This window comes from Lagopus muta, chromosome 4 (genome assembly GCF_023343835.1).
Source record: "Lagopus muta isolate bLagMut1 chromosome 4, bLagMut1 primary, whole genome shotgun sequence".
Classification (NCBI taxonomy): Eukaryota; Metazoa; Chordata; class Aves; order Galliformes; family Phasianidae; genus Lagopus; species Lagopus muta.
This window is the reverse complement of record NC_064436.1, coordinates 43,776,269-43,848,357: the sequence shown is the minus strand read 5'-3', so window position 1 is coordinate 43,848,357 and position 72,089 is coordinate 43,776,269. Positions and strand designations below refer to the sequence as shown.

Sequence of the window (72,089 nt, the reverse complement as noted above, 5' to 3'; positions counted from 1 at the left end):
CAGAAAGAGATTCCACAGAAAGGAAAATCACAGAATAGTCTGGTTATGAATTGCGCATGAAAAGTCCAAATAACAAAAGTGAAATAATAAATTTTACTTATTCACAGGTATATAGAATCTTTAAGAGCAGGCAGTCATAGAGATATAATTAACATATTGGATTATATTATATTCTTTCAAATCTCAGTTCTTCACAAAAAAAGACACTATCTCTCCTTATGACTATGTAGATTTGGTTGTATATACTGATCTCCAGTCATTTATTTTCTACAGTGAGTATATTACAACAACTGAAAATACAATTCCTGTTAAAAAAAAAAAAAAAAAAGTTGTAAAACTTGCAATAATCACATTGTAGATTGCTCAAATCTTGACCAGAACACAGTACATACATATGTCCAGTCTAATCAAATACCCCTCCTTGATAAATCTGTAGGGACAGAAACAACTGTACTCCACAAGATAAAGATATTTTTTTTTCCTTTTCACAGTGGTGGCAGCTCAGATGAGAAGACAAAAACTATCTGCCAATCTGGAGTCAAAAACAGCTAAACAAAATTTCACAATTCACTCCATAACAGCACTTCCTTCATTTACTACTACTCAGATTGTTTGTTTTCTTATTCATCTGTCATTCAAAGCTTTCCATGGTAGTTGTGCCTAGTTATTTACATGTTTCTTAATTACATTATGTTTTGTATTAGGGCCATCGCCTCTACTTGTCCTTAGTAATCTATGTAAAATATAGGTAATAAAAAATAATTTTTAATTTAGATTTATGCACGAACTTTTCAGTAATACTGTGCTAAGATGAAGGAACAGGCTGCACCCCAAGCTGTGGATGTCCTGTCCCTAGAGGTGTTCAAGCCCAGATTGTATGGAGCACTGGGCACCTGGTTTACTACTTACCTAGAGGTTGGCAACTCTGCCCATAGCAGGGGGCTTGGAATTTGATTCCAGAGGTCCCTTCCAAACAAAGCCATTCTCTGATTCTATGTTCAAAATGTAACCATTTCAGAAAAAGCATCTTCTCTAAGTTATATAATTACAGTGCCCGTTAATCATAAATGAATGAATGAATGAATAAATAAATGAATGAATAAATAAATAAAACAAGGCTGATTATCTGATGTGCTATCACTCTGCAGCTATGCCATTCCAAACTTCTATCATCAGTTTTGGGAAGCACTGTATCATATAAAAATTTATTGATTGCTTATTAAAATTGCTACATTAAAAGGTTAGCAAGTGCTTAGTTTACGGAATTTAATTTTATTAAAAGAGGCTTTTATATATTGCCATCAATTTTTTTGCATCATTGTGAAAAATAAACTACTATTTCACTGTGATTACATTACCACCATTTAAAACTTTCAGTTTTTTAACTGCCTTATCAACCTGGCATTATTCAGTCATCATTTCTCATGATCTCCATGTACCCATGCCTGCAAGCTGCAAGCCATAGATTCCTACAGTAAACAGGCTGTGACTATCACCTTATTTTTTCTTTTAATTGCTCCTTCTCCTAGACATCATTGCTGTAAATTCCCAAATATTGACTAAAAGTTCCCCATTGTATTAATACTGCTTTTCAGTGGCAGGTACTGTATTCTCATTATGGTCACAATAAAATCTACATTTAATCTTCCCACTTTGGTTAAACCATCCTTAGCACTAATTATCTCTGTGGTAACAGCCTTATAAATCCAATACAGTTGTCTCATTTTTAACTCCCAGAATACTTTAAGACTAACCTACACTTCTACCCTTGCTCCTTCACCTATTTTAACTATCTTTCTATAATCTCAAAGTATCCAAAAAGTCTCAACATGCCATCACTCTTGCTTTCTTAAAATACTTTCCAACATTAAGTTCTACTGGAAATCTTATTAAAAGATAGCAATAATAATGTTGTATGTATACAAACAGGCACAATTTTTAAGCTGTGTAAATGTACAGCTAAATAATTAGTTCAGTAACAATAATCTGAGTTCCTTTCCATGCACTCAGTCCTCATTTCCCTGTTCTATAAAAGAAAGAATTGAAAGAATTATATATAAATTATTGTGTTGCGGTCTTGTTTGAAAGAAAAAAAAAAAAAAAACTGTTTGCAAAATAATTAATCATAGATTAGAAAAAACACGAATGTTTTAGTAAATGGATTACTATATGGAACAGATATTTAGGTAAATAATACTTCCTGTATATTCTCAATTTCTAGAAATGTTCAGACTAATTTTTATGCTTTTCTGAAAGCAAACATTTTAATCTGCAGTTAACGTTCTGCAGATTAGAGAAGGAATTACACTACCTAATAAATTAATCTTATCTTTAATTTTAAAAACTTAGTGGATATTTCCTCTCCAGATGTAATCAGCATGATAGTCTACATACAGCAGCTACATTTACGAAGTGTTCAAGAAAAAAAAGTACAAGCTATTAAAATTATTAAAAGTAACAGACAGGCAGACTTTGATGCAGTTCACCAGCTTAAGATACAAAGAACTTTTCCGAACTTGATAAAAAAAAGACTAATTTTTTTCTGTCTTTGGATAGGAACATGCAATGCCTACTAATAAAATAGCTATTTTTAATTACATTTATTCAGTATGTTTTTCTTCATAAAGAGTTTTTACATAGAAGTACAGAACAAAGTCCTTAAGAATTCCTAGCAGTACATTATTCACACAAAGTTCAGCAGCAAAATCAGCTGGTCATGTCTAGGAGAGAGAGATTTCAAAATGGTTAGCTACAGGTAACCTCAGACTTAATTGTGCAAATTTTATTCAGCTTGAAGCTTCAGTCTCTCCTTTCCACTGGTAAAATAAATGGAAACATAAATCAAACTTGTACTAAATATCTTTCTCATTATTTTTGACTCCAATATCTATAGAAAAGACAAACTGTAAGGTTCTGAAGGCTATTCAGAACTAGTTTGTTAGCTCTGAGCTGTTATTTTAGTTTTGAAATTAAATTCTATTGAAAGAGTACAACGTGAATAATGTGGATAAGTATTTCTCCTAATACAAAAAACCTTTTTCCATCTTGCATGATTTTTCTAATTTACTGAAACAAATAACAGGCTTTTGCAGAACTTATTTTGCAGCAATTTTTTAAGTGTCATAAACTACTAAAGCAAAGAAAAAAATGCTGTAACATCTTTCAAGAACAACAACAATTATATTTTGTGTCAGCTTTGCAAAATGTCTTTCACCAGTCCCAATGTCTTAGCATATAATTATGTCATTCAGTTTTCATGTTTGTTTTCATATTTCTTTACAGCGCTTGCAAAATAAAAATTTAGGGAATTTCACAGCTGATGAAATCTGGGCTCTAGGACAGTGAATGAAAGAACTCCCATCAATTTCATCAGGGCCCAGATTGTTAATAATGCCTTTCATAAAATATCACCCTATTAAAATTAAATATAAAGAAGGTATATTTAATTAATTTCCTTCTTCTAAAATCTTCAGAGAGTCATTGCACCCCACGTCCATTTCTCCAAGGCTTGGAAAGACAAGTCCCACAACTACTCAGGTTAATGGCAGAATCCATATTACCTCCCCTGTTATTGGAGAGAAATAATAACATTTTATTTAATAATGCACATAAAACTGTTATTTCAGCCATGGTTGTGCAAATAGCTCATTTTAAATGCAAAAAATATATTCAAGAAGTTATCAAAGGATATCTCTCTCCTTTTTTAATTTTTGCAAACAATGAACTTGAGGGTATAAACAACTCAGTCTCTGAAAAGTCTGAACAGTTTTAGACTTATTTAATTGTTCTTAATAATTCTCCCTCAGATTCATACTTTAAGGACAAGAGATAGTATCTTCTGAAATTTTGACTTTTCCTTCACAGATAAATCACAGAGAAACTGTATCTTCTGTTTAATTTGTCACTTTCTTATATATCACATTATTATACACGTAAGAAATTTTTCATGTTCTTTCCTAAAATCAAGATCAGTCCAAGTATTAAGGGGAAACATTTGTGCAGAGTATCATCAGGAAAGCATAGTGAGTATACCAATAATAAAATTTAGCTGGAGGCCTAGAAGAAACTCACGAGGCTAAATCCTACCCTGTGCCAAGGTGTGCTGGGGAATGATGATGTTATGCAGAGACTTTCCATTTTAGCGCATCTATACAAAGTAGGAGCAAGGCATATTTCCTATCTGCCCTGAAGCACACAAGCACACAAGAAACTAGAAAGAGAAAAGTTTAGCTTCTTGTGTCAGCAAAGGAAATAATGCTGCTGCTGCCTGGGAAACATCACTATCCCATGTTCCCTACACTGCAAAGCAAATATTTTCTACTTCTTTTACCAAAGAAGAAATTGCTTTGGCCTTATACAGCTTTGCTGCTAAGTCATATATACTTTTCTACTCTGAGCCTGTCTATCTGTAAATAAAAAAAAAAACGGAAGATTCCTAGTCACAGGTTGAAAAGCTGCTCCTCACTGTCCCTCTCTGCTCTTCAGCACATTCGTGTACGTACAAAGTACATTATCTCACATACACTGAGATTTCTTTCCCTTGTGCTCAGTTCCTCATATATGCATTACACTATATATATATATATATATATATATACACACACACACATATACCCTGGACTTAATTAGCATACGCATACAGAGGAGGAATCCTTTTTTATTTACCAGTCATATTACTTTTTTCATGGCAAGTTTATGTTGACTGTATCAAAACAGAGCTGGATAAATCACTGGAGCAATTATTAATACTCTTAACTGAAACCATGCATTTATCTCAGACTTTCTGCTGATGGATATCAAAACACTTTCCAAATGCTCTAACTATATACTGTCAGTCTATATGAAACTGTTAATACTAGTATCCCATGCTTAAACAGAAATGAGCACAGGGATACTAGGTGACAGTAAGCTGAGCAGGAGGACAAACTGCATTTTACATGCATTAAACACTTCATACTCAGCCAGTAAAAAGAGGTGAGTCTGCTGATATATTTTTAGCATTGGTATGACCTCAACTTGAAAACCATGCACAACTCTGAGCTCCACAATATGAAAGGGACTTGAAAACATTCAGAGCAGGGCAGCTCTGTTAGAGGGGGTGGAATGCACATGCAGTGAAGAGAGGCCATGGACATATGGATTGTTCAATCTGGAGAAAAGGAGGCTGAGAAATGACCTCGTTGTTCTCCACAACTTCCTAAGGAAGGGAAATGGAGACAGTGGTGCTATCCCTGATCACCAAGGACAGGATGCAAGGGAATGGTACAAAGCTGCACAAGGGAAGTCTCAGACTGGATGTGATGAAAAATTTCTGTACTGTGAGTGCAGTCAAACACTGGAAGAGGCTTCCTAGGAAGGTGCACTATGCCCCATGCCTGTCAGTGTTGAAGAGGTGCTAAGACAATGCCCTCATTGATGTACTCTAACTTTTTGTTATCCATGAAGAGATCATGCACTTTGATTTGATCCTTGAAGGTCATTTCCATCTCTTCTGTTCTAGCCTACTCAAAATACAGAAATTCAAGAGAAATAGGTTGTGATTAATTGGTCAAATGAATTTTTCAATGATTAGAAGAATAGTTTGGAATACATGGAAAATATTATAGTATAGTAGTATCATAGTCCCAAAGTAAACAATTCTACCTCCAATCCTGAACTTTACCTTTAGATGTGGAGCAGCAAAACATACATTCTTCTAAAAAGAAACTGTTCAGTATCTGATTTTCAGGTCATGAACTTTTTATCAGATATATTGTTATCGCCAATGATTCATTAATTCTATAGAGCTGCATGCAGTTTCACATTCATTATTTTACCTGTTCTGAACCAGAAGTTGCTAGGGTCAAAAGCTTTTTTTTCCCCCCAGTGTTTCTAAAAACAAACAGCCTATGAGATAAGGTTGTACACAACAGCATTTGATGTATTACATCTCACTTGTATCTGACAATCCTTACTCCCTGGTGATGCAATTCTTTTCTAATAATTTAGTCTCAGTCTATTAAAAGACAATTACAGATAATGCATCCAGGCAAGTGGTGAAGGATGTCCAGAACAATGCTTGTAGAAAGGTTATCAAAACACAGTTTGCAAAAAAAGAAGTGTGCTATTGACTTTTTAATCATTTCAGACAGAGAATGTTATATAGATTTTCTAAAGGATTGAACGTAAGTAGATGAGGATGGAAATGGATTTCCCCCTTGCTACTTCATATGTCACAATAGTAGATTTTCATTTATTCCTTTACTGTGAAGAACATGGGGATCCATTCAGAAGTCATCTTACAATCATCTTATAGACTTGAGTAACTTTAAAACCTATCCCTATGTTGAATGTTAACAGATAGTATACTAAAAAAATACTGATGAGCACTTACTTCCATATTATGCATAAGAATACATCAGAAGTAGTCTTTGAAGCTTTTTTTTTCTGTGCTGCCACCATCATCAGAGATTTCATGTATAAGTTGGCCACTAAGCTGGACCTTTAATAGAATTCTGCTACAGAAACTTTTCTTGTGAAGTGGGTTAGGTTGCTTTTGAGAATCTGGAAAATAGGGAAACTCAAAATCTTTTATTTGTATAAGAATTGGCTTAATATGTGGTTTGCCTAATTAAGACACAGTTTCTCAGAGAATTTTACCAAGAATTAACTGGAAACCATTTACAAGGACATCTGCTCTAATAATTGCCTTCCTATCTACAGTCCCCATGACAACAATGCAAGTTGCAGGGAATTACAAGTTCACAAGGCACATCAAGTGAGCACACACAATAAGGGAACTTAGCAAAATAAAGCATTCAAGCAGCAATGTGCATTAAAAAAATAAATTTCAGCATGCATTTATAGAGAATGAAGGGGAATGAAGCCAGGAACAGGGAAACGCTGAGGTTATCCATAACATCTCCAAAAATGATCTAACACTTTCTAATGTTCACTTGTGGATTTGCTCATTGTAGAATTTTGCTATTTGTTTTTGGCTTACAATAGTTGAACAAATCAACACTTTTCATTTCTCTTCTGTACTGTAATTTCAATAACACATATGCCACAATCAAGATGGTTCAAGTTGACAATTCAGGAGTGGATTACTGTAAATTTCTTTGTACACATTAGCACATTGATAAGAAATCCTGGTTGTCACTGCAAATGGGAGCCTGAAGTGCGTATCAAAGTAAGCTCTAGTGAGAGTTTTTTTTTTACTAAATCTCAGATGTAGCAGTGGCACTGCTGCTCCTTTTCCTATAACCTCATTGGGATCACCTCATGAGGTGTCAAATGACATTTCTTTGAGAAGTTGTTTAATGTAATCTGTGTGTAATTGCCTTGCATACTTGATGCTCAGCTGGTTCTCCTTTCAGAACACCTTACAGAAAAAGTTACAGCCCAAGTGACAAATACCTATAGTAGCCACAGTAATGCAGCTTCAAGAAGCAAGGAATCCCTATTCAAGTTCTATTGCCTGTTACTACCTAGTAGTAGCAAAGAAGTGATTTTAAATCAGTTGGTTGCAGGCTTTGAAATCAAAATACTATTAGGACAGCACCGTCATGCTTGATGCACATGTAAATCTGAACATGAACACATGTCTAAGAAGGAATAGGTTGGGGTGTTATATAATCATACAACAAATTATATCCAAAGGAGCTTGCATAATCACATAGTGGACTTTTGATGTATTTTTCTATACACATCACAGACTTTCAAAGCTTCAGTAGGGCAGAATCTCTTATAAGCAGCCTTAGGTTTCAGGGAATTTGCCTGCTAGTTGGATTTCTTTCATGACAGCAGAGAAAAGCAAACCAGAACAATGTATATATGAATAGTGGCACCATCTCCACTACAGCCTCCCAAGAAATTAACAACACAGAGAGCACACAAAGCTCCAGATTTTCACATTTCAAGAAGTTTAAATAGAGAGCTCCTTGATCATACTTAGCTTTTGTGCTTAGCCCCAGATATTACTCCTCCCTTCACTTTGAAGCGTTGATCATGAAGTTGGAATATGTTATAAATTCTTCAAAAAAAAAAAAAAACATTCCTGGATGTACTGTTGACCTATAAAAATACAGTAAATGGCTGAAAGATTTTCATTCAAAATGTTTTTTTATCACACATTTATAATGCAAAAAAAAACCATAGTGATATAAAACACAGTCTTCCTCACACAAATAACTAATAAAGTTAGCTCAACATCTGAATGTGGAAATGGCATCAAATATGATACATACACACGTTAAACTCACCACTGTTGCAGTACACTAGTGTGTTTCTAGCACAGTGCCACAAACTCAGATGTTTACAGTGTCCTGACAAGGTTGTTTGACCACTGTCCCAGTGCATCCTGCTAGGTTACAATTTGTTGGCCACAGATGACCTACATCCATTAGTGTGGAGAAGAATTGCATTATATATCCGATGTAAAAATTAAGTATATTTTTAATTTATCTGATTCTGCAGTATACAGTTAGAGTGTATATGCCCATGGCTCCCTCTTCTGGATAAGCTACACAGGAAATAAGAACTACCTACATATAACTCAATAAAGGCAATCAAATAATAATAATAAAGAAGCATGTAGAAAGAGATATATAAGAAAAATGAAATTTTAAAGTAATATATCGTATTCATATTTTATTTTTCAATTTCTTTCAAAAAAGTTATTTTTATAGACTATTTTACCTTAAAAGAATGATTTTAGCAAAAAAATATTGTAAACAAAAACATATATATGTTGTCAGAAACATGCAGTTGTCAATGGCTTTTTCTCTTGATTGTTCTTTATCAATGAGTTGCAATATTATCAAATAACCTATATCCAGTTGAATGAAAAAAAGGACAGACTGGAGTTACAATATAAAATACATGAGTGGATTATAAAAAAAAATATTGGCATGAAGTAGCACAGGTGAACAGAGAGGTGTTTGCTCCTGCTACTGGTAGAACACATAAAAATGAAAAAAATTTTGAGAAGTCAGATGAAGAGAATTAATTTTTGCAAATCCAACAGAAAAATTTTGTTTGGACCAAGTTTTTTTAATTCATAGGTTAAATAATTTGATCAACATATTTCAAGAGACATTTTTATTGAAAAATTATTTTGGAGTAAAAGATCAACTGTTGGTACTTAGCATGTGTGCGAATACAAGAGAAACTGTATAGAGCAGCAGCTGTGGAGCAAGATAAACAGCATGAGAACCAAGGGCACCTCTAGAAGAAGGAATGTCTCACGGCTCTGATTGGATAAGCGCCTGTTGAAAAGCGTTTTGTAGAATGCTCTGTTGACATATAAAGGTGGATGGAAAGTCGTGGGGCAGATGGGAAAGCTAGAAATAGAAAACTTGTGAAGGTATATAAGTGATGTGGGAACTTGTAATAAACGATTTGGATCATTCGCATCTGAGCCTGTGCATCAGATGCTAAAAGCATGTATAAGGACCGATATAAGCAAGGCATCTCAAAATGTCGTTTGAAGGCTACAGCTTCATATTCTTAACTTTAACTGTGGGGGGCTGAAGAGGTAAGCAGAATTTAAATGATTTAAGTAAAATGATATTGACTGGGTATTCCATTATAAATAAAAAATATATATAGTGGATTTAGAACAAAGGGGATAAAAATTCACAACCCAAATACAGCTTAGGAAAAGATAATAGTATAAATTAGCTTCAACTGCAAAACTGCTCTCTCATTAGGAACATAATTTCTTAAGAGTGCTAATATCTGAAGGATTCGAGCAGATGAGTCAGAATTTCCCCTCACATAATCCACAAGATATAGGATATTTCCTTTGTGTTTTTGATAGGATAAACCAGTGTAATTTATCAGGCAAGGAAACCCTGCTCATCAGTATTATCTGCAGAAAGTTTTCACAGAAGAAGAAAAAAAAAGCACTCTGGAGTACAGATTTAAAGGCCTATATGTAGAGCCTCAGATTTCTTTTTAATTTAGATCCTCAGATTTTCAGATTTTATAAGTTACTTAAATTTTCTTTCATAGATCTGAGTACTCCTCATTAGACTATAAAGCTACACATTCAAGACAGAAATGCTGCTAGACAGAAAAGATTAATTCTTTGAATTTCCTTATTTCATTTCTTATTTTAATAACTACAACAATATAAAGGCACTCCTTTTTTTCCTCATAGAAACATTGGAAACAAGTTCATCCAAAGTTTTTCAGAGAAGTGCTTTCAAGTAATTTGCAGTGAAACTAAGCCAAGTTCATTACCTTTTTAAGGTCTGCTATGCAGACAAAAACTAATAAAAACACAGAACATAAAAAGCATAATTTAACAGTGAAATAGAACTCTAGAAAAGTTGAACACAAAATGAGAACCGCTACATAAGCAACATCAAAATATTGCATGATGATGGATAAAGATGACATTTACAAGGTTCTGTAACGCAAAACGGTAACGTTTACAGGAAATTAATCTAATATGGTAGACATATCATTTCTCACAGAGTCTGGCTCATAATTCAACTGCCTTCACCTGACAAGGTCAAAATTTACCACAGCGTATACTAGACAACTGTAAGTTGAAAAGGGTTTCTCACATCTTAAATCAGTTCTGCATAATTTCGGATATAAAAATCTGACTCTGTGACAACCACAGGGTCTATCACAGCTATATAAAAACTCCCCAAAGCTTTTGATTAAAATACAACAAAGAGAAGAAAAACAACTATCTGATTAAAAACTCAATTCATAACTAATTTGAATTATCAGCAAACAAGTACACAGTTTCCAAACAGTGGTAACACAAAGCAAAACCAGTTCTTTCTTTCAGCATATCAGTTTTGTTGCAGACCCAAGTTTCAATTTTATTAAAGGTATGATCAGTTTCATACATATAGAACAGTTCTGAAGTGCATGGATTTTAAAAATCACCACATGCTGCATATACTAAAACATAGCTACAAATTTAGTTCCTATCTCTTCCTATGGATTCTTCCAAAAGTGTGATAGCAAACAAAGAAAGAAAGAGAGGAAGGGAGAAAGGGGGGAGAAAGGGGGGAGAAAGAAATCAGGTTCAAGATTAAATTTAGTATTGCATTCAGGTAGAAAATATTTGATTTGAGTAGGGGTACAATCATAAGGCCACTGGAGAGGCTTTCTCAAATTAGCATTATTCTTTAGGACTTTGGAGACCATCCAATGCTATAACTTTCAGTATTGGTCTACTCAGTAAAAAATTCACATATATTTAATGGGATCAAGTATTAAAGGGATAAATAATTGTACAAATTATTGTTGATATTATTATAAATGACAATTTACAATGATTTCTTAGTAAAATATATCTATTCCAGATCAACTGATTTCAGCTTTAGGTAGTTGCTTCTTTTCAATTTGATAGGTTACTGACTGCTCTACAGACTACTTGCAAATTTACTTCTACCAACAGAGGCTCAGGTTCACAAAATTAACTATGAAGTTGATTCAAGACCTCATTCTGCATTCAGGTTTCTTTGGTAGTCAGGCATTATGGCAGACAGCTAGCAGAATGCCTGTGTAGTGATGATCATAGAATCCTTTAGAATTGGAAAAGATCATTAAAAGGTCATCTACAGTGAAGGTCATCAATGAACAGGGACATTTAGTGCTAAGCCAGGTTACCCAGAGCCTGATCCGTCTTAGCCTTGAAAGCATCCAGAGACAAGGCATCGACCACATCTTTGGGCAACCTGTTTCAGTACCTCACACTCTCCCTATAAAATATTTTTCCCTCACTTTCAAACTAAATCTTTAGCCTTGAAACGTATCCCTCTATTCTATCACAACAAACCCTGTTAAAGAGTCTGTCCCCTTCCTTCCTGTAGCTCCCCTTTAGATATTAAAATGCCACTATCAGGCCACCTCAGAGTCTTCTCTAAGCTGACCAGCCCTAGGTCTCTCAGCCTGTCTTCATAGGAGAGGTATTCCATCTTTTGGATCATTTTTGCAGCCCTCCTCTGGATGCACTCCAGCAGGTCCCTCTTATTCTGTGGACTCCATATCTGAACACAGTACTCCAGGTGAGGCCTCACCAAAGCAGAGTAGAGAGGCAGGATCACTTCCCTCAACCTGCTAGCCACACTTCTTTTGATGCAGCCCAGGATACAGTTGGCCTTCTAGGCTGCAAGGGCACATTGCTCACTCCTTTCCAGCTTCCCACCTACTTCCCCCCAGCTTGTATTGACAGCAGATGCTGCATCTACCCAGATTCAAGACCCTGCATTTGTATTTGTGAGGTTCACCTGGGTCCATTGCTCGAGCCTGTCTAGGTCCCTCTGGATGGCATTACATCTCTCTGGTCTGTCAACCACACCCCCACAGCTTGGTGCTGTTGTAAACTTGCTGAGGGTGTTACTCAACTGCCAATGTTATTGATGAAGATGTTAAAGAATATTTGTCCCAGCACCAATGCCTGGTGGACACCACTCATCACAAATTCCATCCAGACATCAAGCCATTGACCACCGCTCTCTGGACTCAATCCTGCAGCCAGCTCTTCATCCATCCAACTCTCCACTCATCAAATCTCTACAATTTGTAGAGAAGGATGTTGTGAGACCTCATGTCAAAGGCCTTACTAAAGTCCAGATATCACATCAGTATCTCTTCCCTTGTTCACTGATGCAGTGATGCTGCCATAAAATACCACTACATTGGTAAAGCAGGATTTGCCCTTGGTAAAGCAATGCTAGTTCAGCAATATCAGCCTCAGGAGCCTACCATAGCTTCCAAGAGGATCTTCTCCCCAATCTTTTCTGGCACAGGGGTCAAACTGAGAGATTGATAGTTCGCTGTGTTGTCCTTTTTACCTTTCTTAAAAACAGGTGAGAAGTTGCCTTCCTTCCAGTCACCCAGGACTTCACCTAATTGCCATGACTCTTCAAATATTATCAAGAGTGGCTTGGTAACAACTGAGCTAATTCTCTCAGGACTCTGGGATGTTCAAATTCCTCAAGTGGTCGTGAAGCTGATCTCCACTTACAGTGGGAGGGACATTGCTTCCCCATCCCCCTCCTACCTAACCAAACATTTGAGATGTGTGATGAGCAGTTATTAGAGAAGTTACCAAGGCAAAAAAGTTGTTAAGTATCTCTGCCTTCTTGTCTGTTGATATCAGCTTGCCTGTGTTACTCACAACGGGGGCATATGCTCCCCCCTAGACTTTCCTTTCCTGGTTGAGGTCCCTGTAGAAGCCTTCTTTGTTCTTTCTGGAATCGCTTGCCAAGTTTAGTTCAAGCTGGGCCTTGGCTTTATTGACTACATCCCTATGCAGCCTAGCAGCTTCCTTATTCTCTTCCCACAGTACCTATCTGTTTCCACTGCCCATGCATTTTCTTCTTACTCTTCAGTTTGACCATTATGCCCTGGTTCAGCCATGCCAGTTCAGCTCTTTCCTTCCTTTCCTGACTTGCTATACCTGGAGATGGCAAGTACTTGTGTCCTCAGGAAAACTTCCTTAAAGACCTGCCAGCTCTGCACTCTTGTCCATGAGGATAGCTTCCTAGCGTGTTTTGTTGACTAACACTCTGACGAGCTGGAAGTTAGCTTTCCTAAAATTTAACATCCTAATTTTACTCTTTGCCTGTTTTGTATCCCTCCAGACCATGAACTCAACTGCAGTCACCGCAGACCAGGCAGCCCTCAGTTCTGATGTCTTTTTTTATTGTTATAAGAAATACATGCTTATCTGTAAATAAATGCATTTTAAAATGTAAAAGTTTTTCATTTGTAATATTTCAAGATAAAACCATCATGGTTTATATACTAAAATTATCTGTCAGTGCTTATTGTCTATTATTTCCTCAAATATGACTAACACAAGAATATTTTTTACTACCTCAATTAATTTTAGTTTTCCTAATACTGTCTGAAAATGTAGGCTGCATATTCTTTATGTAACCTGCAAGGAAAAGGTAAACCTTGGCAAATGCCATTCTTCCAACTGCTTCTTAAGATTGGTCACAGCAGAGCAGGTTAGATTACCTCACTGTAGTTTTTGCTCTTGAATCTTAAGACTTAAATATGACAATGAAATACAATAATGGGAAATGCTGGCTAAATGTTGAAAAAATGCTTCCAACTTGGATCAGAAGTATAGCTGCAGTCAGAGTGTGCGCCTTCAATTGCCTTGGTGTTCTGAAATTGATTTGCATTGTTATAAAATAGAATTTAATAAGATAACTCATGAAAGAGTTAAATCAGTGATTTAACTGTGCGACCTGCTGTAGGGAACCTGCTTTGGCAGGGGGGTTGGACTCTATGATCTCTGGAGGTCCCTTCCAACCCCTACAATTCTGTGATTCTGTGATAGCTTGCTCACTACTACCTGTTCAGTAAATGAAGTCCAACGCAAAGTGGCTCTACAGGATTCTCTCTTGGGGCTGGCAATACTGACAGAATTGGATGAGCATGATGTTAGTTCCAAAGGCAGCTCAAATGGCTCAGGAAGCAGACTTCCTAAAGCAGGAAGAGATAAGTGGTTGCAGAACAACTGACTAAGTAGTAGCAAAAGATATCGGAGCTGTCATGGATGCACAGGTACATCTGACTACTTTCTTTTCCCTCTTTTCAATCTATTGGAAAGCCTGTCCAACAGTAGAATTGATTTCTAAGCGAGAAACTACCATTAAAATCACCTATCATGACCTCTTTCAGCAATGCTAAAGATGCACATTCGTATATACTGAAGCCAACAGTATAGATCTAGCTAAAAGGTTTCCAGTTCTTATTTAGAAAAGATGTAGAGTTATTCATTTCTCCTGATAGCTTGTTAAAATGCTTTACCACTTTTCTCATTATTTATTTGTGCCTATTTCTAAATTGTCTGTGAATTCCAAGCAATGCTCTTCTTATGCCTGTCTCTGTTGAATCATTTTTAATGCTATTATTCTTCAACCTAGAAATCTTCAAAAAACAAATACTTGATTTTAGTTTAACAGTTTTCCAAATTACTTTGCTTTTTTAGGCATGTCTTAATGGAGGCTGTACTCGGTTCCCCTATTCCCCTATTTTCCTTTACAAAATTATCTTCATTTTGTCTCTGTTCACTTTGTTCCATGCAAGATAAATTAAGCAACCTCTTCTGTTTTAATACAAACGTAAGACTTTCCCCAGAAGACAGGGTGAAAAACAGCCTCTGGCAGGCTAATGGAAGACAGCAAAATAGCAAAATTTTCAAGAAGACACCTTCAACTGCTGTACTGGAGAACTGCAGAACACGAGACCTTACGTGGCTGACAGACCAGTAATGCAAAAACTTCATTGGGCTGCTAGTCTCCTCAGTCTGCAAAAAGCTGTAATTCACTGCCATGCTCTATTGTGGCATTCACAGCCTTTGGGGAAGATCAGATCCCAGTGTTTCCCAAATTTAGCCAACAATTTCAGCTCAATTAAACTATAGTTGTTACTTCTACACAAGATATATCATTCATATCCATGGGTAAGTTATAATGTGATTTTCTCCTATCATCTATCAATGCTATTCTACATGAAAAAATACTGCAAAAAAACAAACACATACACATTCATTTGTATAAAAACTACTAATCCAATTTGACACTTCATAAAGTTTTCTATCCTAAAAAGCATCCAAACAGATTATTTTATTTTTTATTATTTTATTATTTTTATTTATTTATTTTTATTGTCGGAAAAAAAAACAATTTTTCTGTGCATATTCAGAATTCACTGTGTGGCTAGCATGAAATCTTATTTAACCTGCTATGAAGAGAAGAGGAAAAATAATAATACAATAGCATACACTGCAATCATGCAGAACCTCAATAAAAATCTAACCTAGTAGTTCATGAATAACCCATTGCCTGATATGTTTGAATATAAAAGCTCAGTATGTTCAAAACCAAATATATTAATACAATCCAATTTTTTTTTTTTTTTGAATAATGTATGAAGAGAAACATGGCAAAATTTCCAAACATTACTCACTGTAAATAGCCCATCTCTCATGTAGTTTAAGAACAAGGTAAAGTGAAATAGAAGATAAGAAACAATTATTTGCTGCAACTAGTAAAATGGCACCTAATCTTCATTACACCTCACTTTAAAATTTGTGGGTACATGTAAGAACTGGAAAGATGCCTTCAGAAGGTGTTAGATTAAATGCAACACCTTCTTATCCAGCAAACAATCTGGAAAAAAATTTCTTCTTCCTAGAGATGTTTTAGATATTTATTACATCTGCAGAGACAACTAATAAGTGAATGGAAATATCATCATTTTCTCCACCAAATACTGATGGGCTGTGTATTTTAATTAAGTCCCAGCTGTCCTAATCAATTCTTACCACAGGAAAAACAAAATAAAAAGCAAAAACAAACCTATGCCATGAGCACAACCTTTCTGCCTTCATAAAATTTATCAAATACTATTAACTCTATCACTTTATAAATCCATCATTTGGATTCTTTTTTATCTTCTTCAAATAGTGCTTAGTAAAAGGGAACATTTTTTTGTTGTTGTTGTTGTTTTTACCTATTCTGTACTCACAAGCAAGTCTCATTTCTAGCCAGTTTCTGTATCCACTATAAAATACAAAAATCCACTCATCTTTTTTTTTCCCTGAAGGAAGAGTAACTTTCTTTAAATATGATAAATTTCAACCCGGTGGAAAACATCCTTACTCCATCTCAGTTTCTTAAATAATAGGTTAGGGATGATAGTACTTACATCTATAATCTAAGTTTTTCAGGGACTACACAGTGTAAATTAAAACACTGCAAGTGTACTTTCAAAGAAATCACTGAATTTATGAAAATCTTTCAACTTGCACTAAACTCAACACATGAGTACTTCATACATACATAAAATCTTCTTAAAGAAACTTGGTATGTGATTGTGGAATTTCCCAATATTGTGGCAAACCACACCATAACTATTAATCATAATTTATCCCAATCTAGGTGATGAGCTTTGATATCAGAGTGTTTGTTGATGATTTTTATCTTCTTTGTCAATATGATTATGCATAATTTTCAAGAATCTTTTGTCAATTTGTCATCTGCTTAACATCTAGGCACTTGCAAAAATGTAAATAATTATATAAAATATCCTCTGGCAATCTGCTAACGAGTGCTTTCAACACCATGATCAAGCTAACTTGCTAACATGCTAGCATCATGCATTCACTCTATGTGTTGCAAGCTTTCTGTGGCTCATGACATCCAACCTCCTATTGTTGATCAAATGAGAACTTTGCATCACACATCAATCAAGTAACTGACACTGAGCTATGAAAAGGCTTTCATAAAAACAATATGATTTGTTGCCTGCCCATCATCTTGCTCTAGTCATCTTTTTGAAATATTTATCTTGATAATGATTGGCTAGCTCTGATATATTAATAAGACAAGAATTCCTGATTTCACTGTGGCTGTCTTGGTCTGCACATTAACATGCAACATTTGTCCACTTTAAAACCTTCCCATAAGATGAATATGTCACTTGATGAAATAGCTTTATGATCGAAATCCTCATATAACAAGTTTTTGAATTTATCAAAACAGGTGCACAACAGTTAGTACCTTAATTTGATTGCATTCCATTTAAGACATGTACAGTAAATTGCAGTGAAGTCAGATCTGCAAAGTAGTTGAACTGTGCAGTACTGCTACATAATCCAGTGTTTTTAAGGTGTTGCATCACTGTCAACATTTTACATCTTGAAAACCTTAAATTCTTATTGGTGCTGAGAAAGTTCTGTGGTCAGCCACAGAGATATATACCCTTTGTGGGATATAAATTAAGAGAGTGGCTCAAAAGCTCCTTTTCTTATTTTCTCAGTGGTAGGTGGACACCACCAATTTTTGTAGCAGAGCTGCTCTACCATGCTGAAAGACGCCCTGTTAATCCACAAGAAACCAGAAGTTAATGATAATTAAAAACAATAAGCTTGCACTCAAAGTTATGCTTGATTTACAGAGAGAATTTTTCTTTTGGAAAGAATTATAGCAAAGAGCTGAAACGATGCTAAATCTAGATAATCACTTGAGTATGGGTGATGGCCTTTCTGTCAAATCTTTCCTTCTACTTATCTGATTTAAAAAAAAAAAAAAAAGAAAAAAAGAAAAGAAAAATATAGTCAAGTAGCACATTGTAACTGGTACTGCTAATTGACCTGAGGGGATACATATAAACTTTATCCAATCCCAAGTTCTTCAGAGTAGGAACATTTTACTTTTTCTAAAGAAAGGAAAGGAAATACAGTTATAACAGATAACTTAGCTAAGGTCAGCAGTGCAGAGACAGACCACACAGATCTGGTCATCTGATGTCTAGTTTGATGCCTATGCTCTGTAAACAGCCCTAGATCATTTTGGTCTTTTGGCTGCTGTTCAAAAATGCAAATGCATCACATTTGCTTTCTGGTAGCACTGCCAAGTTTTCATCAGCTGTTTTTTCCTCCCTTCTTTTGAATACATTTTTTCCATAAGCATACTATGTTGGTTCTTTTCTGTGTTTATTTTTCTTCACCTCAACAAGTAAATCCCACTTTGATGTTTTTTTCTTATACGGAACAACGCAAACGTCTAACGATGGAAACCTTTACATTCAAATGTAAATGTGATTCAAATATTCAAACACTTTTTAATTACTGATAGTCTATTTCTTGCAGTTATAATCTGGAAATAATGGATTTTCTTCTCCCCTTGAACTTTTTTATACTCTGTACCTGCATTGAAGTAATTGCTTTTTACTGAATGTATTTTGTTTCAACACTATTTTAGAGAACTGTGGGAATCCTATGTGTTTGAACTTGTACTTGAACTTATACTAAGATGTATTTACATTCAAATTTACCCCAGGCCTAGACAACTATCGAGTGCACTCCTTAGAGCTTCAATTTTCAAAAGTAAATAAGTTGATATGTATTTTATCTTTTTTCTTTTTGTCAACATTAACATTCCTGATACATTCGTAAAGTTTTTTGTACAAAGTCTTTTCTAAGTGATAATCTAATAACCCAAGTCATCGCTTCATAAAGACAAAGATTCATCGTCTTATCACCTTGATACTTACTCTAAGATCACTTTCCTCCCAGTGTGAGGTACAGACATTTATGAAACATCAACATTAAATGATTAAATGCACAAAGGGTTAGATTTGCTATGGAACCACTTTCATAGAGGAAGAACAGTCTTCAGAAAAGCATAACAGAAAACTCTTTTATTCACCAATGCTTATTTATGAGTTTAACATCTGTTCTTTATAATGTAAGTGACCTGAATGCTTTCTCAAGGTACTTTCCCAATACCTTAGTTGTTCAACATGACACACAACATGTAAAATATTTTTCAAGCATGACTGACTTAGCTTCAATTTCAAAAATATCAATTCCTATCTGCTTCAAAGGAACAACTCATCTAATTTCAACAAAACATTAACTAAGGTTTTAGCCAGAAGAAACAAGGTTCTGAACAAGCCATCATAAATCTAACCATACATCTTGACTAAGTGTTAAATCACAGCTTGTGTACTCAAAATACCTTCAACCTGATTCTATATGAAGGTAGATTTTAATATTTTTATACCATAAATTCTAAGTTATTTTAAGATCTGAAGATTTATATTATTGTGTAATGTAAATATAAAATCTATTAAGATTTGAGGAAATATTTATGTTCAACTTATAGATTATCATTACCAAAAGTTTGCAAGAATTTAGGGGAAAAAAAAGAGAAATAGGATGATTTGTTATGACATTCAAGTACCAGAAAGGACCTTGAAGGGCTTTTCTGTTGGCCTGCTTTCCTTGCAGTTACTGCTCTTAACAAGGAACCTCCCACTTTTTCTCTTCTTAGATGCTTTCAGTCTCCACGGCATCTAAATAATTCTCAGCCATGAATAAATGACTGCTCTCTTCAGGAGGAAACATTACCATTCTATTACACACAAGTTAGGCTACCAAAGTACAAACACATGAAATGCAAATGAGCAGAATATAGAATAAACCTATGCTTACATTCTAGATACATAAATATTGTAGACATACTTGAGAGTCACTTGAAGAAAAAGAACGGTGCTGTGAAAAATGCTGTATGAGATCTCAAGCAAAAGTCTGCAATCCTCCTGTATCTGATTCTGTTATCTTCTGAATCTGTTTCTGTTATCTCAGAAAAAAAAAGTCATGGACAATTCAAGACTTTCACTAGCAATAATTAAAATCAGCTTTTGCTGGAAATACATGCTGTGTTGTGTACTGACTTGGATAAATAAAAATTTGATTCTCTTTCAAAAAAGTTGCTAGAGCTGCAAGGAAACATGGCTACCTAGAAGACTGTAATTTTTGCAAGAAAAGGGTTAAGGATAAACAAGTCAGAAAAGAACACCACTTCTTTCTTTAACATGAAGTTTAGTAAAATATCTTTTCATATCACCGAGTCAGAAAATAGAATCTGATATACCAACTTATGCTTTCAGAGTAACTTTGAGAGTGGAGGAAGGAAATTTTTCTTTTAAATCTCTGGTTCCTAGTGCAAACAAATCTTCTGATACTCACCACCCTCAGTATATTTAGCTGAGGTCTAGCAGTACAGTCATATCCTAGAGAGAGAGAGTTCACATTGCAGCCAGAGCTAATAGCTTTACTATTGCCTAGTTACTATGGTGCACATATTTCATACCCACAGCAGCGCAAAACTACTTTGAGGCTGAATGAATACTCCCAGTTATTTAAAATCTTGTCCATACATGTATGAAGTTCTGCGTAATATTTACAGCTGGTGTTTTATTAACATAATTTTTCTACGGTAGGAAAAAGAAATTCTTAAGAATCATATCTCTCAAAAGATCCAGCATGAATAGGTTTAAACAGTTACTACCACAACCATAATCAGCTCCAACACAGAATCTGGATGAAGACTGTTTAAGTGACCATAAACTGTAGCCTACCATTCTGCTTGTTACCTTTCTTACAGAAAAGTAATGATATTTTGGTCTTCTTTATGACTTGCTATGTCAGATCATAATTATTTCTAAGATGTAATTAGCATGAAAAAGACATTGACAGTTTGAGGAACTGTTTTAATCAAATTGCTTTTTTAATCAAAATATTGTAAAATGCAACCTTCAATAAAAGTGCAGTATGCTCTATATGCACTATATTGCACAGATTTTCTTTTCAGTAAATTACATCAGTATATTAGTGTTGTCACCAAAATGGTTAAATTACAAGTTCTGCATAAAAACACAGCTAAGAGAGATTTGACTAGTAATAATCAAGAAAGGAAATCAGCCTTCTGGAAGATATCTCCATGTAAGGGAAAACAGAACATATGAAGTAGTATGCACTCCAAAAGTATACTTTGGAAAAGCTTGCTTAATGCTGCTGCTTCACAGACATCTTTATCAGACTGTGTTCTTACACATATACAAAGCAAAAGCAGAGTATCTGTTCTCCAAAAGTAATAAGAAAGTATATGGATTAATGGATGCAAGTGGATGCAAGTGAAGAGTCCTACACCTGAAGAGGAATAATTGCATGCATCAGTACAGGTTAAGGGCTGATCTGCTGGAAAAAACTCTATGGAGAAGGACTGAGGTGTTCTGGTAGCCACCAGGTTGGCTATGAGCAAGCAGTATGCTCTTGTGTCCAAAAAGGCCATTGGTTTCCTGAGGTGTGTTAAAGAGTGTGGCCAGGAAGACAAGGGAGGTGACCCTCCCACCCTACTCTGCCCTGATGAGGTCACATCTGGAGTACTGCATCCACTTCCGGGATCCCCAGTTCAAGAAAGACAAGGATCTAGCGGAGAGTCTATGGCGGGCCACAGAGGTTAGGTTAGGGTCCTGAAGCACCTCCTGTATGAGAAAAGACTGAAAGACTTGGAGCTGTTCAGGCTGGAGAAGACTGAGAGGGAATCTTGTCAGCATTTATAAATATCTAAAGCATAGTGTAAAATAGATGGGAGTCTTTTCAATGGTGTCCAGCAATGAATGCAGACAAGAAAACCAAAAGTTCCATGCAAATATGAGGAAAAACTTCTTTACTGTGAGAGTGACTGAGCACTGGAACAGGCAGCCCAGAAAGGTTCTAGAGTCTCCACTGGAGTTACTCAAAATCTGTCTGGATGCCTTACTGTGTCACCTATTGTAGGGAGTTTTCTCCAGCAGGAGACTGGATGATCTCCAGGGGTCCCTTTCAACCACTGTGATTCTGTAATAGCTCAAGTGACAATAACTGAAAAAGAGAAGGATACAAACATTGAATTGCTGAAATCCATTGAGTATGAATAGTGAAAAATAATCTGGCTTGTCACATTTACTAACATCTCATTTTATAATGTTGCTAGGCAAACATTTGTAAAACGTAAAATGTAATGGAAGACAATTTCCCTTTTCAAGCACATTACAAAAAGTGCTTAAAATGTACAGAACGTGTAAGGAGACAAGTGATATCTTCAGCTTTTAAGTCAGAATGTCACTAGGTTTTAAAATGAAGAAAATCCCACGAAATTTGTGGGTGAGTTGTGGTAACATGCATAAAATTTAAGTTTTATTGACAAAATATTCTAAAATCATATTTTGTTTTCAAATAGGGGTACGCATCTGCAATGGAAATTGGAAACAAAATTACAGGGATGTGTAGGTATAATTTATCCCTGTAGTACAAGGATAACATATACATAAAAGCTACAGATTTGTAATATATTAATCTAGTACACCATTGAAGTCTATATTTTCTCTGAACCAAACTTGTATGCCATCCCTCTTGCCTCATCCCCAAAGGCATAAGAAGGTAAAAAAGGAAATGATTGCATAAAAATGACAAAAACAGCATTTCATTTCACAGAGCTGTCTGTAATCTCTTATGGGCAAACTGGCTCTGAGTGTAAGGTCATACACCCAGATGCTGTAAATTTGTGCAAGTCACTAAAGTCAGAGTAGAAGAATTGATAAACATCACTGAGGATCTGGCTTTCAGTCATTAAAATGCCCAAAGAGAGAGTTAAGTGGTAAAGTTTCAGGGATAGATAGGGTTATTTTACAGCCCAGTAGTTACATTGTTTCAGTCTGACTACTGTTAAGAAAAAAAGAAGAAAGTAAAAATCAATACCAACTTCATTCTCTATAATTTAGCAGCTTGGCACTGTTTTGAATACCTAATATTTAGGCCATGATCTTAACACTAATTCAGTTCCTTCTCTAGAAGATTTCATACAGTCATTCAGTTCTCAGATTATCACAGTATCAGTTCTTGCCATGGTTAGATTTCAGCGTTAGTTTTTTGGGTTTCTTTTTAAACAGTCTATTGGTATTCAAGTTTCTTATTTCATTTGCTCATAGAAAGTTTGAAGACCTTCATTGGAAACAAAGAAAAAGAATTAACTTAATAATGCTATAATGTGAAGGAAAGCACAGTAACAATAGTGGAATAGCAAAGCCTGAGGCTGCAACAAGTAAGCATATACAGTAGCCAAGAACACAAAACCAAAGAAAAAAAAATCTGCTTACCATGAAAGGCCCCAGATAGGCAGCAATCCCCAGCAAAATACTGTTGCTCCCCCTGCCAACCCTTAAATGGATCCTGGCTCCACCTCTTCTGGTCACTCAATGCATTGATCACACCTGAGCTCCCCTGGGTTGACCCTGCCTTCCCACCAGGTGCTCAATTACTGGTTCAAACCATGACATCGCACATCTACTACGACTTCCCAACGAAAAATTTCTATTGAAATGATTCTCTTCTGAATGATTTTTTGTTTTTCAAATAAAATTACTCTCCAATTCAGCAGCATCGTAGGAACATTTTTAAAAAGTTTGCTATTTTTGCTCATGTTATCCACTGTATCAGAATTGGCTCTTCTGAGAACTAGAAAGACTCGCTTGAGATTATATTATAAAGTCAATGAATTCTTCTGGCTGAATAAATTAGACAAGACCATCTGATAGTGCCACAGATGTCCAAGGAAAAAGAAGCGCCTCCTATAAACGACTTTCTGGAGCAACCATATGCTCCTGCCCTGCAGTTATGTCTCATATTAAGTCTTGCTTTGAAAGAGAAATCTTGGTATATGCATACAGTACAGTGTACAGCCTGCTCTGTCACAGAGACAACAGTTACTTTTCTATATCTTATTGGCTAGAAGTCAGAAATGTCAGAATCTATTACTGTAGATGTTCAGATATCCATACCCTCTCTCAGCTCCAATGTAAAACATATGAAATGCCAAGAATTGAATTAATGTGAGCACTTACTTTCCAAGTGGGTAAAGGAATGTAGAAATATCAATTTTAAAATCGGGTTTTTTTGTTTTGTTTTGTTTTTTCCTTAAGAATAGAATAGGGAAAAGCTATTACAGAAGAAAATTATTTATATTGATTTCTATGAAGTTGGGTACATGTACAAATAAAAATGCTTGAAGGTGAAGTGATACATTATCTCACTAGAATTTATAGGAGGGAGAGGAGGTTCTTTGCAATCTATATACCCAGCATGAGATTAAGAAACAACGGTTCAGATGTTGGTCCAACCAGTTTGTTATAAATCTTAACTAGGGAGATGGGGAAGGGGAGGACAGACACTGTTATGAATTAGGGTAATGGGGGAGAGAACGAGGACGATAGAAAGGATGGGAAAGAAGAAGCAAGAAGTCTTTATAGGCAGCAAGAGGGAGATAGTCACCACCATGGATCCAGCATGGTTCATAATTCAGTCATTGATCTTCAGCAGTGGTGCATCATCAGGCGTTGTTGTTCCATTCAGGATGATGGTGACCATGGAGATGATGGCAACTTCTCAGTGGTACTACCAACATATTTATAAGTCCAAAGCTGTTGAGTCAGCTCTCTTTGGAGTGACAGCTTCTGGCTCTGGGATCTCAGCAGAAACTCCTTTGTTCATATCTTCCTGGCCTTGCCAGCAGATAAGAGGGAGCAGGGAGGCGCCAACTTGTATCTTGCCTTCACAGGATACAGTGGTATCATTCTCCAATCTCCCATAGCAATCTGGAGTTATTTGGTCACAGGCTAGACCTCCCACCAGTAAACAGTTCTGAGCAATCTCTTCTGAAGGCAAACAGCTCCAAATAAATGCTTTCAAATGTAAAATAGTCCACACAGTGATGTTGATTGCCACATGGAAACACCCATCTCTCTTTTCCTAGACTTGTATCACAAGAAATACCTCAGAATGCAAGCTTTGAGCAAGAAAGCAAAGAGGATTCATACACACATAAAAAGCATTATCAAAATTCTGGACTATTTAGAAGTCCTTCTCCTTCTCCTGGGTGCACTCATTTACATAACATTTATGTTTCTGCTGATTACATTTTTCTCTCATTAAAGCAATCATTTTGTTAATATTATTTTAATAAGAAAAACCCAGATAAAAAAACATCTGGTCCAAAGAATGCCAGCCAATTCCAGTTACCACCTAGTGTCATATTCCCATCCCCTCCCTCAGATCAGTTCAATTGCTGCATGGAAAAAAAGAAAAATCACATTGACTTAGTCCTTTAAAAAAAAGAACATTAAGTTCTGAAGTTAAACTAAAGAAACAACTATTAGAGATAACTGAAAGAATCAATTTTTATGGGAAATTATTTACAAGGTGTCCTTTTAATATGTTCTCTACGTTTCCTAGAAAAAAAATATATCTAAGATTACCAAAGATCTGAAAAAATTTTCACTTTCTACACTGCTTGGTCATTTATGTGGCCTATACATTTGCACCCACACATGTTCACCAAGGAAAATCACAACAGTGTCTCAGTGACTGAGGTTTGACCTAAAATTGTATAAAAATACTGTTCTGCCCAGTGCAAGCCAGTTGCCACATTACAAAAAAAATTGAAGTAAATTTTTTAAGAGATATTACATGTAAGAATAGAAATTTGTTCCACTGGAAAGTCAAACAGTAAACAAAAAATGGTCAAAGAAATACACATTCTTTTTCAGTAACAATCCAGTCAAAATGTGTCTCAATTTTCACTGAAGAAAAATTGCATTTTTCTAACTTGTTTTCATTGTTTTGTTTTCCATTTATTGTTGCAATCAACTTCCATTCCTTTCTTTTTCTCTCCTTACCTGTTCAGCTTGAAACTTACTGCCACTTACGATTCCGCTTGCTTTTTCCCAGGGACTCACAACTCTTTTCTCCCACAGTCTCATAGTCCTACTACATACTTATTAATAGCAGCTTTTTATCCATACCAGTTGCTGTGACAGACCTCAACAATAGCACCATTTCAAACCAGAGCTTAAACTAAGTCAATCACAGGCTTTGATTGTCTTTTCCTTAAAGCAAAGTTAAAAATTAATTTAAAAAAAAAAAGAAATCTGGTTGCAAAAACATCAGTGATTTAGTGACAGAGCAACTTTTGCTAGAATCAACTGTGAAAGTAATAATGCAGGCATAACTATGTTCATAATGTCCGTATCGATTAAGAATTGATTAAAAAAAAAACCAGGATACATCATTGCTGTTAAACCTCAGGTGAGTGGACTGCATCAGGAAGTTGTGAGATATTTCTGTGTTTTGTTGTTATTATCGTTGCTTGATGTCCTGCTCTTTCAAACAGGTAGGGTATGATAGAGATGTATGATTTGAAATAAGAGAAAATCAAGTTAAACTGATGCTTATTCATTCATGTATATCTTAACCATAAAGGCAACAGTACCTCCAGCAATTTTGTGAAATCTGGTTCTTTTTTAATGTGTTACATAAGAAATTGCTGAATTGTCAATAACTTAATATTAGAGACTGTATCCTATGACAGCTAATTCTCAAAGTGAAACTACAAAATGAAAATATTTCTCAAGATAGTGTCGTAACAGTTAAAGGTCTAATGAACCGTTTGGTACTGCAAAGTCATCCAGATTTAGAGAATCAATAAACGTATCTTCCCTTGAGACTTTAAGTACAATTTAGCAACCAATGCAAAGCAAGTGTTATTCTGATTTCATTTATACTGGTATAACAGTAATCCCACAGGCTTTATGTAAGCCCTGTTTTACAAAAATAAAAATGGATAACCCAAGTATAGTTTTGCTAAATTCATCAGCCATTTTTCTGGTTTATTCTCAGTTTTAAACAATGAATCTTACCATTTGTTTCAGGCTTTGTAAGTAATTTTATGAAAGCAAATTTTGAACTGACTTTAGATCACAAACTGATAATTTAGTATATATGTGTTTGTGTCAAGTATCTTTATCATATCTTTACTTTGGGAAGATGAACATTTTTAGGTGTTTTACCACATAGAAACTCTATTACTATCCACCTTCTATAGGATGTAGATCACAAGGTCCTCTGCTTACATACAGTAAGTGTAAACAACTTGAACAAAAAGCAATTGGGAGACTTTAAAAGACTACTGGGTGAAATTGTTTCACTTTTCTTCCAGGAAGTTTATCTTCAAGAACAACTGTAGGTGCAAATTTTTGGAGTCTTCAAGTTATGAGTGACATTCAAATTCATTGCACTTATATTTCAATTAGTAAGTTACAACCACAGTGCCTGAATTAACTAGTTAGTGATATTTTTCTTAATTCATCAGACGAGAAATATTTATTCTAATTCTAAGGATTAAAAAAACTTCATAGTTTTGTTTGTAGCATGTTTTACATGCAAATGTTGCTCACAATTTAATATCTTTTCCTGTAGTCAGGATAATAAGTAACTTTCATGCACACTTAGGTTTAGAGCTGAAAAGCAGAGAGGTTCACCTTCATCCACAATGTCAGTGTATTTTCCAGCTTATCATTCAGACTGTGGAAAGCAGTAAATTTAATACTGCTACAGTAAGTAATTTCTACTCTATTTCTACAGGGATGAACCTCTATCCTGTCAAAGGAGTGAGAAAGATCCTTCAAGGTTACTTTTTGACCTCTCATTAGTTTGGGTGTGACTTTAAATTTATTAAAGTGCTGACAGGAGAAGGAAGTTAAAAAGTACTATGAATAGCATATGTTAATATTTACCCATAATGTTCACAAGTGTTGCACTGACTGCTTAAGTATCCTTCACGTATTGTTAAATGATAGTTATGCCCAAGGGCTGTGTTTGATGTAATACTTTGATCAGCAGGTGGTACAAAAAATAGAGCCGTTTTTCTAAACAGATGTTTTCAGATAATCCTCATAGTACATCTATAACTATGTTCTGAGTCTCTGCACATATACACACATAACTCCCATTTTTACTAGTAGGCTCATCTAGAAGAGTTGTCTTCATCCTTCATTTACTTTGGTTTGATATTTTATGACCAAGGAAGCAATTTAAGTATTCCAGTTACAGAGTATAAAACATTTTTTAAATTATCTCAGTTATCTCAGTACCTCAAATTATTATTATTCCTACATCTGATAGTTTCAAAATGAAGAGGAGATTAAGAGCAATTTATCACTAAGATAGATTTATTGCAAATTCTTACCAAGAGTATGAAGTCTTAACAACTTAACAGTCTAGTAGGTAACAACTGTTACCATCTAGTCCAGTAGTGAACTATAATATCAATTTGTTCCTACTGTTGCAATATTAAACTCAGACAAACTGATGTATACAAAGACATGTCTTCACTGAACCTCCAGTTCCTGTACTGTCTTTATTTAGATGAAGTTTGCTGTAGTAATGTCCAGAACACCAAAATCTATACAAAATAAATATCAAAACTAAGATGAATAGTTTATCTATTTGAAATCTTACAGTGGTTGTTAAGTTGCTTGGGAAACACTCTAGGAAGATATAATTTTCAAGATCCATTACCCATCTTATGCAAAATAACAAACTATAAAATATATATATTTCAAACAGAACTGTTTCTGAGCTTCTAAAAATGCATTTCAAGCAGCTTGTTTGTAAATAGCTATGAGTCACTAGACGCTTGTGAAATATCTTCAAACAATTTCTGAATTTATTTTACATGAAAAAATCAAATCACTTATTCTTTGATGTTCTTCAAGTATATTTTCAGTGATTTTATGGTACATTTAGAAGGAGCATAAATGTGGGTTAGGGTATAAGCAGTTATGTGCTCTTAACTAGCTAAGAATAAAGAATAAGGAAGAAACGGGAAAAAATGTCATGAGCATCTAATTTTTGTACAAAGTTAAAAATCCTGGCAGACTGAGCAATCATCACTACTACTTGGTCTGAGCTACTGCATTTGCAAATCCAAATCTAGCCCAGTTACAGTACTTATGAGTTCTTGAAATTTCCTTCTGAATTTTAATGCAAAATAATTGAAATAGTTTACCACCTACATAAAATACTTTATTAGCTTGCTATCACCACTGCTGAGATGCACCACTTACCACCTCACTGTGCCAACATATGCAAAATTATTATTATTAATGATTATTGGCTTCATATACTCTTCCATGTCAGATGTCATTTTGTCAGACTGCCTCTCTGCTGCCATCTGTTGCACAGCAACAGAATGTAACAGAATTCTGGTGACAAGGTTCAATCTGTACTGCTGTATCACCAACATCTGTCTCCGAGGTGGTGGGCAAACATGATAAAATGGGAAGTATTACTTTCAGAGCAGCTTTCTTAGTATCTCCAGTACTGTGTCAAATGCAATTTTAAATCTACAGTACACTTACAGCAGTTGGCATGGGAGAAAGAAGACAGGAGTTCTTGAAATAGCCTCTGGCTGCCGAAGTTAATAGATGTTGAGAATTAAAGTATATTTTAGACTAAATAATCTGGCCTACATAATGCAGATTCTTCTGCCTTTTTCATTCAAATTTTCACTTGAATCTAACGGGCCAGAAACAAAAAAATTTGGAAACAAACAGGTCATTCTCTGCCACTCCAATAGAAATACTCTTGCCTAAATGTTATTTAACCCTTACTTTCTTCTGAACATCTATTTTGCTTAGAATTTAATGATGAGACTCCTAAATTTTCAAGGGCACCAGAAGAGTTCCACAGAACCACATAACTGGCATTTAAGTGAGCGCACATGGACTTGATGAAGTACTTTAGGATATACAGTTATTTCAAAATAAATTTCTGTTCCTGATTATTTAAATATATAATTCCTTATATAATTCCTTATGTTAAAGACACATTATTGCCATGCATGTACTGTACTGAAGATAGTTAAGAGTTAGAAAAAAGTTAATTATCCTCATTCTTTTTATTATGTCATTACACTAGCATCTCATTACTAGACTGATGGGATATTCTCATATTTTCCTTTTGAATATATATTTGCTATCTACATTTAGTTAATGCACTTTTCAATTGTCCCATCCTGTACCTTATTTATCTCTTTGTTAGTACATTGCTATCCCAATACTCAAAATAAAATAGGAAAAAGAGAAAAAAAAAAAAAAGAAAAAGTAGAGAAACCACAAAGGAAACGAAGGATAAATCCTGTGATAAAAGACCAAGGGAGTTGAATTTCCATAGTTTAGAATGGCAAATTCTAAGGGGATATTATCCACTTTCAACAGTATACAAATGTTCTCATAGTGAAAGTTTGCATGACAAAGTAGAGTCATTCAGTCTCAAGAAATGATAGGCAAAGAACAATATCTTGAAGCTTAGAAAAATTTAGGCAGACATCATGAAAATACTGTTAACAGTGTAAACAGTTGAATGATGGTATCAATTGCAGTACAAGGAGGGATTGTGATGCTTTCATTAGACGCATTTGAGAACAGCTTTAATTAGAAATTACAGGAACAATGAAATAATCTAGAAAAATGCAAATGACAAACTAAATTAAACTTCTTTTTTGGCCATGAAATACTATTTATTCAGTTCCAAAATAATTTGTTCCTAAAGTACAACTTCAATTTAAGCAATATGATATCTCAATAATATAAAATACAAAAAACTTTTATAATAAAAAATAGAGCATTTAAAATATTAAATAACTTTCTCTTCCACAGTTAAAATGGAAAATCATTATTAACGAGCAATATATAAAAAACAGATTGCACAAATAGAAGAATCTTAGGGTTTTGTTAGTTTATGAAAGAAAAAATTGCATTAATTGAAGACTAAATTCAGTAAACTGAAGCCAAATTACTGTCTCCAGAGAACGGATAAAAGCTGGTAAATCCAATCATAAATCACAACTATATTAGGATTCATCTTGCTCTATTTTACTGGAACTACAAAAGTAAAACCACAGTATAATAACTGCACATTGGAAGGACCTAAAGACTGAATCATTGATCCCCTGAGATATTAATGTATCCTTCATATCAGTGCTAAGATCCTTTGGCTTATGCTGAACAAAGCTTCCATTTCCATTTTCATTTCCTTTACCCTTGCCCTGTGCCTAACAGCTTTCATGCTCCAGAGCCATCATTTTATATCACTGTTTAAAGTATTTTATTTTTCATAAAAAGACAGTAAGATATTCAGCTACCTCATTGACCTTAATACAAAGATTTGGTGGGTAATTCATATCCCTTGTATATAAAGATCAGTAACAACGCAGAGAAAATATATCAAAAGGTTAAAATAATATTACTAATGTTTTTTTCACTTAGTCAATCCAAAAATTTTTGGAATGATTATAAATATCACAGGCTCACCCACACTTATACATTTTCTTCTCGTGTCAGCACTGCTGATGAGATCTACTCATATTACAGAAATAGAGCAATATAGAATTTTCCTCAATTTAATTTCAACTACTCAAGTCAAGTGGCTTTTCATATGCAGATTTGGTCAAGGATATTTTTTCTTTAAACAGTGATTTCTTTAATGACTATCCTTGATGTTATATAATACCAATGATAAAACAATCCATCTTAAACAAACAAGAAGAAACAACAACACAACTAAAAGAACTCAGAGTTCTTTTAAGATTACATATTTTTAGTTATTGAATGGATATCTCGTCTGTATCTTCTTTTACAATCAATGGCACCAGGAGTGAAAAATAATTCCATCTAATGAATATAAAGAAATCAGTGCCTAAACATTTGTGGGGTGGAGGGGAATAATTAATAAATAATTTTTTAAAAAAACAACCTCTAAAACCTAAGTCTTTAATCGTTTCCTATATCCACAGATAATGAATCCTAATTCATGATGATGAGTTCTGCCTTGCTGGCAGAACCTAGCAGTTTTTCATTGTCTCTGAAGGTAGCTGTGAAGGACACAAAACTAAAAGGTGTTGTGACACCATCCATCTGGAAAAAAAAAATTAAAAAAAAATAGCCTTGTTCTCTGAGATTGTTAATTAACCTTTTTTTTTTTTTCAGCCTTTCATATATTTCAATCACTGCAAACCTAATTTTTATGATAGTTATTTATTCCTACAAATCATTCTGAAGGTTTTTACAATATATGTAAAAATATTTCAAATTCTGTTTCTTTCCAATTTGCAAAAGGATTATTCTTAGCCACTTATACGGCTATATTTACTTACAAATCAGGTATCCTATTGCCATCTACATTCATAAATTGTTACAAAAACTATGTCTCAGTAAAATGAGAATACTCCAGAAATTTTGTCTACATATGCTATATCCACATCTAGATATTTGTTTAATACCATAAATGTAGTTTCATATACAAAAGCATCCACAGTATTTATCTCATTTCACATAATGAGCTAATACACAAATTATCAAGATACTACTATAAACAGTGAAAAATAAATGTTCATGAATTTTTCCAATAATGAATAAAAAATAGTAATATTCTGCCAAAAGCTTGACATTGATCCTGAAAAAATAATTTTATTAACATATGAAAATGACCTCTAGCTTTAACTGGGCTTCTTTCAACTTAATATTAAAATGTGTGACCTAACTTTCATATGCATAGAACGTAATTAAAATTACTGTATTATTAATGTCACAGATATGAAGTACAAGTCTTATGTAGCCTACTTAGAAGTGAGCTTCTATAATAAAAAAAAAAAATTGCATTTAAAAGGTTTATGTAACTTCTAGCACTAAACAGTATAATATAGTTGAATGCAGTTCCTATATATTTGAAAGTTGCATAGAAAGTATTTTATATATTGTTGAATTGTCAACAGAAATTAGTTTGTAAAAGCACAACTCTATTGTTTTGACCAATTTCTCACTACCAGCAAAAGAAAATAACCAATTGAATCCAAGTAGATAAATTGATTGCTCTTCTCTAACTAGACTATCTCATATCGAGTATTAAAAAGCTCATATCTATACTTGTCAATTTTCTAAATGTCTTAATTATTTTGATCTTTTCCCCCCATTTTTCCAGACTTAATACATTTCCCTCTTAAAACACTTTTTCCATGCTAAATGATCCCAGATTTACTGTAAAGAGAGGTAAAACATGTTTTCAAATATGCAGAAATGATCTCATCTTTAATTTACTGGTGCTGATTCTTCTCTGATACTTGTGGAATATGGTGGAAGAGCCACTCAGGCAACTGTTGATCATTTAGGTATGAAAAATATATAATAAATCAGTACATGGCAGAGAAAAGAGGTTTTTCTAGTTTTCTTGATCCCTTTTAAGAAGGGAACAGGTTGTAACTGCACCATGGTAGCAATAGTCTTACAAGTGAGCTAGAAAGTTCCAAAGTTCTGAGTCCTAATCACATCTACAAAGGAGAAGCACTACACGCTTGGGACAAGTGGCTTTGTTTGCATGCCTCAGATAGCCTACAGATAAGTTCAAACTCTTAGTCACAGATTTCTAAAGAATACTAAGCAGATTCATTGTTCAAAGTAACATTAGACTTGCCATAAACAATTACTTCTGCAAGGAAAGCTGCTTTAACTTCTGTTAAAGTTAATTGTGAATGTTTATGAAATAAAAAAAAAAAAAAGGAATTTCAAAGAGAATCAAGACTAAAAGATAATCTATTATTCTATGAAAAGAAAAACCACAAGTTTCTTAGGAAAAAATTCAATATAGGAGTTATTTATGATAAAATTAGCTGTGACTACTTAAGCCTTTTATGCACCATTATTTTGTTTATTTGTACTTCTGCATAAGATCTTGTCAGAGAATGTTGAATAAACCAATCACATCGTTTTACAAGATGTATGAGGCCATGAATAATACATTTTCTTTACTGGGGCAAGTGATTGCATTTGAATACAGAGAGTCTAAGATTTATGATGACACGATGCTAACTTCATTTCCTTCATTCTTCCAGAGTACATTTTTTCACATTCTTTGTCAAATCTCATTTACTTGTTCTTAAAACAAGTCAATATACAACGTACGAGGAATATCATCTTGCCTGTGTATAGAGCATCCTATTACACATAAGCAAAGTGCCTTGTCGCTGTCAAGAAATTTTCTGTCATGGCAAAGGATCTGAAAAGGTACAAGAGACAAAATAATGTAGATCAAAGAAACTGTTTTGATAGTTAACACAGCTGAAAGCGATAAAGACATGAGCATGTCTGTAATGAAAATGCAGACATCATTATGAACAAGGAAACGATAGTGCACCTAGTTTTCCATCCCTGAACACATTATGATTTAGTCTAAGGCTTATTCAATAATCCTATCCAAAGCACTTGAAACAATGCAAGTAAAAAAAAAAAAATAGCACTAAATAAGTTGTCAACAAAAGAAATTCAGGATGCTGGAAGTTAAAAAACATACCATGCATATTAACACAGACAAACTTCTGAATATGTGATGAGGCAGTTCCAATCCACAAGGAAAGCCTACAATCTTCCCCAGTCTTCAGGAGCTGGTGAGGCTGAATGTGGGAAGTTCATAAACACTCGTACAACGATTTCAGTGAGAGTTTTAGTTCTACTCAAGACCAGAACTGCAATTATTTCTGTTACTCATATCTACAGGAAAGAAAAAAAAAAAAAAAAGACTGCGTCTTAAATGCACTCTTGTCTTTCTTGCAGTACTACAGAGTTACACAGCAGATAGTAAAATCCATACTAAAATTCCAAAATTGTTTTTCCAATTATCATGTTATTTTAAATTCAAGTGAACGTGGCAAAAAAATATCTTCTATGTAAACCCAATGGTGTCTTGAAACAATCATTTCGTGATCTGAAATATGTTTTGCTTGTTTTTCCTCATCATACATTACTGTAAGTATTAATAGAGTACATGAGTCTACCCAGCCCTCTGGTAATGCATCCATAGCACTCTAATTACACTCGATTTTGTAGCTACAACAGAAAAGTTAATAATGCTCCAGGACAGGATCTTTTTCACTCAATGCCACAGTTTTCAAAATTACCTCTACATTATTTAGTATTCAAATAAATAAAGAAATGCCTGTTTCATACACTCTGGCAAACTTCCAGCTGCTTCCTAGAGCAAATCCAACATTGCTTCCATTTCTGCTAAGCAACTGGTATTGTAATTGAATAAGAACACATATTGTGTTGTTATTGGTATTATTCTTAGTGTACTGACTACTGCTGTAGTCAGTAGTATTGAAGAGCTCTAAGCTTTTCTAAAGGATTTTCCAAAAGTTAATTAAGAAGAGTTTGCAAGGGTATACAATCTATCTCATCTTAAAGGCAACATACTTTTCAAAAGCAGATATAGAACAGGAACTGAAGATGTAGGCCATGATTTGTTGACATGAGTTTTAATTAAAAATTCATTCTGTGGAAACCTGTTTATAGATTATAGAATGTTACAGTAAGATCTAGCAAAACAGTTCTATGGGGTTTTTTTGTTTGCTCCATCATAGTTACATGAATGAGTATTTAAGTGTTCCTCTGACAAAAGCAAAAATATCCTAGCAAGTTTTCCAGAGAGATTTCAGGGTTTGTGGCTATCTCAAAAGTAAAACGGGTTTAAGAAAGATATTCAGAAAGAAGTCCACTGAAATGAATTTTGAACTCCTGTATAAATTCAGCAGCCAGAAAATAGCAGATATCTGCAGTTGTTCAGACTGAGAATAACAAGCGATAAATTACATAAAGGCACAAATTACTCAAAGATTCACATTATGAGATATGAAAGATCTTGGGGGAATGCCAAGATTTAAATAAATCTGAGAAATAGTGTTAGAGTTAACATTGATATAATTAACTGTCTTTTTCTTTCTTAAATTTACAACATTCCTTTCTTCCACGCAATTTCTTTTCTCATTCCAAAGGTAGTTCTTATAGTGACATCTGTTTTAGTTGTTGATCATTTGTATAAAAGCACTGATGAATTAAGGTTAGCTAGATACATAAACACGAGCAATTGTCATAGCTCACCATTCCCTAGAAGTAACATGTTACATCACAACTTAATCAATAAAAACAGTTTTCAAGTTTAATAACAACATAATATTTTCTGAAAATGTACCCTAGTGCATAGCACGAAGCTATTTCCAAATGATTTAACAGAACAAGCAGACAGCTTGTTCTGGGTACCTGTGCTGAGACAAAGTTACAAAAGCTGTGATGTGACATTACTCTTTGTTAACATTTCCCCATGAGTCTTCTTTCTGGCATCATTTGAGAAAAAGTCATTTAATGTTACTGAATCTATTTGCACAGAAGTTTTTTCATGTTTATGTTACCACTGAGGCTATGTAAACAGAAAATATGGCTGAGCAAAAAGCAATTCTAAATATCAGTAGCTGCTGCATATTACTGACAAGGAACATATCGCTGACTCATCCAATTGTAACAAAAATATTGTATAGTATTTGAATGAATCTAAACTGTTAGTATACAAAATACATTAATTATTACATATTCCTGACATAAATAGTTTTTTTCAATCTTCAAGAACAAAATTGCCATGTTATTTATTTATTTATTTGTGGCTTAGAGGAGAAAATCCTGATGTATTAAGATTGCTGTCAGAAAATATTTGTTACCAGAACATCACGTATCCCATCTGAAGTCTACCCAGTTTTCTTTTAAATATGCCTTTTCTGTGCTACGAGGGAAAAGGAAAAAAAAAAGAAGGAAAAGAAACAAAAGAATAATGCAAAAGATAAATATAATGAAAAGTAAAAATTAATGAAATTTTTCAAGAAAAATTATCATGACTATAATTTTCTTTTTCTAAAAAGTCAATGTAAATATTCTTAAAATATCTCTATAGATATATCACTTATTTCTCACTCTCCATGCACATTTGATAGCGAGTTTTTCTACTTCCATTTATGTTTCTTTCCCTATAATCCTGTATAATTTACAGAAGACATTGTTTTTAAAACAGCTGTTCTAGAGGAAATCTTTTGGCAAGAGACAACAGCATATCTCTGAATTAAAAACAGTTTATCTAGTATTTTTTGGGCCATATGTGAAGAACAATCTGCGGAGTCCCAGGTAGATGAAAGGGGAAGATCATGGAGGGTATTTAGTCATTTCCACTTTGCATGTAAGACTCCATAAATTTTCCCATAAAAAGCAATTCTCTTACCTCTTAAGTAATAATGAAGCTATGAAAAGATAACTTCTCTAACTGATGTTTTCTGTATGTTCTGCTTATCTGAAATACAGTTCTGTACTATTTTTTGTCTAAAAGAAATAATCTCACTGCTCCATATGTAGTTAATTTGCAAAATAATTTTGCAAAATTTTCAATATCTTCTTTGTCCTTTACTTGAGACATAAATTTTAGCAAAATTTTTCATATTTATTTGAAAACTATTTTGCATTGGGATAGCATAACATAGCCACAAGAAAAAACAGTACTCCTTTCCGCTTCTGAGCATGTAAAGAACAAGGATAATCATGAATTATGGAAGCACTCTGCAGCTCCTTCTTTAACAACATGTACTGAATTTACAGAGACCATGAAGCTATACATCAGCCTCAGACATGATCTAATAATCTTTAGAAGGGAAAGTGACGTTTAGCAACACCAGCTATTTAATTTCAAAAGGAAAGAAGCATCACTATTCTGAATACAAAAAGAAGTTGCCATTCTTGCATCTAGTTTAATGAGGATGCCATCTACATGTGAACAAAACAAATATATTTAAAAAATGAAATAGGTTGTTTTGACCTATCATTGTACAGTTTTAAATTTTGCTGCTAGGAAAAGAACAACGATATTTATATATTTCATGTTAAATTCTGGAAATACATTTGTTTAAATACTCAGAGGTAGAAAAAGCAGAATTGGATGAAAAAATTTGGAATTTAAATACATATTTTGCAGTGAGATTATTTCTTTTAGACCAAATTCTTTTAGACCACATATTTACATAATATTTCTACTTAAAAATATATGCATTTGCATTTAGAAGACTGAAATGCTACCAAGTAATCTTTTTCAATAGAGAGAAAATTCTCAGCAGTTCTATTATTATAATATTGACAAAACGCACATTCAATGAAACTGAAAATAAAAAAATATAAAAATAAGAGGATTATCTAAGTATGGGACCTGCAAAGGATATTCTCAGGGTACCATCACAGTCTAAGCCCTGACCTATGAACCTCACACTTGACACTCTGGTTGGGGCATTCCAGCCAATTTGTTTCAAGACTTTATCTTTTCCTCACTGTTTCAAGTTACATCATCCCAAATAACCGAAAGCACTGTAGGAAGCATAGAGCCCTGGACAGAACTTGTGACCTTCTTTCATGAATCTGGAAAAGAAGTGGATGCTATTGCTGCACTATTTGTAGGTTTATGATGAAATGGGTTCCAGAAAACAGGTATCAAAAACTGATATTGATTACCTGCTTATCAGCGTCAAAGTAGAAGTAAGAAAGATTGAGTTGTTATGCAGAAACCTGTATTAGAGGGCCGGCAGAATATTAAGCATACGTCATCTGAAAGTAATGCCTTCTAATTGTTTCCTTGAAAACTACAACAGGTAGCATAATAAAAATGTTGGTAAAAATCATGAATGAAATTTTGATACCATGAAAAGAAAAAGAATGTAACACCACAGTTTTTCAGTAGAAAAAAATAGAAAACTTAGCTGTTATCAAAGAATCAATATTAAATGTCTATCCATGTATTAGCATTTCAATTGTAATAGTAATGTTACCACGAGAGTATGCTCATTATTTGACCATTGACAATGAGTCCATACAATGTTTTATTAAGACTGAAATGAATCAGGATCTATGCTCTGTCATTATCACCATGACATCAGCCAAGAGTAGTGCTGTAGTAGGATTAGTAGACACAGCTAAGAACAGGGTTATTGTGTTAGAGATCAGATCCTTGGCCCTTCATTTTGTAAAGCACTACAAAACATGAGAAAAAATATAGGTCTCTCTTCTGTTAAATACTTGTATTTAAGTTGTGGATAAATCTTGGATCCCAGTAAGATTCTATAAACCTTCAAAGCTCTCAGGCTTATTTTTATTATTAGCCACAATAATAGACCACCATTCATTAGATTATTCCAGTACTTAAAACAAGGATGTGCTTAGTTAATTTGCTAGAGTACTCCACAGTTCACCTTTTAGGGCCATGATTAACAGCTTCAGTCATTCATTCTCCATACGTCTAGAATGAAGTGAAAAGGGAATTATATTACTTTCTCATTTATTGTTAACAGAAGATTGCAAAACTGGTATCCAAATTGAAGATTTTTTCTCAATAATCAGCAAATTCCTTTGCATTTTGTGCACATGTCCTCTTTTTTCCACCAGATATCTAAGTGATGATTTATCCTCCAACAAAGCAAATTCCTCTTATCCTTGAATTTTCATCTTTGTTAATACTCAATTCTTCATTATATTGGGTATTTTTAATTAGCTTTTAGATCTATCAATGGCAGATTTAAGCGCTGTTATATTTTCATTCCTTTAACTTGCAAAACATGCAAAAAATCTAAATGGCATTACTCATTATATGAAGTAATATATATATTATAATATATATAATTATAATATCATATAATATATGATATTGAATATGATATTATATGAATATAATAATAATTATAATTATAATATATATATTATAATATTCAAAGGGTGAACTAATTATATCGGTGACAATGCATTAAATTTTTTAATAAACAGTACACAATTACCTGTTCAAACAGAATTTAAAAAAATAAAATGAAAATAAACTTTGACTTCAGCAAGAGGTAACAACTTTCTCTGTCTTAAGACATTTCAGACATGAATTGGAAAATTATTCCAAGTTACAGAGCAGGCAGCCCTATAGCAAAGAATACACTTCTATTATCAAGCCCACACAAACTACAGCTTTTCTTACTTAAGGAAACTGAATTATAAACACATATCCATCAGCAATGAAAAAAACATATATTATTTCTGCTTTACAGGAACAGCACAGAGGGTATACTGAGTTGTAACATGGTGACAGACTAAATGCATTGGTGGCCTGATTTCCACTTCACCTATAAACACCAGAGGATGACATTACAACATCTCATTTCATCAACGCAGGTTTATAAGAATATAAAAATTTGTTGCTTTTTTTTCTTAATGTAATGTAGAAAATGTCATAGTATACTCACAATTGTGCAAAATTACATACTCTGGTATCTGAAAATGTAGCCAGAAATTTCAGACCACTGTAAGACCTAGTTTGTATTTTTACCTTAGTTGGTTTGAAGCATAAGTATTTCAAAATGCTCCTTATGCCTTCATTACAAACACATTGTGGAATGAAAGGAAACGCTGAAATAGATTAATTATTTAGAACATTTAAAATGTACCCCACTGAGCAAGTATACCTAAGATTCCTGCGTCTAAATACATTATACAACGTTAGTACATTATTACAGTGATGTGTAAGACACACAGACAAATATGTAAATGAAAGGTGAACTGTTTCAATCTTTAATATTGATGAAAATTTTTTAAGATAAAAAGGGGGGGCAGAAATAAAGGGAAATATCCATTCATAACTGTCCTACAATGATATCTGAGATTCTATCATGAAAAATGACACACAGCATGTGCTCCTCATTCAAATATACAATTTGAGATATACAATATACAAAATGTATCTGCAAGTATTTATTCTCAGAAAGTAAAAGCTCAGATTAAGGATTATAAAATATGTATATTATTGCAGTGGTCAGAAAACTAGTTTCAAGATGAGGAGAAAAAAATATTTCATTTACGTGCAAATACGTGTTTATAGGTATATATGTAAATAATTCAACGTTGACATATCTCTCCTAATTATAAAACTGAAGCATGTAAGCAGCAGTCTTTTTAGGACTCTGATGCTTTCTAGCGCATCAATCTATTAAATAGAAACATGGAAACAGAGTCATCATGTTCAAGAGTGGAGATGATACTCGTACTAGAAGATAGACCAAATAAGGTTGAATGGTGCAACCTAATTCAGGTTTTACTGTTTACATGAACAGCATAGCAGATGGTAAAGATGTTTTGTTGTATGGAAAGATGCAAAATAATTACGCTTGGAGCTTGAAGACAAGCTATACAATTTGTAGCAAATGGCCCAATAATTAGCACACTGATCAGGAAAACAATCTGAATGTTATTACAGAGAATAATTTTAACCAGCAATACAAAGCACAGTAGCAGTAAAAAAAAAAGGAAAACAAAACACTAATGTGGTAATTGACAGACTATAATAAAAGACAACATAATGCTATTGCTATTAGGTGATAGAGAAAAAAACATACGTGGTACTGACTACTTGGAAAGAAAAATCAGCTTTTGAAGTAGGGGGAAAAAAGGGTCAACAAAATGATATTAAGTCTCAAATATGCACATCTAAAAGAGTGAGTATTCAATGCTAAGTGTATGAAAGAAATTATGACAAAATAAGATGCAAGGGGAACTTTCCTTCTAGTCATATATTCCTGATTCTAGGTCTAGAAAAAGAAAATTCCATCATCTGTAATCCAAATTATACAAGTGATCCTCTTGACATCATGGTACTAGTTAAACAATAGCTTCAATATAGCAATCAATGTCCTAAGAGAATTGCATTTTATCTCCTTGGAAAAAATAATAAGCAAATAATAATAATATATAATATTATTATATAAATAATAAGCAAAGTTTCCTAATCTATAAAAAGTCATTAACCATCCTGATTGATTCAAATCTCCTCATCCTACCACAAAGCACTGAAAGTTAAGAATAAGATATAGCTAAGTGTACAAAAAAGTTATGCTCGCTTTATCCACAGTTGATGACCATGAGACAAAATAAATGATCTTTAAATAAATGCAAAAGCATATAGATACATCTAGCCCTTTAGTCTCCAAATGTTTTCAAGCTTCTATTCCTGTGTTAAAATAACTGTCATGCAGAAGATATGTACTAGTTACATTAGCAGTATAAATAAAATAGTGCTTCTGGTCTGGCGTTAATAAGAACAGAGAATAATACTACTCAGAGATCAGGCTTAAATGAAATGCAGTAAATCACTTTCAGTAATTCAGAAAAATAACTTTAACAATGAAAATTCAAACAAGTTCATCTAAAGGCAAGAAATCTTTATAAGGATGATCTGTATGTTCCACTGTTCTCATTTTTTCTTCACTGTAAGACTGACTTTTTTTGGCCTCCTTAAGGACAAAGAATTCAGCTACATTTAACAATAAATTTTGATTATCCCAGCTGCACTGAAGAATAGCTGAAATGCTTAGCATCAAAACAAAACTTTCTCAAAATAAGTTTTTTTAAAAGTTATTGTCATTGACCCTTTACCATCTATTAGCTTCAACATTTGAAAGCCTTTTGTTTTTCTGCTTTGTAGGAGTAGAAAAGTAAGATGACTTAAATACCCGTCTGGTTAAAAGAAATACAATAGTGCAGACTGTGTTGCCTTCACTAGCTTTATCGAGAGTTCAATTCTGATAAAGGTCTGCTTTTAGCATGCACGATATTCTCAGTCAGATAAGAAAAAGTTGGTGTGGAAGCTCTTTTTTACCTTGCTCAGCAGAATGCAACCAACTTTCGTTCCTAAAAGGCACAATTTTAATTGTCCTAAAAGGATGATTTTAGTGCGAACAAAAAAATTATTAATGTAAAATTTTAAGTTGAAAATATTATGTACTAGTTAGATTAAGCCACATCAACTAGTGTAGCAAGTCAATTAGAAAAACAAATAAAATTAAAATAAAATTAAAATAAAGGTTAAAAATATGCACTGCATCTCATAGTAGCAGATTAAAAACATTCTAAGAGGCTTGAGTCATTCACAAGTGAGTCCAGAAGTGGACTCATTCACAAAGTGATTTTTATTCAAAAGTAGCTGAGTACTGCATCTGTCCTCAGAAGCCTTTTGCTGTACAGATCTGCCACTAGATAACATCTTTCTCAAGTATGAGAGAGGGGAAAGAAGAAAACTGATAATAAAGAAGTTACAACAAATAAACAGCAAAGTGATTTTCTTGCTTCCAAACCTAGTGTTGTACCTAGAAAAGGGATCAATGACAAGCTATGACTCTGCATAAGGAAATGAGGATTATCATGGATGAAGCACACCAGGGATCTCTAGGTTGCTTCTGTGCACCATGTGGCATTTCATGATGTAATGCAAATGCCTTCAATGCCTTTATATGCTTTGAAAGTGTCAACTTTAAGTTTCCATTTGGCCAAGTAATTTGATTACCTTTGATTAACTAAGAAAATCAGTGATTTTTTTTTTTCAACTAGAAAAATCTACACTCAGCAGAGATTTAAAAAAACAACAAAAGCAATATATTCTTGGATTATTTAAGATAAAATTATGTAAGGTACACAGGAATATACATACTTGGTGCCTCAATCTAGACAATAAATACATGGGAGTAAGAAAAAGTATCAGCTTCCAAATGGAAAAATGAAAAGCAAAACAACACAGGTACATTCATCACCTGCATCATTTCCCACTCATAATTCAGTCTTCCGCAATTTTCCTTTCCAGAAAATTTATGGACTTAGTACAATCACTTGCCACATGATAAGATTCATAGGAAATCACTGTTCTCAGCTACAAATTAATATTTTCAGATAATTAAAATACTCAGAAATTACCTTAAAAAATACTATTTTTAAGAAACTGCTGTAATATAAAATTCAAAGAAAAATGTCACTTTATAATACTAGCCTCATTAAACAATTCTTAAATGCATTTTTACAGTCATCGCTGCATAGATATGCAGTTAGACTACAACAATAAGAACACCAGGGCCCTTTATTTAATCAGAAGGGCAAAAATATTTAGATTTCAGTGGTCCATAAAAAAGAATATAAATTATTTATCAGTTTTAGACAATTTAACTGTACTTTAAATGCTTTTCCCTCAGTGAAGCAAATTTAATCTATTTCAGAATCTCCAAGATAAAACAGCTTAGTCAACAATAAGTTTAATTCAAAAACAGAATAAATATTTGTATTTTTCTTCTGAAACAGCAAGCTTTTAATCATATCCTAATGTCCCCCTAGTCTCCCTTTTGATATTTATGAGTGCATACATTTATTATGAGATCATAAATTTGTAGGAGAGAATTCAAAGTTGATTTTTGAGTATATTTCTTGTTATAAAAAGGTAAACAACAATACTCTCAAACATTTTGAAGTATAACAATGTTTTCTAAACTTAGTAGCCAGAACTAGAAAAGGAAAAAAAATAAAATCTTTGCATAGTATAGAATGCACATTCATGGCTTGTATTCAGATTTTCAAATGTGATTTAGTAAGAACGTTATCTAGCTAATATATCTAATGCCTTTTAACATTATTTTAAAAAATAGTCAAGCTACACTTGATCACTGCAAACAGCTCTGTATCACAAGCAATACATAGTCCAATTACTATTACTCTGAAAGACTACCATACAGCGCGTTAGGTCTGGAATTCTTAAGCCTAGGAAAAGAAACATTTGATGCATCTTCTGACGTAAGGACAATAATTTTGAGAATTAGTATTCATAAAGTTGTAGACTCCCTAAAATATCAGGTAAGTTAGCCTTGTAGAAGATCACTTAAAAAAAATGACAAACTTTGCCAGACTCATAAATTTTTTTATTTTTTAAATCAGAGTCCAGGTGCCTAGAATTGCACTAGAATTGTGTACTGGGGGAAGCACCTCCCTATGAACAGAGGCTGAGGGAGCTGGGTTTGTTCAGCCTGGAGAAAAGAAGGCTGCAGGGTGACCTCATTTTGGCGTTTCGGTACCTAAAGGGAGCCTACAAAAAGGAGAGGAATCAACTCTTTGTAAGGGTTGATAACTGCAGGACAAGGGGAAATGGTTTTAAATTGAGGGAAGGGAGATTCAGGTTGGACGTCAGGGGGAAGTTCTTTACAGAGAGAGTGGTGAGGTGCTGGAACAGGCTGCCCAGAGAGGTTGTGGATGCCCTGTCCCTGGGGGTGTTCAAGGCCAGATTGGATGGAGCCCTGGACCATACTAAAGCCTGCTTTAGTATTAAATGTTGAGGTTGGTGGCCCTGCATGTGGCAGAGGGGTTAGAGATTCATGATCCTTGAGGTCCCTTACAACTCTGGACATTCTGTGATTCTATACTTTCAATAAATTTCGATAGTCTGAATATCAATTCAGTAGCTCAGATCACAATACCATTTTTCAGACTACTTCTGAAATAATATACTACTTCTTGCCTTATGTACCTGTTTAAATATGCTGATTCCATAAAACTATAAGTTATTTTCTTGTCAAGTTTTTGTCTGTCACACTTTCTTAATTAGATTTGTTGATTTCTTGTAAACAAAGATGAAATGTCTTGTTCCAGGCACAGTTAATGGTTTTTGCAGTCATTTGAAACTGGCGCAGAAGTAATTTCTCATAAGCTTCAAAGATGTCTACTGATTCACTAGAATCACTTTGCCGTTAAATTTATTCTCATCACAAAAGAGAGTAGGCAAAACATTTACATCTAAATCACAGAGAAAAATATTTGGACAAATTTTTTTTTATACAAAATTCTACTGGTCACTTCCATGGAAGAATTACAAAAGTGATAGTAAGATTCTACTGAGAAATTTATTTAAAATGTATTTGATCAACTTCTCCTACTTTAAAATTGAAAAAAACTATTTATTGGTGGACTGGCGGACATATTGTAAAATTTTTACTAAGGAAAAGCAAAAGAAAAAAAAAAGCAAGCTTGATTTCATATATAAACTGATAAATACCATTACAGGTATCCTGAAACTTTCCAGATTAATGATAGATAAGTGTTGAAGGGACTGAGGAAATTGATTTTAATCTAACAGCGTATAATAAGAAAAAAGAATTATCTTGCAACATATTTTTTGTAAAACACTTGCATTGTGATGTTTTCCTTACATTTAACAACATCAAAACTAGGGTACTTTTAATAAGCAAACTACTTAAACAACTTTCGCTCTCTCTATATGAGTATTTTTGAAATGATCTCTTGAAATATTTGCAGAATAAATTAATCAATCTATTTTTTTCACCGTTTGTTCAGATTTCATTAACAATAAGGGCCATCAGCCAAATTCAAGATGTGAATAGAATTTAATTTCATTACCACTTCATTAATAAGAAAATAAGAGCTGAAGAGTCTGCCAAGGTCTCACAAGAGACTGTGAGGTGGGCCTAATAGCCGGTTCCTCTCTGCCTCCTGGTTAGCTTTTTCCAGCCACCAACAGGGAGGGAGACTGGATGTGCAAACAAAATGCAATTCTAATAGCAACATCTGGAAGAATCACATTTTGTTTCCCAATCATAGTGGGAAAAGTTTTCCTATTCTTCTTTCACATTTCTCTCAGAAAAGATTTGATTATTTGAGGGCACATGATATTTGTTTTCAACGCAATCTTTTCCAAAAACAAAGCACAGGCAATTTTGACCTATTCCAGAAGAGAATAAACCTAATGAGTTCCTAGGACAGGCCCTTACATTAAACACTTCAGAGTTAGACTATACTCCTTTATAAGGACCATGCCTTCACTCATTTTATTTCCTTCTTTTCACTGCAATATAAGGACCTATGAAACTTTCAAAGACTTGTAGTAAGAATATAGCATTCTCATTGAGTTCTGTATCTTCATTCGTTTAATATTACTATAGAAACATGCAGAAGTGATCAACTTCACACAAATTGATGTAGAAATCTTAAAAAAAAAATAAATAAATGATATAGCTACTGTAAAAAAGTCGATTAAAAGAAAGCAGATTTCTATTCCAAAGTTAGATAAACAATCTAAAAAAATGGAATTCAAATTAACATTTGGGAAAAAATGGTCTTAGATACTTGTATATATACTTGTTAGATATTTGTATGTAATACAATACAAAATAAATACAATATAAAAATGAGGTACATATACATAATTGAATTTTAAAATACTTCAATATTTTCAAAATATTATTGATCTATGATTAAACCAAAATACTAAGAAAACAAATACAATTATTCATTTCAGGGAAAACTTCAACTTTTGAAAAGCTAATAAATAGCAATGTTTGAAAAATCATTTCTGAATTCAGTAATGCCTTAAAAAACTTCAGTAAACTACCTCTTTAGAATCATGCGGTAGCAGTGTGGACTGCCTGCCTAATTATCAGTTCTGCTGCTGCAGAATAAGCATGACAGACTGAGATAAAAACATTGTGTTATTTTTTTTCACATCTGTAGTATTTATCTGTTCATTATTATTAGCAGGAGATATTTAAAATCTCAAAGAAATTGGACTGCAGTGTGTAAGGAAGAAACAAAGACCAAATTTCATTATCTAGCAAAATGAAATTTAAAGATAAGAAAAAAATTCCCACAAATTTTAGTAGCTTATGTGGGTGAGTCAATCAGAACCCACTTGATCTCTTTTCTGTACTACATTTCAACATTACAATTTATACTACATGTTAATAACATACTAGTTAATATTGCTGCCAGTTGTGTCAAATTTCATTGCAAATGTTTGTGTGGAGAGCAGGAGGCTAATCAGTTTCTCTGTGCTCAGTAGAGAAGGAATTGTTTTGTGGTATAATAGGTAGCTGGTAGGACAGGTTTGTCCTTTACGGACACAGTGTTTATGGAGAACATGTAGGTTTAGGTGTTTCACTAGAAACTGTTTCTTGAAGATTTGTGAGGCAAACAACAATGAAAAATGCTGAGACACAACACTAAGAAAAAACAAGGCACAAATATAAAACCATAGGTGGTACAGACCATGAGAAAAACCTCAGAGAAACTACAGAAGAGCACTAAAGAATCAAATTCCAGAAAAAAATATACATATTACAAACAAGCGCTAAATAAATTAAGAATTATGTAGTTCTCTTTGTGTTTTTGGTCTAATGCTGCTCTTTTGATCAATTCTAGATTTCACTTTGTGTGAATTTTGAAATCCCTTTGCACAGTTGGAACACTTTCTGCTTAAAATTGTGTAGAATACCTTCAGAATCTATACTGATTGTGGTATAAAAATAGATAAGCAATCTTTTCTTTGGAAAAGGCTGCTTATTACTTAATGTTACTCTATTTTAATTTTTTTGTAATTCCATTAAAATGTCCATTTATTAACATTCTTATATGTAAAAAATATATTCTTTGTTTCATTAAAATGCTGCCAATGTTAAAACTCTATTTTCAGGGACTTTATGATGAACTTTTTGGAATAGTAATGACAGGGGCAGAAGGAGGCAGTGAATATTTTAATGGACAGTTTGGTGCAATTTGTTTTGACTTTCATTAATGTTTCACATAAGCATGTGTAGCCTGTTCCTCTGCATTCTGCTTCCCTTTCTATGCCAACTCCAGAGAGAACACAAGACTGAAAGGTATCCTTGTCTATATATTTAGCTAAGCTTGATAAAATAAGGTTAACCTACACATGGATTTAATAAAGACCTTGGGAATTCTGGCATAAATGCAACAAGATTTCATCTGCACACAGCATTTTCCTTTTGTTATTTTACTTAGGCAGCCCAAGTTCAGAACTCCAGGTGGATGGATTAATAGTCTTATCTAAAACATAAATATTACTAAGGAATTTGTATTCATTTCTTTAGATTGACAGAAGAAAAGGAAATTATTTTCATAGCCTACTATCTGAGGTATCTTCTTGTTCTTATTATTTGAGACAATTTTTTTTTTACCCAGACTCATTATCTGTTGCTTATCAAACTAACCTATCATTCTAGATTGTTGGGTTTCTTTAACACTTGACATTCTATTTCTTGGCTTTCAAGTCTGCTGTATAAAATGGACTCAGGCTCGAAACATCATAAAACATATGATTATTGTAATGGATCATCAGTGCTAAGCAGTTTTTAATTAGGAGAAGATGCTCCATGACAAAGTAAACTTGTCAACCCTTTAAAAAAACGTAATGAAGGGCTGAACCATGGAAGTCTCGTGATTAGATTTACTGTAAAACTATAATGATGGTGAGAACCTATAACCACTGCATACATAATCAATGCAAGACTATTCTTATGATAGGCTGAGAAAGTAGAAAGGATTAGTTGAGGACAGACTTCTTCACCATTAAATTTAGCAAAGATTGTTCGACCCTAGAAGCATCCTATGGGGTTTATATTTTTAATTAAGTTTTAACAGCTGTTCATGCAAATTCTCCTCTAAATCATTATCAAACATGTTCTAAAGCCATTCATACATATAGCTAATTCATTCTGTGCCTGACAATCCTTCTGCTGAAGCAGTGTCAGCAAAATAGCTGATTATACTAGATTTGGTTAAGGTTCATTTGCAATTTCTGATTAAACTGCTTTTATTGTATCGGATTGTAATGCTAGTCGGAATTAGCTAGATGCTGAAACATGACCAAAACTGATCACAGAATGAATTCTAAGAAGATCAGACAGAAGTATAAAGGGGACTAACCTGCAGTGTGTTTGTTAAGATTAGCAACAGAGCAAAACAAACTGCTGTTCACAGGAATTGTAATTTTGAGATTTAATTTTACTCAGAGGTAGAACTCACAACAGAAGTTCAAAGGCATGACTTTGTGTTTTAATTAAAATTGCACAGGGCTCCAAGGTAAACATTTGTAATTCATGCTTAAACAAAACGACTTAATTCTGTGTTCAAATATAAAACAGGATCAATATCCTGCATAACATTTTTCCCCTGTACCAGCAGCAGCTGCCTATTCTGAACATCAGCAAACTCACCACTCAGTACAAACCGGGTGGATCGGTGACTGAGTATCAGACAGCATTAAGAAAAATCAGATGAATGTGCTGTAGGCAAATTCATGTTACAAGAAATAAGACAATTCTCTTCATTGTTTTTATAAATCAGGATATAAAATAACAGCCTCCTGTCAGGATCAGCATTTTTTAAACAAGTCATTACCTTTTTCCTTTCACTTCAGGCTTAGACAAAACCACCAGCAGCAAATCATCATTTAAAAGGAAAAACCTTTTATTTAGAAGTGCATGGTTCTTGTCTCAGTCTGCATTGTAATGCACAACATTAACCTGAGTAATTGGAAAGGTGTAAAATCATTTTTCTCCTCTATTTTCATATAAATTTCCAGTGGTTTTGTCCATAATCCTAGGATCACAAAAGAAAAAGGAATAATCTATGACTTGGCAATAATAAGCACACAATAAAAACTGTGCGATACAAATCTTTGACAAAACCCTAATGATAATTAGGCTGTTTAATTAAGCTGTCTCTAATTAGAGGTAATCTCTCTGTAAACAAGAAAGGAGGTGCCAAATGTACTGACTTAAAACAGTTCACTGATAACGTATTAAAAGTTATGAAACTGTTTCACTGTTTCAGTATGTTCACATAGCTCTGAAATTAAGAAATATTTTGCAAAAATATGCTGCTCAAAGTTATTGCTATTTTGATTTCAGCTGTCACAATAATTTCACGGAGCACCCTACTGTTCTTCTCTATATATAAATTCCTGTAAAATACTGTATTGAGAGATTATGATTCGTCAGAAAACAATTGTTTCCCTTCCTAGCCAGTTTTCAATTCTGTCTCAAACAAATAGTTTTTGTTTTGTCTAAAAAAAAAAAAAAAAAAAAATTTATAGAACTTTAAACTAAGCAAGGTGACCTCCAAAGCACCCATCATTTAGGAAAAAAACACACCTGATGCAACCACTGTGATATTCTCTGTAATTTTTTTTTTTTTTGAAGACCTGATTCAAATATACTCCAAGATTTTATTTTCAGCATGAGAACAGACTTTGATGATCTTGTAGTGGTAAAATGCTGTGTTATTTATCAATCAAATGCAGAGGCTGACATTCTTTTCCATTAGCTTCTCATTAGCTTGAAGTATTACAGTGAAAGAAAAAAAAAAAAATCAGTAAAGAATTCTGACATACTTCATCTCCATATAGGTGAAAAGAGATTAATGAAATTTACTTGAGCCACTTCACTGTGGCTTTCACTTCAAGTGTAGTAAAGCATCACATTCTCCTAGCCCATGAAAAACCCATGTGTAGGTACTGAGGTGTAGGTGTACCTCAGCAAAACACTGTCTTTTAATGTTGTGCCAAATAAGCATACACTTTTCTTGCCATACAATGGGTTGTACATACACTGCCATAATTCCATGTTGCCTCATCACCATTTCAGAAATTTTGTTTCCCTTTAGTCCTTCAAACGTAAAAATTAAATAAGCAATAAGCTGTCTTATCAATATTAAACACGAAAAGAGATTATTAGAAATAACTTGTGATCTAAAAATGCTAAGGACTCAATGGGGTCCCCAAGTCTGAAATTGACGTGGCAAGCAGAAAACCTAAACTATGTGTTAATGGAAGCAACAAAATTATTACTGCTGACTTCTTTCTCTGCTACTGTGGTCTTAATATGATTTAAAAAAAAAACAAACAAACAAAAAACAAAAAAAAAGGATGTCTAAGCTCAAAGGCTCAACATAGTTCTGGGATTTTATTTTATTTGGGAAGTATAGCAAATTTTCTGATTCCTACAAAAGCGAGGATTTACAGCAATCTCCGTACGATGCCCTGGAGGCCCTTCAAACCATTGTAAATAGCCTTGGAACAGAAGCAATTGTTCTTATACTTCAGAACCTTTATGGAGAGAGCTTGAATTAAATGAAATAGAAACACCGAGGAAAAAAATCCAATTTTCTAACAAATATAACAAGCATACCAAAAGCTAAATCTCACAATCAGTGGATTGAAGAGATCAGTGGATGAATTTCCAAAGATAATGTTGATTTTAGTAATATTACACCCAGGCCTCAGGGAGGTTAACAGGAGAGAAATGCACTTGAAGATTACAGAAAGATCAGTTTTTACCTGATGCATCAATTTAACATCAAGTAGCTCAGTAGCTATTTTCAGGATAGTTATAACAAACTGCTCAACTTACATTAGATGTAGATAATGGAAATTGTAGCAGATTTCACTTCAAGCAAGACATGGTAGACAAATATGTTGCTTGGTAGTGCTGGATGAGGAGGTGAGAAAGAACAAAACCAACAGCAGCAACAAAACCCTGTAGAGAAACCAATAGCAAAAACACATTCTAGAAAATGATCAAAGAGAGAAAAAAGATTTGTACAACTACCTGTAGGATAAGTACTGCCTAGAGAATATTTGGAAGGGCAATCAGTGGAACTAACTTCTTTTGAGTCCTTGAGGATTTTTTTTTTTTTCCCAAACAGCAGAAAATCATCAAAAATAGAAGCACAAATTTCCATGCCAGTCCCCAAATCTCAGATAGCCATCTAGTTCCCATAAAAGTCCCTATGGGATTTCCTAAACACACTGTTAGCAATAATTTTATTCTTTCAAAACCTCTTCATCTGAAGGGGAAAATAAGAGAAGTAGGGAAAAATCACAGTAAGCTTTTGGACAAGATAAATATCACCCATTTTGTACTGTTTTTGTTCACATTTCATCAATCTGTTTGGGCATTTCCTAAAACTGATAAGTAGCTGGAAATTGCCATTCAATTACTTGTTTCCATCCTACCATTTCACTTTTCTCTTTGTGTTTATTGGTTCCTTTGCAGTGCAAGCATTGCTCCTGTAGTACAGACAGTACATTTCCTAGGCTTTACCTGAAAATATGAGAAATAGTATACAGGTTTTTTCTTCTTCTAAAAGCCTACAAACTGTTTCCACACATGGTAGTGCTTTTGCATAGGGACAACGTGGGATCTGTTACTATCAAGTATAAGCCTGTACTATCCCCTATGAAAGAATATAAGCCAAGTTAAAGCTTTAATAATGTTATTCTTGCCTCACCCTCCACACTCTTTAGCTAGTCTTTGGGGCAGGCAATGACTATGGCAATCTGTCTGTAAAGGATTGGTGTGTTGTATTATTATTCCACCTCACTATCTTTCATACTTCTCTCGCAATTCGAACAGTGTTTATGTCTGTCACTTGTTTAGCAATGTGAGTACATCGCATTCTGTTCATCTCAATTAGAAACATCCTGTGACTAAACATATAATTTGAATTATGCAGCATTTAGTCTATATAAGACTACTGTTGCATACCAAATATCCACTGTATAAAATGTCTTTCCATTGTCCTTTCTGATAAACCAACATACACAATCTAAAAAGGACACGGTGGAGAAATAACATCACATGGAATAGAAGTTCAGGCATTGAACAGAATTTAACTCAACTGTTTAAACACTTCACTGCAGAAAAATTAGCTACATGAAGCATCAGACTGCACAGAAGTGTCAAACTGCGCAGATGGCAAAGGAGGTTCCTTTAATGCACTATAACAGTTTTTGTCTTACCTAGGATACAAAATAACCTTACAATTCCTCCCACATTTTAATGAAATTTCAGAAAGCATTTGAGAGTCTTTTGCAATAGTAAAGCAATAGAACTGGAGAAAGGATGATTTTTCAGGAGGGACTGAAACCTAATTTGAAACTTAGTAGCAGGATTGTTTGTGTGTTTGTCTGAAACTCAAAGAAAAATTTTGATAAAAGAAAAGGACCAGCTGTCAAAAAATCTCATACTGTCCTGCACACACTACAAATATGCCTTGTGCCTAGAAGCCATCCTCATCAAACAACGCCAGCCCAGCAGCTCCTAATGAAAAGTAGGCAAGGCAATGCGATGGCATTCCCTATGACAGCAGTGTTTTCCATCTTTGGCTAATTTTTCCATGATATTCTTGCATTTTTCACAGATTCTTACTGAGAACGTTCCCACTGCCCTGCCTCTGCTACCTGAAAACTAATGAGCAGCACTAGCGATAGGTGTGCAGCTGTGCTATATGTACATCTCTCAGTACATTCAGTAAAATTCCTGCTTCTACTAGTTTTCCCAATTATCACAACACGATATAGATTCACAAATATATTAACTCACAGGATACTTACTGTAGAAGCAGACTAAAGCAGACTACAGCTCCTGCCACATGCCCACGTTCTGGTCTTGGAGACTTGGCAGTTTGCTTAGATACTGATCCAGTCTTCAGGTACTTTCACTCTACAGAATCTTTTTGTTTGTTTTTCAAATGAAACAGAAGACATTTCTCCTTCCCCTTCTTTGTTCAGCTTCACTGAATTCTGGTAAATCTGAGCCAGATCATGCACGGTATTTTCTGTTCTTTTCCATGTAGAGTTTTTTTGGACATTGTTTTCGTTGGGTTTTTTCTTTCCCTACAGATCTAAATGAAAATTAGCATCCGATTGTTACAGCATTAACAATGTTATGCTGTACATAAACATAACAAACATAACAGTCTAAAAGCATAGACTAGTAAGGATGTAAGCATAAAATGAAGAAATACTCAAATTAACAAATATACACTCGATGGTGAAGCACAAGTGCCTATTCCTGTAGAGCTATCTCTGTGGGGAAAAAAAAGCCTTGACATTGTAGGCCAAGATGCTTTCAGAGCCACATTCATGAATTCAATGTTTTGTAAGGCAGAGGCACAGAGCCGATGATTCGCCTGAGCTTTGTTTGGAAGAACATTCTCAATTTTCCAGAAACTGCACAAGACATCAAGGTCATTAAGGTTCCTTCTATGTTTACCTGCATTTAAATAAAACCATAGTTTGGCTGAGAACACTTACAGTGATATTAACACAGAAGAGCTATTATGATAAATCAAATAATTCTTATCATACTCTGAATATTATAGGAAAAATATTGGTATGCTATTTTCTCTTTGAAAAATAGCTTTTTGGGATTTAGATTACACAGATAAAGGCAAAAGTTAGCAAGATCATCAGGCAATTAATATATTTTGTTCTAATGTGTTCAACAAAAGCTCTAGAAAAAACAAAGTACAATTATTATTATTATAGAACACGCAACTCATTTCAATAATAAGCCTGGTGCAATGCAATTTGATGCAACAGTGACATGACAACCAGGAGGATAGTACAATGTATTACAATCCCTGCTTTATAGCGACTTCAGTATTTCTTTAACAAGATATAATAGTAAATGCAGAGAAAACTATTATCCTTTCATGGGTTCATAAAATCTTTGTGATAGAAGAAGAAAATTATAAAGCTGAATAAAGCTAAATTTCACAAAGATCAGAACCAAATTTTTAACATTACAAAAATTACCTACTATTTACCATGTATAGAAGTCCTTCCAAGTTGCAATATTTACACTTGTATGCTTTGTGCATTAACTAACCCTTGGACAGATTAATTCCATTATTTTTTTTTTCTTAAGTCATTGTCTATGCAATCCAATACAAGCCAATCCATAGGCAAAACTAGCCTGTCCTCTGGCCTGCAAGATTCTCATGAATAACAAAGCAAGTTGCTTTGGTTCTCTGGCAGGATTTCATCTGTCACAAGTACTTTCATTATATCCTATTAATATTATATTATTTATTTAAATTTATATTATATAATATTATAATATTATATATTATATTATATTAATATTATATATTATATTATATTAATATTATATTTAAATTTATATTATATTAAATCTGCTCACATATATACAGTTTACATCAGTATAACTAAATTATCATCAAATTATAAGTTCTTACTTTTTCTACCATTTATAATACACTAAAAACCATATTTGCAATACAGTATCTGGTGACAAATCTCTGCAGCAACATCAAGTTAAACCTGTGTAGTCAGATAGTATTAACTGAACAAAAATCCAGGTAAGCTACAAGCCTTAAAGAAGCTGAATTGTTGCCATCTTTCAGTATTGCACTTTGTTATTCAAGTGCCCCAAGCCTATTCACTTACGATTTCTAATACGCTTTCACATCAGGATGATTTTCCATTACTTCATTTCTCTAATAATACACGTTCATCGCTGTGGGTTAGTATTAAAGAAAGAAATTGACCTGAGGAGATTTGAGTTAAGTATTCTACCCAGTAGCCTTGTAGAAATCATGAAAAAGGGATAGACTCATGTCCTGAACACAGTCATTTCATTCTAATGGATTTTATACTGAATTATTTTCTTACTAGATGTAAAGGTTTATATAGCCACTATACAAGCTAAGCACATAACTGAAAGATTAAGAATAAAGCTATAGCTCTGACAATCATACCTGCGTTCTGCTCATATTAAGAAATTAATTCCTAAAATGGAAGAAATATTCTTTTAAAATAGAATAATTAATCAGCAACAGTAAATTTTATATTAATCTATAGCCAGATTTCATTGATCAATACTTGACTAAATGAGACTCTTTCGCTGACTTATTATTTTACCTTTTTTAGTTTCTTTTTACATGGTTCACTGCATTTATTTTTTTAAAAATTGAATTTTTTGTTTTTCCTTTTAACATATATTGCAGTCTCTCCAAAATTTCTGAATTTCTCTGGCAAACTGTTGAAAATATATGGGGAACAAAGGAATGGGGGAAAAAAAAAAGAAAACTATCATTGAAATTTCTTGTGGGAACATTTGAAACGTAGAGGAAAAAAAGTGTGTCAGTGCATGCTTTTATTTTATTGCACACACTTCAGACTTGTCTACTGAACATGACAGTTCTAAACATCTGAACACTCATTAATTGCGCTTATTTTTCCCGTAATTTTTTAATCAGAAGCTGTTAAATGCTTTTTCATATTCATCCCTTTCATTTGAATCACATCCTTTACTTTGAAATAATTTACTGGGAGAAATTGTACTGCTTTAAAGAAAAAAAAAACAACATTCAAAGAGTTTCCAGGTACCACATCCTCTTTCAATTTAATTATACCAAAGCCTTCTCAACCGATATTAACTTGGTAATATGATGGAATTATCATTATCACTTAAACTACCTGATACTCGCTGGTAAACTTTCTCTTTCAGTACATGGTAGCTGAAGTTTAAAAACAGATGGTAAGACTGAATATGCCAAAACATAATCATAAACTAAATGAGATGTGTTTATAAGTATACAGATTGCTCTGAAAGTAATGCCTCCCATTTATTTGGTAAAACTACTCAATAGAGCAAGTTCTCAGCTATAAAGAACTATTTTCAACATACCACCAGTAACCATCCATTTTCACGAGCAGTAAACAAGAGCCTGCATGCAACCCTTAGAAAAATCTGCACATGCAGAGGTGAGCCACTCACGCTACTGCTGAAATGCACCACCCAGCCCCATTCATGTGCTCACATCCACTGTTTAGTCTCCATAATCATTCAGCAAACACTGATGAATGTCAGTAGGAGCCATTTTTTCCACTTGAAGGAATTCAATGACACACCTTTACTTCATCTGCACTTTCAAGTCAGACATCATTCTGTCAGACTGCCCCTCTGCTGTCATCTGTCTCACAGCAAAATAATGTAACAGCATACTGATGGAAGGGCTCAATCTCAACTGCCATACCACCAACATCCACTACTGATGTCATGAGCCAACATAAAATAGGAAGAATTACTATCAGTGCAGTTCTTGTATATAGTCATGATGAATTAGCTGTTACCTGCACGCAAGAAATAAATTCTATTTCAAGCTGAAAATATGAACTCTTATGGAATCTAACAAAAGTGCAATTTATTATGAGATAACAAAAAAAAGTAATACAAAATATATTTTAGGATTTCCATACCTTCTCTATAGTGTTTATTACTCGTCAATTACTTGGAAAAATGACTCTTCATCCTGAGAGTAGGGAGTGCCAAAAGCTTAGACTGGTAGCAGCTGCAGATACTGTTTCAGAGTTGTTTTCTTCTGTCATCCAGCTGTTTTTCCAGCAACAAACTCATACCAGTTACTGTTTCTGTATTGTATATAAAATCCCTGGGAAATCCATATTTTCTGTGCCTTCTTGGTTACCAGCCAACTCATTTCCTGCTCTTGAGATATTTGTGTATTAACAAGATTTGCTCATATGTTCTGAGTACCAGATTCAGTGCTATCAAATAAAGGTTCTGAGAGGAACTGCTGGCATGAAGCATTTTTTTCCTGCATGTTTGAGCATATCCAATGCATGCATTCCATTCTGGTTAAATACAATGACCTTCACCCTGACGATTCTTCTCAAATGAATGGTCAGTATTTAGGAGGTGGCTTTTATCATTCAGAAGCTGAGTCAAGCAATACTAATTAGGTGGCGTTGTTTAATCTTTTTTTTTTTTATTTAAGAAATGTGAACAGCACTAATACAGAAAAAAATATTTAAAATATAATGAAAGGAAATTATAAATGACTACTGACAGTGAGAAATTTTAACTTGCAGTTAAGATGCATTGGTATCCGAGGTAGAGCTCTGTTTCTAGCAAGAGAGGAGTGTCTAAACTTCAGTTTGTTTCTAAAAATCAATAGTTTTAGTGAAAAATTTTGGAATTTTCATAAACATTAGGAACATTTGTTTCTTTTTTTTTCCCCTCACAAACCTATTACAAAAATATATCAAAAGAAGGAGTAGCCAATAAATAAAATAATCATTTCAAGGTTTTTTGTTTGTTTGTTTTTACAGTTGTTAGTAGGCAATAAAAAGAATGGAAATTTTTCTCTACAGTAGGATGAATTTTTTTGAGCAAAGAGGATTCAATGCATTTAATGATCCAAGATACTACAGTACTAGCTGTCTGAAAAATATCAGGAGGAAACAAAAACAAGATCTAGAACTGCTGAATGAAGAGTGAGAAGGTGAATAATAATAATGAGAAGAAAAATGAAATGGGAATAAAGAACAGACAGAAAGGAAAGGGCTTTTATTTTAAATGAGATTGTAATGCTCTGCTGAAAAATATTGGTCATCATAGTAATCCTTTTTATAGCGAAGACTTATCAAGCTCTAGGCAGAAATAAAAATATTTTCTATTCATTATAAAAATAATACAGTGAATTTCATTAGGAGTGATTGTTTCTACCACCTGCTTCTAGTATTTAGTGTTAAGATTTTATAAATTACTCAGCACCTCATACTTCATGAATAAATGTGTCAGAGACAATCTCAAATGACCAAAAAAACTTGTATATGTGTATATGCATATACATAAAATAAATGTAAAATACTAACACTAAGAAAGCATAATATATTACACTTACGCTTCCTTATTATACTTTTTTAGTTGGTGGTTTTCTTTTAACTAGACCAAGTCTTTACTCTGCAGCAAAAGGTTTCATTAATTATAATAGAAAGATAATCATCTCTTTGCTGCAAAAAGAAATAGTTCCCAAGAGCAACTTCCAACTTCAACTTAACTAATACGTTCTACCTGACATAGCAATTCAACAGACTGTGATACAAGTGAAAAAAATGCACTTAATTCATCACTAACTCAGATTCCCACCGAATAAATGATAAATAACTGAAAGGCACTTAAAAAACACAAGATTGTTATACAGGGACATTGTATAATCAATGAACACACAGGTGTTATAATTAAGAAATATACTAGAGAGTTCGGCTAAACAGGTTATTACACCAAAAAAGAATAGGGAGAGGGCTTACCTCTGGGCTCATGTTTGAGTTCACTGAAAAACTCCAGAAGAAGAAATCTCCAGAAAAAGAACCTTCCCCCTTGGCAGTCAGCTCTTAAAGGGAGTCTAGGAGAGGTGGAGCCAAGCTCCACCCCTTCCAGCAGCACAGGTGAATTGCCTTCACCTGTGCTCCCAGGGCTGACTCATTGCTTGCCTCAGGTGATCAATCAGAGGTTCAGACCATGATTCAGCAGTTCCCATACAGCCATTTAGTAGCTACACCTGGAAGATGGTAAATGACAACAGCAGAACTTATAGTTGCAGGAATTCAGGTGAAGTTCTGAAAAAAAAACAACAAAAAAACACTGAAAAAAAGAAACCAAATGCAATTTCAGAATAATAGAATAATCACACATAGCATCCATGATCTACTAAATGTCTGAATTTTGAACTTCAATTTCTATTTTGTACCTGGAAATAAATACTCCTTTCTCTCCCATTTCACATCCAGGTGCAAATGTGACAAAAAAAATCACTAGTGATTTCTAGTTTGATAGCAGTACTATGAGCTACAGGATGACAGACAGTAGTATGAAAAAAAGTATTTTTCACTGCAAATGTACATAGTTTTACTTAGTTAATTTAATTTTAAAAGCTCACCCTTTGCTATTTTTTTTGAGCTGTAAAGAAAGGAAGGAAATATCAGTGACGTGTTGTATTACTACAAGACATATCTAAAAGGAAAGAAAAAATGACAGTTTTCCCTTAAACTGCTTGAAGTCAGTAAAGTCACTTATGAACAAGTTAATTAAAGCTTTGAATAAAAACTGAATTCAGAGCCATTCTTCTCCTGTCCTCTGCTGTCAACAGAAATTCAGTCCATCAGTTGGTAGTGAGGAAAGACAATTGTAACTGAAATACAGCTTATCAGTTTTATCCCTTTGTTTTGGTACCACTTCTATTACAATCAAGGCAATAGTCTCAGATTTTTAAAAAAGAAAAGCTCATTAGAAAAAAGAAAAGAAAAGAAAAATGAGCATAAAAAATTTAATATCAATCAATTGCTGTCAGTTTTGTCAGCTGTTTTTTCCCCCCTCTCTCTCTTGTGTTTTTCATAGTGCCCTGAATTGTACAAGGGGTTCTGCATCCCCAAAACTATTTAATAATGGCACATTACCTAGCAACTAGGTTTAGCATGCTAATTTTTTATTTTTTAAATTTCCTTTGGAGAGTTGAGTGAGCCCTGTTCTAACTTCTGCAAATGGTGATTAATTCAGAGCACTTGAGAGAACCACAAACTGTGTCTGAAAAGCAATTAGAAATTAGGTGAGTCAGGGAGTTTCAAGTCCTAATTCTGTCTCCTTTCTTTCTCCTCCACCCTGACATGCTTATTTTTAGCCCTGTTGGAAGCCTCATCATAATTTTTTATTACAAATAATCATTGGGATAATTAAGATTACTTAAGATTATTTCATTTTTTAAAAAGTCCATAATCTGAAGACACTTTCATAGATTTTATCATAAAATATTATTTATGGAACATTCTCCTTCTAAAGAATCAAGCAAAGAAATCTCAGTACAAAGATTTTAATCCATCAGTGTTGCTCTGCCACTTGCATATTGTTCAGGTGAGCAAAGCAACCAAAAGGTTACAGAAAGGATGCTGCCAATAGAAAGTCCTGATGATGCACCAAAGTCTTTTAGTTCTCTTTCCTCTTTACTTTTACAGAAGCACAGACCTCATCAGACATTACTGGAAACAGAAAAGATTACTTCTCTATCAAAGCATTCCATGCAGCTTTAACTGTTAAACATAAGATGGAAGAAGCAGATTAAAGCCTGGGAGTCCTTTACAGATAAAACTTTTATACATATATTTGTATCCATCATAAAACTTAGCATACAGAACACTGGTAGAAGGGATATATATATATATATATTCTTTAGCAGTTCGCCTTTAAAAATCAGTACCTTATGTTTTTGAGCCAGTTCTGCTGTGAAATCAATGGGTGTATCATTAGTGCAACTCAATATGTACATTTCTTCTGCACTAGCTTGATGAGTCTCCAACTGCAGTTGCTAAAAGCCAAAGATTCTTGAAGTTTGTTGAAATATGAAATGTCATCAGAAAGGCCATTCGAACTCAGCTCTGAATAATCAGTAATCCTGGGCATGTTTCACACTGCAGCAGGTATTGAAAAGGGCATTGCCAGACAACGGATGACGTGCAAACAGAGTACACTTGAGAGAATAGCACTAGAAGTAAAATGTTGTTTTAGACATCGGACACACCTGCCTTCCAGCTCCAGCAAGGCAGAGCATACTGCACTTAATTCACACATCCTAATCAAGAAGGATACATGCACTTCTTTATGGTGCTCAGTTCTATCTTTCAGATACTGAGAAGGATTTAGAACATAAGGTATGTCCTTTTCTATTCTGTGCATAGGGTGAACACGCATCAATATCTGTGTAAAATGCCTTCATTGAGAAAACACAGTATTTGCTTTCAACGATAGTTTTCATGGATCCTATTCACTCCTTTACTGTTGATAGGAAAAAAATAATAAAATTACATATATGGGAGAGATGGTTTTGTTATCTAAAAGTCAAATGCACATTTAAATGATCATTGCTATATTGCATATACTTATTTTAACAAAAGCCCACAGCAATGTGAATATACACACACACCAGGAGCACATACTGTTCTTCTACAAGTCCACATTCCAAGAGAATTCCAACAACAACATAATTTTCAAAAGTAGAATTTTCTTGTAAATATTGAAAGGCATACAACTGAGTAATTTTGGAAGAACAAGTCTATAGATATTTTAGTATTCTAATGACTGTGTTACCAAGGAGTTTATTACCATTATATCCATTTAATTAGTACAGATGTTAATCATTTGATATACATTAAGTAGGATTTAAGGATTACTGGTATCTTTTTAAATGTCAAGGATCACAAAATTACATACTATCTGTGAATAAAATTTCTCATCATAAGTGACATTCGGAGGTATTTTTATTTGGTTTTATCATTAGTTACTGTTGCAAACAAATCTTATTAATTTAATTCCTTGTTCATAATATTTGCAACAGAAGAAATGGACAAGGGAAACATGCCTCCTCATCAGCCTCTTGCCAGAAACAAACAGCCTTTTCAGTTACCTTGAAAAAAAAAAAAAGGGTAAATGCTGTTCAAAGTACTCTGGCTACCTATTGAAGATGACTGAGGAGCAGTTATGCCAACTGGAATTGATAATGTTGAGTAGGAAGAATGTGAACATCTAAAAATAATAAAACTTTGTCGTTGACTGCAATAATAAGATTATAAGCTTTTTCATATTTACATTTAGATTCTAGAATTGTTCCTGTTGTCCTTTAAATACAATCTGTCACAATACATAGCATGTTACAAGGACCCACATTATGTTTTTAATAAGGATTTTTGATGATAGATCTGTAGCAAGAAAATACATGTGGACATATTCACATACAAGACCAGGTATTGTAATTCCCAGGGGAATTACATCAATTAAAATATATGCTTTGATGCAATGATATATTAACATAATTCTATAAAGCAATTACTGTAGTAACCTACCCAAAGTAAAAGCAGAAGCATATTCTTTCTTCAACAGAAACTGTAATCATGTAATCATGTGTTTGTATATATTTTCAAAAGAAAGTAAGTTTGTTTTCCACTCTAAATTTAAATATAGTTTTTCTCCTCTGGCCTCAGTTCTGTAGCAATTTGGCATATAACATTGCCATGTATGAATCACCTGTTGAGTAATCCCTTAACATAAGGTAGAGCATGAAAACAATTTATGCAAATGAAATTCAAACAACAAAAATGTGTGCTTAAAGAAGTTACTGTGTCATTCACAGTACATAAAGTCTGTGATTAATTGTCAATATAATTTCTCCTTTGCCCCAAACAAAAACATTCTGTACTTCTCTGAAGCAAAGAGATCTTCAGTGAATAATAATCAGGTAAGTGGGATTTCTGCAGAAGTTGGAGTATAAAGGAGTAGGGTGCATATGGTCCTGCAGCTTTCCAGCTAAGGAGAACATTGGGAGGAGAGTGAACTGGAGGCAGAAAACAACTCTGAGAAATGCTCATGCGCCTTTGAAAAAGGAGTGAACATCAAGAGGATGAAATGTGCATGGGCTTGCGTCAAGTGTAATACTTCACCCAAGAGAATGGTGCTTGTCCACGAGCAAATAGCACAGGCCCCACATAGCCCTTTGAGGGAGAATTTTAGCCCCATTCTCCGAGTTTTTGGAAAAACTCAGAGAAGGGCATGGGTACACTTTCAAGTCTCAGTCTTATTAGTGTCCATACAAGAGCTGATCACACCTACCTGGCAGATCCAATCCTGCTCAGAAAGGGAGGAGTGAGGAGGTTCAGAAGAAGCATCAGAGGCTAGCAGATGAGAAATGGAGCCAGTGCATTTAGTTACATTTAGCACTGAGGACATTCTTCTGGGGAGAAAAAAAAATAAAAGAGTTTGCAGCATTGGAAACTACTTTTAAGCAGATAGACACTTCTGGGATTCCGAGTCCAGAGAGGACAACATACCTACCAGGGCAGACTTAAGAAGGAGTCAGCTTGGAAATACGTAGGAAGAATCCTATAATCCTTTTCTCCATGTGTATTAATTATAATTATTCAATTTGTCAGAAACCAAGAGCACTTTGGACAAGAGGCAGGGAACTGATCTCAAGTGTAAAGAATCAAAGTGTTGACAATTGAAATGAACAAGGTTGACAGTGAACTTTATGCTGACAAAGGGAAGGCTGACAGGCACAGAAGTACACAGGACTTAAGAACATTCGTAAAGATGAAGACACAAAAAATTGTATATCAAGAGAAGGTTAGGTCAGGGCATAGAAATAATCAAATATGGAAATAGGAAACTGACAAATTGCCATTTTAAAAGAGTGCCAAGAATTGAAACTACTCAATATTATGCCTGCCACTTTTTAAATGCTGGAAGCCTAAGAAGAAGAGAGATGGACAAATTGGAATGTGTGATCCAAATTAAGATATTAATATACCAGACATGTCAGATGCTCATGGAAGTCAGACAATCAATGTAACAGTATGAGAGTAGAATACAAAATATCCAGGAAAGACGGAGCAACCTGAATGATAGCAAGAGATCTCCACTATCTTAAGGTTTACTGTCAAATCGAGTTAACAAATCAACCAAGAATCAATGAGCATAAATTTTGTATAGGGTAAAATTCCAAGTCTAAATTTAAAAAATATTATTTGGGGTTTACGTAACGGCCATCCCACCCAGACTGTATGCAACATGCTCAGGAAATCAGTAAGGCAAAAAGAGGAAAATAAATTCTGCTGGGTAACTTTCACAGTTCTGTAATCTGGACAAATGTCAGGACATCATCATACAGAAAAAAAAACTTGTAAATGTTATTGACATGAGAGAATCTTGAATCAGAACTGCATAGTATGTGTGATCTAGTTAAAAATTTCGGCACTTTCAAATCTCTGATTTTAAAGCACTAGCTTTGTATCAGTAGCAACAGAATCTTATATTAAGCAGATCTCAGGAGGACAGACCAATTGTGCTAAATATCTAAAACAGAAAGAATAGAAAATGGGGAAGGTTTAGAATGGGTGTAGTGATTCCAAAGGAATCAAAACCAATTCTGCCAATACATCATACACAACAAAGCACTCATGAAATCTTGCACGATCAGCTGGTACCCAGGGTATAAAAAGACATTGAGAAAGCATTGAAGAAAAGCCAACTTAACCGTTTAAACTGTTATTAACTTTGAAAGCTTTTAAGGAATATTCTGATACTGTTCCTCTTTGCTTTCAGGGGACGGGTAGCTGGAAAAGTAGAGAAAGAGGAAAAGTAGCAGAGATCTGCTTAAAGCTGAAACATCTGTGGAAGATGTTATGGTAACAAATAGAAAGAAGAAACATTAGCAGATCCCCAGAACTGAGCCTAACTCAAGGATAAAAAAACCTACCTACTAACAGTAGGTAACAGTACGTAACCTCACTTATAGCTGTAGAAATTTCCAGCTCTGAAAACTTGCAAACTTTGACTGAATATTGAGGAAAGTGGTATTATACATGTTATTTCCTGCTCTAGCTGCCTGTGGCCTCTGCTGGAAACAGGTTTTGGCTCTAGAGACTTTGTTATTAACTGTTTGGGCCAGTTATTTCGTCCATTGTTCTATCCTGAGCAAGGAACCCTAAATCTACTGCAGGAACTGACTGTGATTGTATCCTGTCCATAAACTGAAAATTTCAGGAGAATTCCTGATATAGCATTATCAACCTGAGGACATTTTTCTCATTTTCCATATTTATAAAAAAAAATGAATGAAGTTTTAAAGTTTTGTCATCATTACTGTTCTATACAATGAAAAAACTGTCACCAGTTTCCTTTCAATTTTTTTTTTTTTTTTTTTTCCTTTCAACTATGGAGATCAAGCAGAACAATCATTTGTTTATTCATATCTTGGAGTTGAAGGTTAAAAACAAACAACATTCAGAAACTGTATGTGATACTTTGACTATTCCCCATGATTTAACTACACACCATTAAATATAATTTAAATAGCTCACTGGCTTGCAGATAATTACTTCACAATATAACCTTTAGCATAGCAATATTTGAGCTGGATGCTTTTACATTGTCCATTAAATAGAGAATACATATTCTGAATCAAGATGCATTTATTCAAGAGCAATGAAGTATTAATGATCAGATGTTTTAACTATTGAAATCCGACTGGGACACTGTGTATTTTGGTTACACAGAAGGTGATGAATGAAAAATGAGTGTATGTCATTTTAAAGAAACAAGGATGAAGTCAAACACAAATGCATAGAATGCATAAAATCTCATTAGAAAACTAAAAATGGCAGCAAGTTTGTTCTGAAAGTGAATTGAAAGAATTTATTATTGCTTCTATTATTTAAGTGCATAGTGGAAGGGATCAATGAGGAAAGCAACCTGAACTATAAAGAAATGATAGAAATTTATACATTGGAATAAGCCATAGAAGAAACATTAAATTATTTATTTTTCTCCATATTGACCAGAAATTTAAAAGTGAAGGAAGACAAATGCAATGTGCTCTTCAGTGGACAAAAACCAAATTAAGCTGATAGTTATCACAGGAGGAATTCACTTTTTCTTCTCTTCCCACCATAAACAAACAAACAAACAAAAAAAATTAATAAGAAGTCAAGGTAGGCAGATTACAGAAAGCTGTTTCAAAGCCATGTAATAAGGATCTAACGTCTTCAGATATTAGAATCCAAGTTTAAGTGGATCCAAATCAATCTCAGTTACTGAGTGAAGTAATGAAGAAATACAGGCGTAAGATTTACCTACAACTAAAATATTTCTAGCCTGAATAAGTTTAATGCCAATTAAAAGTGTTATAGATAAAAAATGCCATTATTTCCCAATCCTCTGCCTATTTGTGTGAACAGATCACAAAAAGGTCTCTCTTCCCTGCTACAGTTAATAATTACTGGGAGGTTTGGGGAATTGGCAGCCTGTGGTAAGCATCCTTGATAATACTCTAAACTGCTTGGTAAAAGGATTTGTTTCAAATGCCACGTCATATATTATATTAAGAATTCCCTTAGATCTCAAAGAAATAGTCTGAATTCAAGCTAGTTCTTTCAGATATAAATTTGGGAAATAAATCCCTTCAAAGCATGACAAAATTAAATAAAAAGCAAATATTTCACAAATCCAGAACAAAGCAGGAGAGTCATCATCTCAAAAAAAATACCATGGGGATCTTGGTAAATCAAAAATATTGTCTTGCATTAACAGCAAACAGGTAACATCTCTGTATTTTAGGTGCAAGCTAGAATACAGATACGCTGTTCTGTTTGTTCATTTCTGCTTACAGATTTCCTTACATAGGAAATGCAATGTAATGTTACAGATTACCCTTACACAGTGTTCCAAAGAGCATCATATGGCATAAATTTAACTTTAATTTATTAATAAGTAATACTGCTCAGCTATGGTACACAAAATCTTAAATCCCAAAATCTGTAAGTAACAAAATTTTTACCTACCCTTTCTTACACTAACAATCTTAAAATGCTACATCATCTATCCTGTTTCAGATTCTTCATAGAAATAAAGGCTATCAGAAGTACCTTAACAGACCCAATGGGTACACTGGCAAAAATAACAAAACTGTTCTTTCTAGTGATAGACTTCAGACTGAACAGTGTGGCAGTACAGAAACAGAAAATGGCTAACCTCTAAATAGTTTAAGAGCTTTGCAAAATCCAGAACCAATCTTCTGACAAAAATCAGAGATGGGTTCAGTGCTAAGAGTCATTTCTTTCTTTTCTCTTCTTCCTTTTCCTCATATACAGGTATGACGGTTGTGTTTGCTTATTTTGCTTTTGCTGTTTTGTTTTGTTTTTTACTTCAGAAAGCATGCTGTGATGATAGATGGCTTTAGCAAGTGTGTGTTTTAAGTTCTTTACCCTGTCATACATTTTCACTTTTTTCTTTAGCTGCACAGCAATATAAAGCCAGCTACTTGTTACAAGCTTTTTGTAAACCTGTTTTTCTCTACTACCCCACTGGAATACTGATGTCCAAAAGAAGAATGTACAGTCCGTTGTCTTTTTATGTTTGCCAGTTCTTCTCATTTCAACTGTTGATTATAAAACTGTGTCAAACAGCTCATCAAGGAAAGCAAGATTATGCATATTCATACTACATCTCAGTAAAGACAATAAATGAAACATAATTACAGAATCACTCAACAGATTTGATGTTATTACATCTCTTAAAACACTAATTCTAAGGAGCAGCAATTATCTAGTTATTATTCCCTTAAGAACACAGGAAAAAAAGTATAAAAGAAAATATGTTCACTTTAAGGTAAACACAGCCTAGCATATAGAACCAAAAACAAAGGATCTGGGAAAAGGTGGAATGATATAGCTCAGAACAGTGCATCTAGGCCAGCCCTGTGGCAAACAATTTAATAGAAACATGCTGTGTTAAGAGGAGTAGGAGTGGGTGCTGCAATCATGATGCCGGCCTAGTCTGAATAGCACATGTAAGTAAATTTTAGATGCCATTAACATTTTGGTGTTTTGCATTTTTTCCCCCCTCAAAGAAAAACCTGCAATGTGTGTCATCACCATTTGCAGGCTGATTGTAAACAGCAGAATTTCACCTCCTTTAATGAACACACTTTGCTCTTCTGCACTGAGGAAGGTTTTGATGCATTATGGCAGCATTTATTACATTACAGCAGTGTGTCACTAAGGAGGCAACACTTGGACAATGCATTACATTAAATAGATCATCTAAAGAAAAGTGAAAATGTTTCACGGTTGTCTCTGGAGCTATAAGACAACTTGATTACCCGGGTTAATTTAAGCAATATTTAGGTATAGTATAGAGTACTTTATAGCCAAGTAACAAGTAGCTGCTGTAGTTGTAGACTGCAGAGCAACAGTAACCAAGTTATAATAATTAGATAGCGGTTACACCAAATTATTTAAACCTATCACCATGTACTTTTAAAGTATTAAACAATTAAACCACATTAACAGTGTAGTTACAACGTTCATCTCCTCCAGAAACGCCAAGCTGGTAAGCTACAATAGAATACTTGAAAGACTCACAAATACCTCTACCTCTACTAGTTGATGCAAGAATCACAAACTTATTTATCAGAAAATGAAATAAACAACTTTTGGACCACAGAGAGGAAGCTTAGATTTTAGCATCTCTAGCTCCTAACTGTGACAGTGTAGATTTCACAGAATCACAGAAACACCAAGGTTGGAAAAGACCTACAAGATCATCCAGTCCAACCATCCACCTATCACTAATATTTGTCACTAAACCATGTCCCTCAACACAAAATCCAAACGTTCTCTGAATACCTCCTTGGAGTTCTGTGGAGGCAATAGTACAAAATTATTCAACCTGCCAAACCTATCAATTGAATTAGTTCAGTTCAAACAGTTGAGCCTCAAACAACACTTGCCTTTGTACTGACGTTCAAAATATTTTTCAGCTGTATAAGCTGGATGACTGGACTAATAATGAGAAAAGAAAAACACAAATAAAAGTTGCATAGATTTCTAATTAACTTTCTCACTAGCATTTGCATCTAATGCTCAATCCCTGAAAATTATTCTTTCAAATTAGAAACAGTATATGTTATCCAGACTAGATTATTCACTCATTATTTTTCAAGCAAAATGAAACAAAGCCAGAGTTTGGTTTCTGTAAGAAAAACTGTATATCTTAGAAAATACTAAACCTCCTAGTCCACAGTCACATTGCTCTTTAATTCAATACCAATACACAAATAATTGCTTCTATCTTTTGATCTTGTCAAAAATAACACCCACTGACAGGTCACTATTGAAAAAATGAAAAAAAAAATCAGACAGCAAAGGAACTGTGTTTTGTTTTTGCGCTGGTTTTGTTTTTTTTTGTTGTTTGTTTTTGTTTTTTTTCCCTTTGAGTCCTTGCTCTTATAAACTATCAGACAGAAAACAAAAACCTGGAAAAAGAGAGCTATCGTTAGTGATATTGAGATGGTGTCCAGGGGGTGCTAGTTTACAAGAAAAAAAAATTGAAAGAAAGATCAGTTCTGGATTTGACCTGTGTAATGTGTAAAGTTTACCAGATCCTTTAAAGGGATTAAAGAACTAACAAAAACACGAGGGAAAGATTTTATTTTCTCAGGTAGTTTAGCTAAAGCTTTACAGTCAAGAATAATTGCAAATATAACAGATAAGATGTAATAGTTAATGTTATTCCCCTCCAAACAGTGCTAGTGAAAGGAAGGGAAAATATATTCAGACAGTAGGATGAGAATTTAAGATAGATTGGTTTTGCTGCAAGACAGAAAAAACTACTTGCAGTGCTCCCTTTCCCATAATGAATGAATCAGGAGTTGAGTGCAGCTTCTGAAAGTACCCTCAAAGATTAAAAAATATATTTTTTAATGCTACAAATGGGCCAGAAATAAGATTATATCACTTTATAGCCTCAGAATGCTGAATGCACTTCAGATTACAAGCTCAGCAACCTGCACATATACGATTTTTGTTGTTCGTCACAGTTTAGCACCTTGTTTAAATTTATATGTAAAAATATTGTGAACTAAAGACTTTTTACAATTCAGCCCAAAAGTGCAATTTGAATAACAGCAGCATGTAAGTGTATATTTTCTTCTGCATCTCTAGATATTAAACATCATTCAGCTTCTACAATTAACTAAAATGATGCTAAGATCGTTGCAATCATAATGGCAGTAAGAGAAATAGAATAAAAATAGAACAAAGTTATAGATAGCCAATAAGACATGGTTTAAGATGCACTTTAATGTTAATCATCTGCTACAGTTTCAAACACTGACAACCTAAAATAAAAAACTCCAACAATGCATGAAAGAAAGGGACTGAGATAAATGACATCCTCAATCCTTGTTTATCACTGATGTGTTCTGCAGCAAGTTAGAGCTTTTCTTCATGACAGAACAGTTTCAAATCCTCACAGATACCTTTTTACTGAAGATTTTACTACATAATATTTCTGTACTAGTACAGCATTCGGCTCTGCAACTCATCAGATTCACTGACATTATTCATGAGAATGAGGATTCCTCGTACAAGTGAAAATTAAAAGTTATTATTTCATTAGCCTGAAGCAGGATGTTGAACTATCCTCTGAAACCCTAACTGATGAAAATTCTTAACAGTCTGTTGTTTCTTGTTTCTTAAATGCATCAAGGACAAATGATGAAATGTTGGCAGGACAACAATAGTAGAACCAATGGAGTGTGAGCAAAAGGTAGAGATCTATTTGTTTTGCTTTTATTTTATGTTATATGAACTTCTGATCTCTTCCAAACTAAACATTCTTTAAAGTCTCAGTAGCTATAAATAACAGCCCTCATAAAAATACTGTAGAATCTGAAAGCACTAAGTGTTTTGCTCAGCTTGATCTTTCCTCATGTTATTGCATGAATTTCCATGCTGATCCAAAGCTTACACAAGTAACTTATCTTCAGCTGATTTGCATTCCAGGAAAAAAAAAATCCAGTTTTGATTTAAACACATCAAAAGCAAGGACCAGTATTTCCCTTGGAAAATTTTCTGCTACTTAATCATTCTGAAATAAATGTATGTGGTTTACTCATACAAAGCTGTTCATAAATATAGAAATATTTCAAAAATTTACAAGGATTTAGAAAAATATTCTTCCAATTTTCACCTTCAGATCAGCAGGGAAATACCTAAATACCTTAAATGAGTTTTGAAAGACTGTTGGAAATCTTGTGTCATGGAAGAAAAGCCTTGTTGTCATTACCAGAAGTTTGTACAGACATATCAGGTGGCTTGGAAGAAATAAAAACATCTTTTCATGTATTATAATATAGAATAGTATGTGAAGCAAATTTAGCATATATATCAAATATTTAATATA

The 72,089-nt window shown here is 33.9% G+C and overlaps 1 long non-coding RNA gene across 1 annotated transcript; it reads right to left on the bottom strand.

Annotated features, from left to right (window-relative positions):
* Positions 1-33,890: 33,890 nt before the first annotated feature.
* LOC125692535 (uncharacterized) lies at positions 33,891-59,672 on the bottom strand. Its single transcript, XR_007376740.1, has 5 exons — positions 59,615-59,672; positions 54,089-54,378; positions 52,104-52,229; positions 34,544-34,740; positions 33,891-34,249 (listed from the first exon to the last, which is right to left on the bottom strand). It is a non-coding gene; the product is annotated as an uncharacterized LOC125692535 (long non-coding RNA).
* Positions 59,673-72,089: the final 12,417 nt, after the last annotated feature.